The following is a 72,089-nucleotide window of genomic DNA, read 5'->3' as shown; positions in this document are numbered from 1 at the left end:
TGTTAATCCTGCTGGGCCATCTACAACATAGGAAATGCAGTAATACCAATGGTAGACTTAGCCAGGCTTTAGTCACAGTAACAATTCCAAATCAACAGTGGGGAAAAACATGAAGATAACAGTTGTACATTACCAGGGACCATATTCCACAAAGAATAAAGAAAATCTTCAGAAAAAAAGCAGAGTACTAAATTAAAAAAATGTTTTGGTATTGGAGACATACTGTTGCAAGTTCTGTAGCTTTATTATTTTGAAATTTTGTCCATAGGATGATCTTTATTCATAATGAACTGTCTTTTTCAGTGCCTCCTTTCAAGAATGACTGTTGGTGTATTGTGACAAAAAATAATTTCAAAGAGTGAGTTGATGCAGACCAGGCACAATAAACAAACAAAAGCAGCATTTATGAATGTCATTGTCACTAGCCAGAAGATGTTTTAATGAAAATGTCACAATTGCTATCAAGAAATATTTAAAGCAATAAAACAATGGTTTTGTTACTTATAAATACTCTTCTGATCAAATAATTTTAAGTTGTACAGTTAGAAGAGTTGAGGCTGAGAAACTTAGGCACAAAGTAAATGGTTTATATATATTATGAAGTCATTGACAAGTTCAGAGGTGATAAATATTCTTGGCTTATTATTTTATTTATTTATATGCTCCAAATCACAATTCCAGATAACAAGTCAAATGCGGTTGTTTAAAATCTAGTATTCTAGTATAGAGTCTATGTGAAAAATATGAATTGCATGATGTCATTAAATTCTGCTTGTATAAAGATTTTGCAATGCTTGTACGTATCCATTTTACATAAGCAGGCTAACTTATTTAAAATTTTACAATGTAAATGGTTTAAAGACTGTTTTCACAAAGCTAGTCTGAAAGATTACCATGCACATAAGTATATGCATATAAACTTTATATACCCTTAAATAAGTAGGAAATAAGAAAGTCTAAAAATTAGTACTTGGATCTAAAGAAACTACATAGAAAAAAAACCCAGAATCTTTATGGAAAACAAAGGCAAACCTGTTAAAAAAAAGGAAACAGAATGATGACTTCTAAATGCTTACTTATATCACTAAGTCTAGCAACACTGGAGAAGCTAGAGTAAGGCACAGCAGAACCCATCATGTCAGGCATGAAATCCTCCAGGAAATACTAACAAAAATAGTGGAGCAGCAAGGTTGCGCTGTTTATTGTTTAGGACTCCACAAGAGACTGGTACCAAAATCTTTACATCTGTGGCTGTTTATGAGTGTGTGATGCTTTATGTGAACTTGAGTGTGCCAGTACCCACGTATTGTTTTCTTTAGCTCTCCACCTCCGTTCCTTGAGAATGGGTCCATTACTAAACTAGAAGCTTGACATTTGGCCATGATTCTGGCTTTCCAGCTCTAGAGATCCATCTGTGCTACTCTCAGGGCTCTGCTATGCCCAGTGCTGTGCTACTCCCTGAGCTGGGATACTCCCAGTGCTGGGCTACTTGCAGTGCTGGGGCTATAGATCTACACAGCTACATTTTTTTTTTTAATGTAACTGCTGAGCATATGAACTGAATCTTCCATGTTTGCAGAGCAAGCGCTCTTACCTACTTGCCTACTCTCTCATCTCTCAAGAATTCTTTTGCACATAGAAATATACGCATTTAATTTATTTGATCTTAAAATATAATCATTGCATCACAAAGCGTGTTCCTGAGGAGTTAAAATAGTCTGTGATACCAAAGAAAGAGATGTGGGAGAGACCAGTGGTGGCCATGATATTTAGAATAGAGCAACTAAGGAGAGGTGAGGTGGGAAAGTCTAAGAAGACAATGTGCAGGGACACAAATGGTGATAATGATTTTGTCCCAGGAGGGACACACAATCAACATTCTCTAAAGTGGCCATCCAGAATGTGATTCAGTGCCTGATATGCAACTAAGATGGACCAGATTGGTCCCATGGTATTTGAACAACCAATATATGTGTAACCTTTTTAAGTTTCTGACCTGTTCTCTGCCGTAATCTTCCTTTTGGTCATAGAGAAAAAGCAGCATCGGGGTAAGTTCTGGTGAGGGAGAGATGGATAAGAAGCCTAGAGGACTCAATCAGCCTTTATCAGCCTGCAACCCTATTAGAACATGCTGTTGGTTAGAGGTAGAGGCCTCTTGGGCATTACACATCCATATTTAAGAGCTACTCCAGACAGATGTATATAGGAAGAAATAGAGGATGAGTGAACAACTTTAGATATCAAATCAGCAACTTGAGTCAGTTTGAAATGTTGAGACCAGGGCATGGCTGAAAGGTCAGTATGGCATCCAATGCATCTGCTAATGCTAGAGAGAACCAGGGAAGGGATAGGTGGGATAGGTGGTGAGGAGAGAAAACAGAAATGAAGGTGAACCAAATGTTAACTTCTTTGATTCTTAAGTTAGGCTATGGTCAGAGGTATATTCTTGTATATGAATGCATGCAAGTGTAGCTTTAAGAACTTATTAAACAAGTGTTGTTTTTAAATCTTATCTTTCAGAAACTGAATCCCATGACCACAAAGCCCAGAGGTAAATTGTGAGCTCTGGACATCAAAGCAGCCATAAAGTAGTGTTAGCAGTGGTGGTTGGAAGCTGTCAAGAGCAAAGAAAGAAAGAAAAAAAAGGAGGAATATTTGTAAAAATACAGTGAAATGGTGGAATTTGGTGAGGCTGGTAAGGCTGTCTCCCTACCCAATAATACATGGGTCCCTAAAACTCCATCAGGACCAAGTGACCCTGGCAACCAGAAGGATGGGAATAGATTGCCTTGATACTGTGATGTCTACATGGGGCTTCCTGTCTCAGATGGTGGTGGTCAGCGAAGGAAGCCCAGTTTCCCTTGGTCATCCTAGGAGGCTGGCAGAAGGGTGATCTGGGCTTCATATCCTCATGCCTCAAGGGACATGGGTCAGTCAACACCCCAAATGCCTTTCTTATGGTACCTTGGACATGGACTGGGTAGTTCATGAAAATTCAGGCAGGCCTGGGCTCAGTGACCTCTTTGATGACATTTGAAACAGGGACCCAGAGGATCTCAGGCTTTGGGAGTGAAGGGTGCCTGGCCAGGTGCTATAAGCAGTTGAAATGCCTTCACTAGCATCTAGTGCTTTTATTTTGTTTTGCTTTTCATCTCTCCCAAGGGATACCTAAAAGGTCACTACTAAGATTTCTGTCTGTGGAATCAGGGGTCCTTTCTCTAGCCATTTAAGTTGGGTCATAATATCAGGGAAATTCTGGAAGAAGTAGGTCACAAGGAGTTGTTTTTCACTAGGAGTCTTGGAATCCAGATTTGTATATTGTAAGAGGGCCTTTATAAGGCAGTCTAGGAATTAAGATAGGTTATCATGTTTGTCCTGGAGGATGTTTTGGATCTTTTTTTTTTTTTTTTCATAATTTACCACTTTAAGGACAGTCTTAAGGAGACTGGTGAGGAGGTAAGTCATAAATTTATCCCTAGCAAAAATGATCTGTCAGAGGACATCTATGGTAGCCTCACATTCTGTTCAATCCCTTCTGGTGTCTATTCTATTTGTCTTCCTGAATTCTCCTTCAGCATCCTCCCCAGGGTCATCCTTTTACTTGGTCTCTTTAGGTCTGTGGATTGTAGTATGGTTTTCCTGTATTATATTGCTAATATCTGTTTATAAGTGAGTATATGCCATGAGTAGCTTTCTGGGTCTGTGTTACCTCACTCAGGATGATGTTTTCTAGTTCCATCCACTTGCCTGCAAATTTCATGATATCCTGGTTTTTAATAGCTGAATAGTATTCCATTGTGTAGATGTACCATAGTTTCTTTATTCATTCTTCAGTTGAGGAACATCTGTGTAGTTTCCAGTTTCTGAATATTACAAATAAAGTTGGCATCAACAAGTTTAGCAAATGTCCTTGTTGTATGGTGGAACATCTTTTAGGTATATGGCCAGCAGTGGTATAGGTGGGACTCTGGGTAGAGCAATTCACAATTTTCTGAGATAACACCAGATTGACTCCAACTAGCAGGGGATGGAAGCAGATGCCAAGACTCTCATCTAAGAGTTTTTATCAGTTTGTAGAGACAAAAATCTCATTGGTATCAAGCCAATCAAGACTGCTTTCACCTTGGGCTCAGGCTAAGGCAAGATTACACTCTCTTCACAGTGGAGTATTATAATTCCATTCAGGGCCCTGGTCAGGAACAGCCTCAGTGCAACTGGGTAGGAGCTTTAGTTTGGTGCATTTTGTCTGCCTGTGCTGCTCTAGCCTGACACCAGAGTCATCTGTGTTCCTTGGGGAGAAGATTGTTACTGACGATCGTATAAACAGGGTGAAAGGTGAGGTTGTAAGATCAGGTAATATCCTGAAATTCTTTAATAAAGGTGGAGAATTAGCAATGCAGGACTGCAATTTCTCTTCTTATTTTTTAATTTGAGAGAGTTCTCTTTTTATAAAAATATTTGTTCATTTTACATCTTGATTTCAGTCCCACCCTCCTCTCCTCCTAGTCCCACCCTCATTCCCCGTTCCCTCCTTCTCATTAAAAGGAGTCTCTTGTCCCAACCCACCAGGTATATCAAGACTAATCAGAGGAAGAACATATTCCTCCACAGGCAGCCCAGTTAAGGGAAGTAATGCATGGCGGAGTTCTCCTAATAAGAAGGAGATTTATACCCTGAGTAAGCCACCCACCTCAGCAACATCCCTCAAAATCAGAACTGTGGCCAGTTTAGGCCAGGTAGGGGGAGGTCAAGGTGGGTCCCATGGTGGAGTGGGAGCTAGTAGCCAGAGGACTAAGGATTGCCAGCGGGCTGCAAGTGAGCCTGAGAGGCTTGATTTGGATTGATCATCACCAAGGAAGTGAAAAGGCAGATCAAAGAGGCTAGGGAAGGAAAAGAGACTGTGAGTTGAAGCCAATAAGGAGGGAGCTTGTTAGTATGATCAAAAACAGTGGAATGTTAGAATAAATTGTATTGGTTCAGCCTAGGAAGCCAATAACTGACACAGAGATACTGAAACGTACATTAAAACTGAAAGCACTATTCTGGGCAGAATCTAAACAGATACTAATATACTCATAAACTAATCTACCCTAAACCTCATAACACACATATATCGCAAGCACTTGCCAATCTGATCCTCAGAAACTTCTCTACTCCTTCTGCCATCAGTTGTCCTCCCTCCTCTGTCAACTGTCAATCTTTGGATCCTCCTTCTCTCTAGGAAGTCCTGCCTTCCACTTCCTGTCCTTCTGCCAAGCTGATTGGCTAAACAGTGCTTTATTGACGGTTGTTACATCCACCCAAGATGTTCCTCCACAGTGGAGGAATCATCTGGTTTGGGGTTTATAGCTAGAAGAAGTTGTCTTTCCTTGGTTGGATTATGCCATTTCGTCACTTTTAGTGAAGATGGAAGTGAAGTCACATGGTAAAATTCGTCCTTTCCAACCCTAGCAAAGATGGCTGTGAGCCATGTAGCTGCCTCCATCCCAATAGGAGGCAGCAGCAAAGATATCAAGCCATATGTTTTCTTTCAGATTACATATGTACAGATTTTTAACTAACAACCACTGTGTTACATTTTAAATTAACAATTTTATTACAGGTTTTACATAATCAAATTCAATATGCTTACAAATCTTGAGGTAAGAAGAGTTTACATAATAGTCTTCAAAAACTTGAGCTAAGATTTATGCCTTAGCAAAAGTTTTAGAGAATTAAACCATACCCAAAAGAGTATAAGATGAGTAGCAATAGTCCCCACTGGGAATAGTTTGTCCCTTTATTTTGTTTTACTCTCCTTTCTCTGTCACACAGCAAAGTGGTGGAAACTTTTAAACAAGCTTGGGTCTAGAAGAGGGGGAATCATAACCCAACTCCAGAGGCAGGTGTTAATTGAAGTGGGACAGAAAAAAAAGAAGAGTCTAATTCCACACACACCTAAAAGACACCCAAATCCCTGTACAACTGAATCCAGTAAACTGAGAACAACAACAACAAAACAAAGGCTTAGAGATAATAATGTTTTGGTTTAAAGGTTATAGACAGAGAATGTGATAGGAGGGAGCTAAGAGATGCACCAGCCAGCAAAGAGTGCTTGAGGGGTATGCTGAAGTTGGCAGATTCTTTGCTCCACCTCCCCCCAAGTCTGGTGCCCAGCTCCCACTTTTTAACTAACTTATTGATCTATGAACTGTAAGTTAAAAGACAGTGCATTTATACCATGTGGGGGTCAGGTTCAGGTGGGGAGACCAGACAAAAACAAACAGGGCTTGGAACACAGAAAAGAAAAATAGGGAATATGTAATATCTTTCCATTTCCCTTATAGCCCTCATTATTTGTAAAGGTCCTAAATAATATCAGCATCTAGGGTGCTATTAGGTGGCAGCCCATTACATTGATTATCTAAGGAGTAGTGAGGCCAAATTTTATTATAAAAATGAAAACATTTAGAGCCTGTCAGGCCCAGTGCAGTGGCTGGCAGTTTTCTAAAAGGCATCCCAAGTTGGAATGAGAGGGTATGGAAGACACTGTTCTCATGGATGAGAGAGGGGAAGGAAAATGTTACTGCAGCCTGTAGTTTCAATCAGTCCCAGAACTCAAGGAGGACCAAACAAGTACCAAGTAAATCAGTGGTCATCACCACACTCAATGGCTGGAGGTCAGGGACTAGTCTGGCTAAACCAGAGGAGAGTTGGCACTTGGTACCAGGGCTTTTGTAGAATCCAAAAGGTGAGGACAAAAATCAAGCTCTAAGAGGGTGGTCCCATCTCCAAGAAAGGGTAGGTGAGCAGCGTGACAAAAGCCAGGGGGTCCTAGAGTGGCTGTGGGATTACAGACAGCTCCAAAGGGAATGCAAGAGAAGAGCATAGGTGTGTGTGTGTGTGTGTGTATGTGCAATTGCTCAGTTAGGCCTAAGGAAACTTCAGGATTGTAGCTCAAGAGTTGAGAGAAGGGGACCAGTGAAGAGGGCCAGTGTTAGCCTTAAGGACCATGGCAAAGTGTACCTCTTCTTCCAAGGGTACCAGATAGGTGCCAGATGGCCAATTCCTTTGACTTACAGAAGCATTTGCATCAACCAAAGTGGAATCTTCCATTATTGCCCCTGGTGGATGGGGTGCCAACCAGTGGGTGAGCTGGAAGGCAAATCTGTTGTAGGTAAACAGAAGATAAGCAATAGGATCCCAGTGTGGCTTAGACCCCAAGGGGGTCACAGGCACCAGGAGACCCTATCAGAGCCACTGAACAAATGTGCTACTTCTCTGAAGGGAAAGGTATCCTGGCAGTGGGCAGTTGGGAATCAAGAAATACCAGAGTCACACCCCACAGCAAACCTCCCACAAGAGATTCATTGGGATGAAAAAACATAGGAGGGTGGCTACCTCTGCTAGGGCAAGAAGAAAAAAAGAGCTGAGGAGAAGATAGGGTTTATATAGACTTCCTTGGAGTGAGAGTTTGTCCAGGGTGGGGATTTCCAGCATAGGGATTGGTAGGATTTCAGGTGCAGAGTCTGGAGTTTGTTTTTCTTCAACAGAGCAATTAGTGTTCTGTGGGTAGAACCTGGATATTGGAGGTCCTGAGGGGAGGAGCCTGTCCACTTGAATGCCTCAAAGTGTTTATAAAAGAAACTAATCACATTGATTTATTAGAAAATTAAAATATGGTGTAGCTACATAGTTATCTATATAAATATTGAAAGACAATTCAAACCTAGTTGTACATTTAAGATTATTACACAGTGTTTTAGATTTTGAGAAAGAAATGTGATTTATTCTAATTAATGTATTTAATTAAAAATATAATTAAATTGTACCCATTTTTATTTGCGGACATTGTTATCTTGTTCCATCACGTGCTATTATCTATGTTCTTTGTGTCTCATCCTTCTGGAAGACCTGTGATCTTCCTGAACTGGCTGTTGGGGAAGACAGAAACAGCCAAGTGTCCTTCAAAAAAGAAAACAAACAAACAAACAAACAAAAAACACAGCTTTTGCCTAAGGCACTGTTGCTTGGCTTATTGCAATTCCTTCAACAATCTTCTATGAACAAATCACACTGATATAACTACCACACATGGACTTTCCTCAATAGAAATCCTACACAGACTACCTATGTTGTAGGACCCTGTAGTCTCCAAGAGCTAGCCCCAGTTTTGCCCTCTTTCCATATAATGCCTTGAAGTCAAACACCCTGTTTATATAACCCTGTAGTGATATCGTATATGTTCGCTGATGTTGACCATGACATTTATTGTCTTCCAGTATGCAGGATATTTTTCATGAAGAGGTGACTAAACTGAACCTAGATAGTTTCTGGATATCTCAACATAACTGTTGAATAGGAGCTGGTGAAATCAACCTTAAAGCCTTTCAGCATCTAGGAACAAAACATAAACTAGGTTGGACATAACCTGAGTGATTGCCCTGATAATCTTTCTCCATGTCAAGGAATGAGATGAACTGGAGTGTATTCACCAAGTAGATGGGAAATTTCTTTAAGTCAACTCAACCTATAGAAATATAATGTCAATATTGTCTAGTAATTTTTGTTTTTCATACATAGTTGAAACTTGAATGAAAGAAGGTAGAAATTAAAATAAGGTATGTTAATTGTACTATACAGAATATGTACTTCTTATAGAAAAATGTGTAAATTTATTTCAGTAAGATCACTTTTGTGAGATAAATAGATTGCAAGACCATAAAACCACCATAGCTATATAACAACTGGGAAATATTAATGGACCAAAACCAGTAACTTGTTTTAAGTAATGGTAAGCATATTACCCACAAGATGATATGTAGAGTAAGACTAGTGTTTGCCATCTGCCTTCCAAACAACTGAAGCCATTTCTTCACAACCTTTTAAAAACTAAGAAGAGATACAATATTTCAATGAATTGTATGCATCAAAATTATCCTGATTCCATACTCACAGTATCCTGAGGTAGTAGCACATTATTATGAACCCAGAACATGGGAGACTAAGGCAGATAGATAATGAGTTAGACATAACTGTGAAGTAATTGCCTCAAATATAGTAAACAAACAAACAAATAAATAAAGTGAAAATATACAGAAAATTAGTAGATAAGAACAAACTGAATACATCTGAATGTCGATGCAGATATCTTCAACAAAAATTTAAAATCTGAATTCATTGAGGAATTTTAAAAATATTTATTATGACTAGTGAGACTTATATAAAGGACAAAAAGGTTCTGATAGATAGACAGATAGCTCAGCAGTTACAAATACTTGCTGCTCTTTCACAGAATCTAAGTTCAATTCCCTGCATCCACATCTGGAAACTCCCAACTGCTTGTAATTCCAGATCCAGGGGGTTCCAAAACATGGTTCTTGCCTCTGTGATCACCAGCACATGTATACACATGTCCACAAAGAGAAACACACACTCACACAAGTAAAGTTGGTTTTCTATAAAGTTGTTGAAATATTCACACACTTATCCTCTAGGCATCATAAGGAAAAAAATAAACATTATCAGACAAAAAGACATGGAGGAAAGGGTTTTGACATACTTCAACTTCCAGTCAGCACACAATAAAAGTAGAAAATATTTCTGTGCTTAATAAATAATTGCTAAACACTGGACTCTGTTATTAAAATAGACATAACAAGGAAAGGGTATTTGTCTCTCCTCTTTTATCCAGCCTTGTGCTGGAAAATTAGCCTTAGCAACTAGGCAACAACAACATGAAAAAAAAAAGATAAAAAAATAAAGGTCAAAGATAATATTGTACATGTGGTGACACACTAGATTCCTGTATAATTAAAAAAAGTGAGTTCTTGCTCATCTCAAATTATTCACTAAGGTTTTGAAATTTTTAAATAATGAAAAATATTAAAGAAAGAAAAGATATATGGATAAAATCACACTTTAAGTAAATTATTCCTATTTATAGATGGCATGATTATATAGAGAGGAAATAGCAAAAACATATTTTCAAACTAAATGTGCAATAAAATCTGTAGGAAGAATAAATATTAAATAAAAAGTTTTCTGAATAATAGCAATAGACACTTAGGCATTAAATTTAACTTTATACTGTAGAGAATATGTATGCTGAAAACTGTAAAATATTGATTAAAGTGAAGAAATATATAAATATTTCTAATATATAACATTTGCTTATGTATTAATGACTAAATATGAATTAACAGCTTGACACAATTCTACTCATAAGCCCAGAAAAATTTTTGTAGGTCAAAACTATTTTAACATCTGTATAAGACAAAATGATAACATTGAGTTTTATTTGTGTTTGGTTTTGTTTGAAAGTTTTCTAGATAGTAATAAAGATAATGCTTTTGTTTATGCTGAAAACACGTTCAACACAACTCTAAGAACTTTAGTTTAAAAACCATGTCTCTATGTGCGCACCCAACAGAGATTAAAACACAAGCCCAATGATACGGAAATCGGAGAATTACATGCTTTGCAAAGATGGAACTAGCCAATGGTTGTTCATTCACCCTATTTTCTTTTAAATAGCAGCAATGCTTGTGAACTAGAAGGAGACCGTAATTATGTATTAGAATTTATGGCACATGACATGTATCTCATGAATGGGATAACATCATTTTAAAAGAAAAAAGTATACAACAGAGAGACCTTTAACAAAATACATAATTACCAGTGAAAGCTCTAGAAACATTTCATAGCTGCCATAGTACACTTACCTCCTGGGCTTCATGGCTCCATAGATAAATTATTTTTAATGAAAACTAAATTACAACCAGATGGCTGGTTATAGAAATGAAAATTCATAATTTTTATAATAGTCTGAAATTAATGATAGCTCCAAAAATATCTCTGGTTAGAGAAACAGTCAAAAGCATCACATTATAAGCACAGCCTTAACACATGTAGCCATCTATTTTCTTAGTTTCTCAATTAAGAGCAAGTACTAAGGAAAGTATTCTTGCAGGTCTGGAAGTTAAAAGACTTGTACATGGTAAGCATGTGTTCCACTCTATTTATAACTAGGGAACTGTATCTCCAGTCTTCTAGTTACCTCTTATTTTGAGCCTGAATCTCTCTAAGTTCCTGAACTGGCCTTTGTAGCTTGCCTTTGCTACTTTGTGGGTTCTTCTTTTTCCCCATCCTTTACACTCCAGATTTTACCTCCTTTTTTTCTATTTTTTTTCTTTTTTCCAAGACAGGATCTTTCTGTGTTAACTTTGGCTGTCCTGGGCTCACTTTGTAGACCAGGCTGGCCTCAAACTCATAGTGATCCACCTGCCTCTGCTTCCCAAGTGTTGGGATTAAATGAGTGCGACACCACACCAGGTTGTACCTCCTAACACTATATAAAAGAGAGATTCAAAATAGAGGGGAGAGGCAGAAAGAGAGAGATCCACAAATCTAATTTCTTTTCCAACCCTTCCTCCCAGCTTCCCAGCCAGTGCCTTCAAACGCCCCTCCCTCATTTCCCCAACAGTGTGCTTAAACAGTTCCTATACTAGCAGCTCCGAACACTAACTGTTCTCTCCTATCTACTCTGCTGTGTTTTTCTTATAGCCTCTCCTAGTCTCATAAATCCAAGAGGCAACCAACACTGAAGGTCATAGTGTCAAGGAGTTTTCACTGCTAAGTGTTCTTAAAGGGCCAGTTGACTAGCAACCGAGTATCCTTTAAAAGGGCAGTCCCACAAGATAAATCACAGTACAGATTTGAACTTCCTTTTTGGCCCAAGTAGGACTTGAATTTGTAATTATGCCTCAGCCCTTTATATGCTTGTGTTATAGAACTGAACCTATGCATTTGATTTCATATATATATATATATATATATATATAATATATATATATATATATATATTCCCAAAGAAGGTCATATGCTATAGGCTAGAGCAGTATGGAACTCATGTGCCATAGGCTGAGCTTAAAATCATAGCAGTTCTTCTGCCTTATCATACCATGTGTGAGAATTAGAGCTGTGAGCTACTGCGTTTAGCCTTTTTTTTTTTTTTATAACCCGCTAAGTTTAACCAGTGTTATCCACAGACACAGGACTAAGAATGGTAACTTACCATGTACCACATCCTTAAAGAAAATTGACTACCCAAAAGGAATCAACTGTCAATAAAGCTTTGGCTAATGTGAGGCCTCCTGGGTACCTTCCTTGTCTATCCTAGAGCAGTAAGTGGTTTGAGCTTGAGCTATTCTTCCACAGGCAATCACAGCTGTTGTGAATTCACGAGTGCAAAGCTACTGTCATGCCCCAAAGATAGTTTGCACCAGTCTTCCCAGACCTCTGGCTCTTATTGTATTTCTGGCCCAACCTCCACAACATTCTTTGATACTTGGGAGAAGGAGAATAAAATAGATTTCACCATTTTGGTTGAGTATATTAGATACTTTTTTCTATATTATTGGAGTAGTTGTGAATTAGTCTACTAACTTATGCCGACTGTACAAAGGCTTTTCTCTGATAATGAGTGATAGTTACATGAATCAATGAGTGTAGACTAAATAGAAGATATCTTGATACTATTTCTACTTTGAGAAATATAGTGGTGGAGCTCATCAGTCCTGGGTAACTGGGCAGAGTTAAAGTACTAAGAATAAGTGCTTTCTTGTATAGTGTTCGGTTACCACCATAATATTTGTTAAACCTTTTCACCTATGGACATTTCTTGTTAGGCCTGTCATTTTATTTCATGGGGTACACATCTAGATAAGATAAGACTGCATGTCAAACCGGTAGTCAAATTTGCAAGATGTATGAGTTGTTCCCATGGTATTGCTTTTGAAAGCATGAAGTATGTAATATTGAGTGGTTATGAAAGTGCATGAGTGGCCATTAAGGTGAAACCAAGAAAGGCCAATGGTGGAGGTGTGGTCCTGTGTGCAGTGGAGACTGCACTGTATTTGCAATTCCAGAACTGTGGGATGTCCACCAAATACATAGCCAGATAGGAGGTAGAAACTTCCTGACTCTAGGAAAGTATCTCTCTGTGCAAAAGATGACAGAAATTAAGAGATTGGCTTCCCAGGCCCTTTATCACCAAAAGATCATAAATAAGATCTGGGATATGCTGGAAACTGTACTAGAGGATCTGATTTACACTGCTTGGCTTGGGGCTTTCCTTTGATCAAAAAATTCTTTTTCATGTCCTAGCCTTTTGTTTTTGGAATAAGAAATATTTAACTTGGTTTGTTCTCTACCGGAACTGGTAGAAAAAAGACAAGATTTTTAAAGAGACTTTGGACTTTTAAAGTGTTAAAAATTTTAAAGAGTATGAGATAATTACAAATTGTGTTTGTTTAACATTATAATATTGACAAAGATCTTGGGAACAAACTAGAAAGTATATGTTAAGGTTTAAGAGCAACCTCTTTGTACATCAAAGTGGCAAGGGGTGGAGTGTCGTGGTTTATAATTTTTGTCATCTTAGCAGAACCTTGAATCACAGGGAAGAGGGAAGAACTTCAGCTAAAGGGTTGCTTTAGTTAGACTGACCCTTGGGCTTCTGAGTGGGGTTCTCTTTTGATGGTTAATTGATGTCCTCTCAGGATATTCATATTAGGATGTTTATCAGCTGGCAAAAAAACATGCCCTTGCAAGAAGCCGTTCCTCTTCTAGTGGACAAACATCAGGTGTTCTCTCACAAGTCTCTTTCCAGCAGACAAACACTGCACCCCCTCACACAAGTCTGTTTCATATCGCACACTAGGGATCAAAACAAAAACATGTATACATCCATTACATTGCACGTTCCCTAGGTATGTAAGTAGGCCATATAATAAAGCTAGGCCACTGCTGTTGTGGTTTCTTTTTGAATTCCTGTCCTGACTTTATTTGTCCATCAATTGTGACCTCTAAGTGTTAGTAAAATAGATTCTTTCTCCTCCAAGTTGTTTTTGGTCAAGGCTTTTTTGTTTTTATCACATCAACAACAAACAATCTAGAATGTCATTAAAATGAGAAGTATTTGAATATGAAACAGATTAACACTAGTCTTTGAATATCAGAAAAAGAATCATATTAGGGAAATTTTATACTTTAGTATTTATAATTTTTCTTTAATTAGAGTTTTTTAATTGACTTTCTTAAATTATGCTATGGAACCATCTAATAAGAACATTTAAGACATCTTAAGAATGAAGTTTTAACACAGACAATTCATAAAATTTACAGAAAAATATTAGGAAGAAAATTTTATCCAAAAGGCAGCAAGGACTAAACTTTGGCAGGTGTGTGTGTGTGTGTGTGTGTGTGTGTGTGTGTGTGTGTGTGTGTAATATGTAATAATTATACATTTATAGAAATTGTCATATGTAATATACCACTAATGCTCAGAAATAAGGCAGAGTGGAAGATAATCAAGTTAATAAATTATGATTTATTACGTGAAATAATTAGCATACAAATAGATAAATAAATTGGCATAGATGTAAATATTGATGGATGAATGAATAAAAACAAATAACTATTTGTATAGTTACATATTTGTATAGTATAGACAGAGGAATACACTAGATAGAAATTTGTGAAAGGCTACAGACTTGAGAAAATTAAAATTTACAATTAAATTTATTCTTAAAATTTTAGACATTATTTTCTGCTTAGTTGATTTATAACAAAAGAACAGCCTTGACTGCTAAGTTCCCAAGAAACTGAATGGCTCCTTAAAGATAGTCTTTCTCAGAGTAGTGCAGTGGAAACTCCCTGGAATCCATGAGAGTGGTTCTAGCAAAGACTCCTAGCAATGGGGGATACGGAGCCTGAACCCGCCATCTTTTGTAACCAGGCAAGGTTTCCAGGCGTGAGACTGGGACATCAATCCAGCCACAAAACCTTGACATACAATTTGCTTAGTCTGTGAGATACGAGGGGAAAATGGTGGTATAGAACTTGTGGCTGTGGCCAATGACTGGTCGAACCTGAGGCTAGCTCCACTAGAGGGAGCTCATGCCTTACACTGGATGGCCAGGAACCTGAAGCTGGATAGCCCAGAGACCAAGAATAAAACCAAACCCAAACTGACTGCCCCTCCCTCAAACCCACAAACAAACTCAGTGAAATGATTCCTAATGATATTTTCCTCTACCCATATGTTGCCTAGAGCAATTGTCATCAGAGATGCTTTCTCCAGCAGATGAAGGGAACAGATGCAGAGATCCACAGGCAAACATAAGACAGAGTTCAAGGAACCCCACAGAATAGGGGGAGGAAAGATTGTGAGAGTAAGAGGGATCAAGGACAGCAAAAGAACACAACTCACAGACTCAACTAAGCAGGGCTCCTAGGGGTTCACAGAGATTAAAGGGATGAAACTCTGCACGGGTCTGAGCCAGGAAGCTTGGTGGGTGTTCTTGTGGGATTCCTAACAGTGGGAGTCAGGGTATATCTCTGAATGCTTGGTGCTCTTGTGGGACTCCTAACAATGAGAGTCATAGTATATCTCTGAATCTTGCGACTGTTCTTGGGATTCTTTCCTCCTACTTGTTTTCCTTGTACATTCTTGATGTGAGATTTTGTGTTTAGTCTTACTGTCTATAGTCTAACTTGCTGTGCCAAGTTTGGTTGATATTGCGGGAGTCCTGCTCATATCTGAAGGGAAATGGAGGAGTGGATCTGAGGGAGAGTAGACATGTTGTGGGGAATTGAGAGGAAAGAAGGGAAGAGAAAATGTGGTGGGGGTTTAATGTATGCAAGAACAATAACAACAACAATAAAAGAATATAGCCACGAACATCTGGAGTTTTCTTCTGAGAATTGTCTCCAGGATTTTGAATCACCTCCAGTGCTGTGAAATCCAGCATTACTTACGTCATCCCAGCATGCATACCCTTCAGTTTACTTCTCTGGCATGTCCTCCTTATCCTTTCAGATTATACCATCTCCCATTAGTGTTTGACATTTGTTTATCTGTTAATTAATCTGTGCATCCTTGTGTACAGATTTCTCATTACTCTTTTATCATTATATTGATATATAAATATCAAACCAGTACTTCCACTGGAAGCAGTAGGGGAATATCTTACTTAGTATATATCACATATTATTGACATTTAAAGTGTGATCTCCACGAGATATTTGTTTAATGTATAAGACAATGATTCTACTTTCTCCGTGATCAATAACACTGAATATACTATGATGTGCTTATTTTCCCCCTCAATTTCAATTTAGATAATTTATTTCTTTTAAGATGTTGGCTTTCCAGTTGAGTTTTTAAAGTTCTACATGTTACTGTAGTGTAAATGTAGTGAACGTATAAGTATTTATACTGTAGTATAAACATGTGACTTGCAAACATTTTCTCATAATCTGGGGGCTTGTATTTTTCTTGTTCTGACAGTGTTTTACAGGCAACAGAAGTTCTTAAATTTTATCAAACTAGTGAATCTCTTTCTTCTTTCATTTTTTCTTTCTGTGCTTTATCTAAATCTTTTCTTCTCCCAAATGCAAATGCTCTGTATCACACTTTCACACAGGATTTACACTCTTAGGATTATATTTGGTTTATCATCTGTTTTAGTTGACTTTTCCTAGGGTGTGAAGTATTTATTCTTATGTGGTTATACAGTTGTTTCATTAGCATTTTAAAATCACTTTCAGATATCTCTACAGATCTATCTTTGTTCTTTTGACAAAAAATAAAAAATAAAGTGTGTATTTGTGGTTCTGTTTCCCTACCTTCTGTGCTATGTTTATCCATTTTGTATATTCTTGCTAGTATCACCATCTTTATTGCTATAGCTTTATTATACGTCTTATACTAAATTAGCCTTCTGACTTGAGGTTTCTTAAAGCTTGTGATTATATTTTTGTATTTCTACATAAACCATAAAATAATTTGTAGATATTTCCAAAGTAGATGATTAGGTTTTGATTGAATCTATCAGATCCTTCTTCTAATTTCAACGGAAATGGAAGCCTTTTATTCATGTGAAACTTATGTCTGGATATAAGCTTTGAGTCAATTATAAGACAAAGATTCTAAGTCATTATAGATAAGTTTGTAGGGCATTGTCTTTTATAAGCTAAGTATGGAATATTACTTAATCTCATAAATTTTTTTGCTTTATGAAGTAAAATTTTCTTCCATTATTATCTTCCTCATGCTGAAAATTAATAAGTAACTAGCTCTTATTTCATTATATTTCTTATCAAAACAAAAAATTAAATTCAGAAAACGTCTAACATGATATATTGCTTCTAATTACTCCTCAATTATACTTTGTCATTATTTTGTCCATACATACTCTGGAATGAACTCAGATGTATTTTGTTATTAACGCAATCCTGTTTTTTAAAATTGCTTTTTAAGTGACATCCTTTGAGTTTGGTCAAAATTTTGTCCATCTTAAATTTTAAAATGTATAGTCTAATTATTAAAAGCTGAGTTTTATTAATCTTTTCCTAATTATAAAATGCGGGGAGATACTGTGGTGGGATCTTCTGAATTTTTACCCATTGGCTATGTTGACTAATTCAATTTTTGTCATTAAATTAAATTGTAGTTCTTTCTGAAAAATCTCTGAATTACAGTGGACCAGATGCAGTTGTCTGATTAGATACTAAGACATCTTACTCAATAACTGTAGTGGTATAAACCTGCTTTCAAATAAAGTTTTCCATCTGTCTTCAGCATCTGCGCAGCAGTTCTAGCTTGTCATCTTATTTGATTGCTCATTGTTATTTTACATATATCAGTGGTTAAATAAAACCTCTGCGTTTTGGGGGGTGTGGCCAGATCAGATAGATCAGGCCTTTTATTTTTCAAGAAGTTTTATTTTTGTTATTCTTTTTAATTATTTATATGTTGTGTAGTGACTGTGTCTATGTCCATGCAGGTGCCTTCAGAGGGCAGAGGGGTCAGGTTCTTCTGGAGCTTGAGGTAAATGTTTTGGGAGGCACCAGGTGTGTATGCTGGGGTTTGAATTCAGGTCTTCTTAAAGGTCAGTGTGGGCTTTTAATCACTGAGCCATTTCTCCAACCTGGTTTCTTCATTTTAATGAATGCGGTTTTCTTTTTTTCTTTTCTTTTCTTTCTTTTTTTTTTTTTTTTTTTTTTTTTTTGAGACAGGGTTTCTCTGTGTAGTCCTGGCTGTCCTGGACTCGCTTTGTAGACCAGGCTGGCCTCGAACTCAGAGATCCGCCTGCCTCTGCCTCCTGAGTGCTGGGATTAAAGGCGCGCGCCACCACGCCCGGCCTATGAATGCGTTTTCTAACTAAAAATTTTAGATATACTTTTGCTTCTATGTATCTTTTTATTTTTAATGCATTTATGATACATAAGATGGATTGTAGTTTCATATGAAGCATATAACGTTCATAAAAGAAAATACTAATAATTGAGAAATCAGAAAATTCATCTTCCCCTTTCATAAGAGAGTCTTAACAAAACAATAGCATTAACAAAAATGCATTTCACATTCTTGGCGTTATTACCATTCAATTGGCTTAAGAATGATGTTATCCGGAATGATGCTAGTGGTGTTTCTCTTTCAAGTACTGCGCCCCTGGCAGCAGGACGTGATGTACCCCGCGTCGGTTGGGTGTCATCCCTGGAATGCCTTTCAATCAGGTGTCCTCTCTGGGTGATTTCCTTGCTATCCACTCTCCAGATCTATGCTTAACTCAGATTCATCTCCTCAATCAAAATTAGGGTATCGACAGAAATTCACACGTAGGGAGGAGCAATGATGCCAACTTCTGCCCTGTCAGAAATCCTGTGCTGAGACTGCACCCTGTTGTGGGGAACTGCACCTGTGCTGCTACTGACCATTACTTGGCTTTGTCTGCAGCTGAAACCATTACTTGTTTTTCTCTGCACTTGAAACATTGTGCTTTCACCGATTGCCTCCATTTCCTTGTTTTTAGTCTTGTGACTTGGCCCTTGGTTTGCTCCCTCTTGGGGACTTTCCACAGTGCTGTTTGATTGCTGGTTCCTCCCCTATATAACTAGCTCTGTTACTCCCAATAAATGGCATTTTCTTAGTAGGAATGAATGACCCACTGTTTTGTCATCTTTTCAATCCGCAGACCCTCGCCATAGCCTAGACTAGCAGCACGGTGCTGCACTCACAAGCACACCTTAGAAAATTCTCATATACCCACTTTTGTTTACTAAACTACTTATTTTTAGAAGTTTCACTTACTTATTTACTTACTTATTTAATTAATTTATTTAGATGATGGCTGGTAGACCAAATTTAGTTGTTGTAGCCTTTGATGCCAAAACTATTGCAAAGTGTGACTTATAAAATATTGTAAATCAGTGCATTAAAAATGAAATTTTTATTTACTAATGTTAGTTTTAGCAAAGATATAATATATTCTCTTAAAATGATGCACACAGGAACAAAAGACACAACTAAACTTTGACTTTTTCTATTAAAAAAAAATTATATGTCAGTGCCCCCACCTTACTATTACTTATGGCAGGTTAAGCTTTTCCACAGGGAGTCTGAAATACAGATTTTTATTTTTTCATTGTCTTTCACATTATCATTTTTTGTCCATGTACAGTCTCTTATGGTGGGGAAATCAAGGTAGCAGGAATTTGAAAGAGCTGGTCCCATCACATCTGCAGGCAGAAGAAAGCAGTGCGGGCTTCCGTGCTCATGTTTACCTCACAATTTCACTCTTACATTGCTCAGGGTTCCCTGGTAAAGAGCGGCTCCACCACAGTTAGGCATGGTCTTCCCACATCAACACATGCAGCCAAGACAGTACCTCACAGATACTCACAGAGGCCTGTTTCTCAGACACAAACTGACAACCACACTAACCATCACATACAGTGTTTGACCTGTAGTGAAGAGGCCAAAAAGGCAAGTGAAACACCCACATAGACACACGTACACACAACTTGCACATAAATATATTCAAGTAAATGTAATTAAAATTTAAAGATGTTTATCAAAAGCCTGCACCAGACTGTTTTTAAATTTTCAAATACCTCTTACAACAATTCACTTTGTATGTTCTTGCTAGTATCTATCTTCTTTTTTAAAATGTGTTTATTTCTGAAACTCCAATAATAAAATGCACTAAGCAACATTCCATTTAAACTAATTAATTCAACAGAAATAGTGGATGGGTGGTTTCATAATAAATTCTGAAGACTGCTGCCTCATTAACTTTTTCTATGAATGAAAATTCTGAATCTCTATTGATGGCCTTTTCATCAATATTTTATGAAATGAAAGTTTTGTGGATCATTTGAAAATACAAGATAGAATAAAGCAAGAAACACTGCAATTCCTCATAATGAGTTCTTTAATCTGAAATCATTGTTGTTATTCTTGGGACCAAAATTACTATCTCTTTTTATTACATTTCACAGAACAAAATGTAATTTGCAAACACAATTTCAAAAAGAGGCAATCTTAATACCAAAAGGTTATAAAGGAAACAAAGTAGTAAGAAATGTGTGATGTGCAAATACTATAGGAAATGATAGCATACATATCTAGACACAGTCACAGCAAATTAAAGCTTTTGATTGTTTTAACTTAAGAAATATTATTTTAAATGTTAATATTTGTCATTTATATCTATTGAGCCCATGATTTTTTTTTATTGTTAAGTACTACAGTGGAGTATATCGTAGTATTTTTTATATGTGTGAAGAATTTACTCTTTTGATGCAGAGTATTCCACATATCCTAGATCCTCCTCACTGAAAGTGAAGGGCTTTCATTCACCTTCAGTAGGAGCCTGAATCCAAAGCATGTGTTTCCCACTTTATCAGTTAATGATCAGGAGGTCTGGCAGAGATGGTTTGCTGGCGTGTAGATGGGAGCTCCCACAACAACCAGTGTTATGGGATGTTTAGTGTCATTATAAAACACATAGTGTGTGATTATGCAGCATAGACACTAGAAAAGAAAATGTTTTTAATTTAGATATTTACAGAAACCATATAAGACATGCAGAAAGAGTGTAACTGAGCCACCATATTTTTGAAGCAAGTTATTTTTTAAAGTAAAAGCTTCTAGAATCAAAAGACGTGTAAGCTTATTAATCCGTTAAGGGCAAACTTACATTTAATTATATGTCAATATCTCAGCAGTTATATAATGTTGGTTATCTCTTCTTAATTTGCAACATACAGTGCGAGGTATTTTACTAACTCCTTCATCAGGAGGTGATCTGTCATGTTCAAAACAACTTCTATGAGAAACTAAACTCATATTGGTGACTATTGTGTTCTTAGCACTAAACTGTATCCTAGCACTTGTATCACTATAGCTAAAATGTTATTTTCACTTTATAATTAGTTTTACCTGCATATCACCTAACATTATAATGTCCTAATATTTACTGTTGCTCCACGTGAAATGTTGTGTCCATTGACGAGGAACGCAGGAACATCTGAGTGGAAAGATAAGAATGACTATGTGCTTTCCCATGACTAAGTTCTAAGAATTTGAAGACAATCCAAGAAAGAGATGTAGACGGTCTATGATTAATGATTAATGGAGCCAGTTCTTTATATTAATGGGCATGAAACTGCATCTCAATGTTTGGAAACTAAACGTTTAAAAAGTTTAGAATGTGAAAAAGGTTTGTGACAAACCTCTACAAAACATGTAGAGGATTTGTTGCTCAAAGAAGTGCTTTGACTTTTTTTTTCTTCCCAGAGAAATCATAGAACAAACACCAAGGTAGACTGTTGGTAGCACAGCCAGTGACAAGCATAGTGAGACACACCACAATAGTTGGCAGGAGAGAGTGTTCGAAGACTATGAAAAAGGAGCCATATCTATAGGGCCCCTGGAAGGTTAGGGAACATCAAACAAAGCCTGAAACCTGTAAGCGTTGCATGTCACAGTGCATTTGCTCTTTCATTCCTGTCTGAGAGAGTTGTGTCTTTGCCATCAGTTCTTCAACAGCAGGAACAAAATCCTTTTTTTTTTTTTTTAATATATTTTATTTATCTATTCACATTACATCTCAATTGTTATCCCATCCCTTGTATCCTCCCATTCCTCTCTCCCTCCCTTTTCCCCCTTGCTCCCCTCCCCTATGACTGTGACTGATGGGGACTTCCTCCCCCTGTATATGCTCATAGGGTATCAAGTCTCTTCTTGGCAGCCTGCTATCCTTATACTCACTTATATCTGGACACTACCCAAGGCACATGTCCCATGAACGTCTTCACTTACCAGAAAAGTGAGACAGAGGGGAGGACATCCTATTGGGACTCTGGGTGAGAGAAGCATGGGAGAACGGGGAAATAGGAACAAAATTCTAACTGTATCAACGCAACGAAGAGCTTCACCACAGCCAATACTCCAAGTCTGTTCCTTGGTGAAATTTTTACATTAATTTCAGAACTGAAACCTGGATAGAAAGTTGGTAACTTTAAAATCTTGTCACGGTTTTCTATATCTGCCAGACAGTTTTCACATTCAGCACTAGGGTAAAGAGAACACAAAAAAAGATGGCCACTTGTTGTCAGGCCTGTTTTCCCTTGGGCACTGTGTGAACACTGTGAAGTGTTTCTTTTCCCAGCCTGACTGATGCAGTCAGAACAGATGCGGCCCTCTCTCCGCACAGATGTCTTTGTGACTGTTTCTGGTTTTATTTTTGTTTTATCACAAAATGTTATTCAAAAAGGGAAGCAAAATAACATTAAGAATCTCTATGTAAGAAAACACCGAAAAGTCAGTATTCCATTGCCTGCACTGCTTTACAAATGCCTGCATTTTCTCACCAATCTGCACTGCCTTAATCATAGCCCTTAATAAATGGTTGTGTTGGGATAAACTCAGACCTTGTAAACCTGTTTTCTGAAACTCGAAGTACTTTTTACTTAGAAAACACAGATGTCTGACAGAATAAAGAAGTATCCCTGTGGTTACTTACCAAGATTGAATCCTGGAAATTTGGAGAAACTTTTTACATTTTTACATGCCATAAAAGCCAATATTGTACTTTTTCATTTTGATGTTTCTTGCAGTGTCTCACCGTATTTACTAAACAGATAGATTGTAAAGAGAAAAGAACATCTATCCAACCAACATGTTGTAAACCAAGCTACTCATTGTCCCTATCTAACCTTCACCTTGATTTTTTAAAGCTGAGATCCTCTTTTGAAAGTACAAATTGACAAGATAGACAGATGGTAAATAGATATATGGTGATGATATATCTATATCTATATCTATCTATTTATCTAGCTATCTATCATCTATCTCAGGTAGGTAGATAGGGAGAAGATACATGGTAGATGCATGTATAAATAGATGACATATATAGATGAGAGAGAGAAAGAAAGAGAGACAGAGAAAGAGAGAGAGAGAGAGAAAGAGAGAGAGAGAGAAAGAAAGAGAGACAGAGAGAGAGAGAGAGAGAGAGAGAAAAGAAGAAGAGGAAGGAGGAGGAGGAGGAGGAGGAGGAGGAGAAGAAGAAGAAGAAGAAGAAGAGAAAGAAGAAGAAGAAGAAGAAAGAAGAAGAAAGAGAAGGAAGAAGAGAAGGAAGAGAGAAGAAGAAGAAGAAGAAGAAGAAGAAGAAGAAGAAGAAGAAGAAGAAGAAGAAGAAGAAGAAGAAGAAGAAGAAGAAGGTGGGCTTATTTTGGATCTTTATCCCAAGAAATGAGAATGAATGACTGAGAAGGTTGAAATGTAGTAGGATGCAATTTCAATATCAAGATACATTTCAAAGGTTGTCTCCATAGGCCGCATCACATATCCTGTAAGGATTTCCTAAATGCCTGTAGATGAGTGTCTCACATAATGACAGGGTCAGAAACTATGGAGTTGGTTGCCAGGGCATTCCAAAATAAACAGTAGGCTTAAAAATGTGAGGTGTTTCACAAGACAGATCCAATACTGGAGCTGCAATTGTTTCTTAGGAAAACTAATCCGGAATTATTCTACCCTGCAAACAGCAGAAAATATTACTTTAACTCAAAGCATCTAGTTAAAATACCAACACATGGTATAAAATAAGTTCTCTCTTTAAGTAGGAAAATGTTTACAGTGTAATATGCATTCTTACAGCCAATCCTATTTTAGTCTCAACCTTAATATTTGTTGCAATATGATTTTTCACTTGAGAATTTAACACAAGTAAGGTTAATACAAGTAAAATTGCTAATCCCCAATCCAAATGACTGTTAATTGGAGTGAAGCAATCAAAAAGGAAACCATACTGAGTCTTCCAATTACCATTTAATGTTCTTCAGTCCTATCGAAAGGGACAGAACCCTTCTAATTGTGAGGGACTATTAGGACTGTGGTTAGCTGGATTCCGTAAGCATATGTGAATTAGAAAGGGCATTTTAAAAATCAATACTAGGCTCTTTTTCTGCCTCTTATTTTTTCCGAATACAATACATTCTAACCACTAACCACCCTCCTCTGGTCCCACCCCAATTCTAACCACAGCATCCCTCTCCTACCCTCCTCCGATCCCACCCCAATTCTAACCACAGCATCCCTTTCCTACCCTCCTCCGATCTCACCCCCACGTCCCTTCTCCCCATGTCCACTCCTCCTACTTTTTTCTTCAGAAAAGCCTCGGCTTTTCAGTGCTTTCAAATGAACACTGCATAACAAAATGCAATAAGATTAGGCAATAAATCCTGTTATCATGGTTGAACCAGGCAACCAAGTAAAAGGCAAAAAGTCTCAAGAGCAGACAAAAGAGTCAGAGCCACCCCGACTCCATCTGTTAGGAGTCCAACAACAACAACAACAACAACAACAACAACAACAACAACAAAAACCTAAGATAAACAACCACAGAATGTATGCAGAGGGCTTGGTTCAGACCCATGAAGGCTCAGTGGTTGCAACTTCAGTCTCTGTGAACTCCTGTGAGGCCCTGCTTAACTGATTCTGTCAGCCCGTGTTTCCCTGCTGTTCTTGACCCTTGTAGCGTCTACAACCCTTCCTCCCCATCTTCTGTGGGGTTCCTGGAGCTCTTCCAGACACCTCAGAAACGTGGGTCTCGGCATCTGTTCCTATCAGTTTCTGGAGGACTCCTCTCTGATGACGATTGCATTAGGCACCAATCTATGAGTATAGCGGAATATTTTAGGATTCATTTCTTTCTGGTTTTGGTTGGGGTGGGCTCTTGTGTTTGGTTCTATCCTAGGAATCTGAGCTATGCGGCTTCTAGTTCCTGGTCATCTAGGTAGTATCAGGCGTGCCCTATCTCTACTGGCACGGGCCTCAAGTTAGACCAGACATTGCTTGGCCACTCCTGCAATCCCTGAGCCACCCCTCCTGATCACACCTTGAAGGCGGGGCGGGTTGTGGGTAGTAGGCTTTCCGGCTGTGTTCAGTTTTACTATTGCAAGCCTTGCCTGGTTACAGAAGATGGCCAGTTCAGGCGCCGTCTCCGCCATTGCTAGGATTCTTCACTTTGGTCACCCTGTAGGTTCTAGGGCATTTTCACTGCACTAGGTTTCCACAATCCTCTCTAAATGCCCATCTGTTTCAGTCAACTGTCACTACTGTCTCCCACAACCTTCTTAAAAATCAGTTCTACACGAAGAAACAGAAGCATGGAGATGAGTCTGAGCATGTTTAATTTAGAAATTGAGCATAGAATCAAGTGAATCTCATGATTCTCAAAAAGCAGGCTTCTATACTTCTTGCAGAGAGAATTTTATTAGTTCCTTGCTTTCTATAGTCAATACTACTTTTCAGACTAGTCAGTTAGTCAATATTATGTTATTATTCCCCCTGGAAACTTTGTGTGACTCTCAGTTCATTATAAAGGTTGTCTTTATCCTGAAAATAGACATGTACTTCAAATTTAAAAATAGCTACTATTAATTGTTTTCTATTAGTCTAGATTACCATGTATTCATTTAGTAATAGAAATGCTATGTAAAATTATATTTTGCTAATTGAATATTGTCTTGCACATAAACACTTCGCAAGTTTCCTTATTCGCAGAACCCACAAATAGTTAATACTAATTCTAAAGCAATGAGATGTTTCCAGATTTACCTGAAGCTTTTCTAGCATTACAATACAAACATACATTTAAGAAAGTCTGGCATCAACCACCAATTCCTTTGTCTTGTGTGATGATCAAAGTCTCATTCAAGTGTATGATGTAAGTGATTTCCTGCAATACCCACTGTGGCTTTGTGTTAACCAATGGAGGAGGTATTGAGTATTATTTATCTTTCTATAAGATGACATATTGCTTTTCATTAGGTCACTTTCAGATATAGCCAGCCAAACAAAAATTGTAATCCTCATGCTGAAATTAAAGTAATTCACTGACTTTCTTTTATTCTATTGTTCCTTGTTAATGTCACATCAAATTTAGGTAGTTAAATGAAGTGAAATTTATTTGAAGGCATTCCAACAGTACAGAGAGCTATTTAAAAGTTTGTATTTTAGAAGCAATTGCTGAGGCAATAAATATATGGCCATATATTATCTAGAAGCTTCATCTATACTCTTGGTATTTTACATATTAGATTTATTATAAAAATGCCAAGATAAAACAATAAAAGATAAATATATATTTTAATATGTATACCTGGTGAAAATGATGTATATATAATATGTTGTTCTCTATAGGAATTACTTCTTATTTGAGTAATTTAGATGAACCTCATAAAATTAATATCAAGGATAATTAGCTGAATTTATTAATATTAAATAACATTTCATTTGTAAGATTTTTAGGTCATTGGACTTCCTGAAACAATTAAAATTTTAGAATATTTTATTATAGATTCTTACAGAAATAGACATAGTATTGCTCTTATTAAAATCCCTGCCACTTCAGGAAGAGTAATCTTCTGAAAACCCATGGAATTAACTTATTTCCTTACATTTCATATTTACTTTTACAACTTTAATTCTTGAATCTTGAAATTAAAATTCCCTTTTCACTCATAAGTCATATAGAATTTATAATTCAAATTTAGGACATGTGAGTCCCATGAGGTCGGAGGGATGACTCAGCAGTTGAGAAGCACTGACTTCTGTTTCAGAAGCCCCAAGTTATGTTCCCAGTGGCACATGGTGGCTCATCACTATCCATATCTTCAGTTCCAAAGGATCCAATGTTCTCTTCTGGCCTCCTTAGCCCCCAAGCAAGCATGTGGTATACAGACATACTTGCAAGCAACATGCCCATAAACATTAAAAATAAAATAAATACATCTTTAAAAAGCATATGTGTGAATATTAACCTAGGCAGCTACACTGAAAGATCATAGAATAGGTGATTTATAAACAACAGAATTCACTTTTCATAGCTCTGGAGACTGAAAGTCTTGGGCAGGGTGTCAGCACCGCTGAGCTCATGAGAGACCTCCATGGTTATAGATTGCTGTAGCTTCCATGCCACCATGCTCTCTGCCATGATGATAATAGACTAAAGCTCTTAATCTATAAGCCAGTTTCAACTAGAGGTTTTCTTTTATAAGAGTTGCCATGGTGACAGTGTCTTTTCACAGCAATAAAACACCTATTTAGACAAAAAGAAATCACAAAGCCTCAAAGCCTTGCCTATGCCTGTACAGTGAAGTCCACTATCCAGAATCTATGTCTTTGAAGGTGGTGGAAGTGGTGGTGGTGGTGGTGGTGGTGGTGTGTGTGTGTGTGTGTGTGTGTGTGTGTGTGTGTTGCGCGTGCGCGTGCGCGTGTGCATGCGTATGTATATACAGAGGTCATTGGAGGTCTTCCTCATACTGTGTCCACAAACTTTTTAAGAAGAAAGTTTCTCAATATCTGTAGTGCTCTGACTGGGTAGACTGACTAGCTGTCTAACTACAGGGACCTTGCTTTTTATGATACCTCAAATGTTGGTGTTGTACATACGCATCACTGGGACAGCATCCTGCTTTCCATGGGTTCTAAGGAGCTGAGCTCAGCTCCCATGCTTGAGAAGTTCACTGACTGAGCCATCTTCACTGCCCACATAAAGAATCTCTAAATTGAACATATTGCTTGAATCTTTCTGCCAACAGTTTTAATTCTACTTCTCCTTTTCCTTTCCTGTTTTTTCATCTTATCCCATTTCTTCCTGTCTGATTCTATTATTTGCCGAATACTTTGCCTTTGTGTGTTCTCTAAAGTACCCTTTGTCCAAAAACACGTGGAATTTATCTTTTCTTTTTTCAAATCAATGAATCTAAAGAGGTACAGAATCTTAATCATTCCGTACCACTGCCCAGAGGCAACAGAGATTCTTGGAGTACCGATTTATTGTCTTATTTTATATGATTTCCTTTTAATAGATAATAAAATAGTAGATGGAAGTCTGGTTTTTTTTTTTTTTTTTTTTTTGCATGTTACTGTGGAATTGCACAAAATAGACATTATGGCATCTATATAACTCAATTCTAATACTGCAGGTTCATCAGACAGAAAGCTGACCAATAATCTATAATCTGGTCACAGTTGTATAATTATTTTACAGTATTGTATATAATATATAGAAAATATATAAGATAATATATTACATATAATACAATATACAAACTATTACCTTCTCTTTTTCAGTGGTCCCTTATGTAGGGTTAAAATGTAAGGAAGGATCCTTACTACCCTTTGTTAAGACTTGTGAACTAACTCACTTTGGATCGAGGGAAAGCAATTGTTCCCTGGTTGTCCTGGAGGCTCCCTGACATCAGGTGGGCTTTAACCCAGACTTTGGGATGCCAGAAGCTCGAAGCCTCAGAACACTCCACTGAGTCAGTGGCTCCAACTTCCTATCTCAGGAATGGTTTTCACAGACAAAGAGAAGTAAGTGTTAAAATTATTGCTTTGGGTAGCTGGTAGAAGTTTAAAGGACAAAAGGAGGCAGAAGCCTTGCAAAGAAGACACCCCAAAATGGATCCCTTCATGCTGCTGTGAGATGGACATTTTACAGGACACTGTGAGAGGCACAGGGCGGTGAGTTGCTCAGTCTATTTCATCCCAGTGAAGTTTTGGGAGGTGCCATGGAGTTGCAGTCGCATCCTCCTTTGATGCTTCTTGGCAGTGGTGATCTTCTAGATGGGGTAAAAGAGAAGAGAGCGAAGCAGCCAACACAGGAAGCAGAGGTCCCTGTCTGGTATTCTTGGTCTTTGCCTGGGACAAAATAAAAAAGGTTTTTGGCCAAAGAAAAAAATCTTTCAAGTCCCATTCCCTAAACTGTCTAACTTGTCGTCTGTTCTCATCATGCATCCTGCTCCCTGAAGAGGTAACCATGAATAAGGTGAGGGATGGGCCGTGATCTGCCTAGCTTCTTTGAGTTCAGTGGGGTCGTTCATTGGATGTGATAATTGATATATCCTACCAATGGATCTATCTAAAGGACCTCAAAAGTGCATTAGTGGCTCTATTTGCATAACATCCAAGTGTAACAGAAAAAAATATATCTTTTATTGACAGCTGCATAGAGACTTGAAGGTAAAAGGGGAAAAGCATGAGAACAGTTAGGGCGGAGGGAAACTGGCGCCCATTGAACAGAGGAAATGATTTTATCTCACCAAGAGCAGACATGAGTTCATATAAAAGCTCAGAATTACTCAAGCCAGGCAGAGGACCGGGAGAAGGCAGAACAGAGAATGTTTTAAAATGTACAAATCAAAGCCCATTAGGATCCATTGATATGATCACAGGAACATGCGTGTGTGTCTGGTTGGCCAGGCTCCTCTCTCTCTCTCTCTCTCTCTCTCTCTCTCTCTCTCTCTCTCTCTCTCTCTCTCTCTCTCTCTCTCTCATTTGACTTTAATGATAAACCCCAGATTCATTTTGCTGTGAAGTGGCTAAAATCACAGTGTGAGGTCTCTTTCAGGGTGGTTCCTAAAGAGGTAAAAACTTCATTACAATTTGTTCTCCAGGTTAGAAGATTAGTGGCCCTGTCTCTTGGTCACAGCTCCATGTACGGGAGTGGTGTGGTGCTGACCTTGAACCGAAGTTGAGATGTCTGGAATCAAGATCAATAGTGAAAAATGGCTTTTTAATATAACATCTCATATGGAAGTAATTTACAGGAAGTTAAATTCCTTTTACTGTTACAAAAAGAAATCCAATCATTTTACCTCAGGTTATTCTTTCCTGTTGGATATTTAAGATCATACACGTGGCCAAGATTAACACTTTATGTTCATTACTAATGGCAGTTGGGGATCTGGTCCTTAAGGATTATTTGGAGCTTAAAAAGAACTATTGAATTTTTAAAAACTCTTAAAAAAAACAGTTTTGTGATGTGTTAGAAAAATCTTCTTGAGCTTCCTCATTTTAGAATAGACACTACAGCTGGGTGTGGTGGCAGGCACCTTTAATCCCAGAACTCAGGGTGGCAGAGGCAGGTAGATCTCTGTGAATTTGAGGTCAGCCTACTCTACAAATTGAGTCCAGGACAGCAAAGGTTAAACAGAAAAAATATTTCTAAAAAAAAAAAAGATAAAAGACACTACACCAAAAAGGACACTACAGTCTAAACTCTGAGTTTCCATAGCCTCTCTAATCAGGAAGAAATATAACTTGCCAAAGAGTTGCATGAACCTTTGGGAGATATCTCATAGTGTCTTGACACATGGCAGACTTCAAGGGGAAGGGAGAGAGGAGTGGCTGTCATTTTAGTTCTTCTATCAGGGCATACACTTTCAAGTTTGTTTGTTGCATTCCCTGAAGCACACTGCTACAAGTCTAGCACTTTCAACATTGATGAGACATTTACTTAAAGCATAGGCAAAACCCAAACACTTTTAAATAAATGCTAATTTAGGTAAGACTTATTTTTCAAAGTAGTTACTATGATCAGATATGCATTTTTCTTCCTTAAGCAGATTCTTTTAAATGTCACCAAAGTAGACCAATTACCTGAGAGAACTCTACTTGATTTAAATTGAAATGTATTATAAATATGTTGAACTTTGACCTTTGAAAATGTAATGACTTGTGGTTGTCTTAGGACAGCATTGTCCCACATGTAAATCCTCTCTCTACCTCAAGTATATTCATATTTACATCCTATTTAACATACTGTCCTCCTTATTGGTTTTTCTTTTATTTTATCTCCTTTGCTTCCTTGTTTTTACTTTTAGGAATGTATATCCAATACATTCTTTTCTTTTTACTGAAGATAGGTATTTTTCATAGACTTTATACTGGTTGTGGGGGCAGGATTACATGGGGAAGGATTATCTCTCCCCCAGGTCTTCCCAGGTTTTACCACATCTCCACCTACTCAATTTTTCACGCTTTCTTTCTCTTTCTCATTAGAATACAGAATTGATTAATACTACTACTACTACTACTACTACTAATAATAATAATAATACAGATACACAATAAAATAAAAACAAATAGAAGAAAAAGAGACAAAGAAAGGGCACAAGAAACACATATAGATGCAGAGACACACAGTTAAATTTTTTTTGTCAAAGCCTTGTGAGACAAAGAATCTCCAAAATCATGTTTGAGGTTTTTTGTTGTTGTCATTGTTGGACATGGTTAGATGCTGGACATGGAGCCTGCCCTTAAGACTGTTTTGCTCACACTCAGAGGTTCCATTGGGGGAAAACTTATTTTTCATTTGCTAGTGGTTATCAATTACAGATAGTTTCTGTGTTAGGGAAGGTGGCTTGTGGTCACTTCTCTTCTCAGGGCTGGGACCCCACCTGGTACTGACCTGTGCAGGCCTTGTGCATGCTACCACAGTTTCTGTGAGTTTATATGACTCTCAGTCCTCTTATGCTTAGGGTACCTTGTTTTCCTGGGGTACCCCTGTGACTCTTACAACTCTTTCTCTCCCTCTTCAACAGGTTTCTGGAGTACTGAGGAGGAAGGATTTGATGGAGACATACTCTTTAGATCAAAGTGTTGCCATGTAGTTGGAGATTTACTGCTGACTTGAAGGACATTAGAGTGGACCCAGAGTACATTTTTTTTTCTTTATCCCTGTATAGATTTGTTCAGACTAGTAGAATCACCAGTTGGGACCAGATACTGTCGTGAGGGAGAGAACGATATACTGTCACCTCAGCATATTTCTCAGAGATGTAGTTTATGACCTTGGAGATTTTTCTGATATCTTTATGGAGCTTGAAAATCAGTATCTTTCACCCAGTAAGATCAACCTAGCACTTACATATGCAATAACCAACGCATAATTTGAAATCTTTGCATAGACAAGGAAGCAAAAGGTATTTGACAGGCTATATGGACCCACAATCAGTTAACCTGTAGCTGTAAGAGGAAACAGGATAAAACTTCATAAATGTACGTCTTTTCTCCTACATAAAGATAATACTATATGGTTGACATTTCCCTTTAGAGGCCAGTTATCTTTTTTTCTGATTTAAATTTCTTTCAGTTTAAATTAAAGTGAGACTAGACTGCAGAAAAATATCAGGCATCTCATTTTCAAGGTCCTAGGGCCAAGTGACTGATGAAAGCTTAACTATTTGTAAGAGCAAACAGAAATGTTTTACGCTTTTTCTCTTTTCCCCCAATCAGGAGATCCTTTGATGATTTTTTTCTTCCTTCTCCTAAATTTGAACACAAGTCTCTTGAACACAAGACTCTAAGAAGATTGCAGTGATAAGGAAAGAAGAGAGTTCCAGTGCCCAGGGGGAAAAATTAAATATATTTCTACATATATCCCATTATGTGGACATCAGTTAGTGACACGCGAGAAAGGAATATAAGAAGAAAAAGCTTCGCACGTACACATCACATAACGTTATCTCCACGAGAGGAAACCTGAGAGAGGAGGAACACAGACATCACTTTTCTTCTCCCAGGGAGGAAGAACAATTGGCTTCTAAAGGTACCATGAAGTGGAAGGCTGAAAGGCTGGAGCCATGGGGAAGAGTCTGCACACGAAGACCTGGAGTCAGCATCCCTGGTAAGAGTACTTAGCGTATTTCAACAATGCAAGGAAACCAACATGGCTAAGCTGCTAATGCTGTTTTGATTTTCCTACCAACATTAGTGTCACATCACCTGGATTCATCAGGATGGTCTATGGGTCTCTTAGAGTCTGTTCTGGTCCCCATGAAAAACGTAGGGTCACAGAACAGTTTTGGTTCCCAGGCCTGGTAAGCCATGGTTAGAAAGGAAATGAAAATTAAAGACAGATTGCTTCTGTTTGATGACCACATCTCTTGTGAAAATTTTCCCATCATCTCTAAGAGGTAGAGGATGGAAGGGTAAGTGGAAGTTGGCTGGTGGCAGAAATATTAAAGGTGTGGGTTTCAGATAACTTTTTCTTAAGCCAAACTAGGCTAACTTCTCTTGAGCCGCCAAGACTGAGACTTCATGAACTAAAGCCAATAGTAATACAATGTCTTAGGTGTGTAAAGGGGTGTGGCAAAAAGAAAGGAAGGAATAGGAAGCAATGCAGGCCAAGTATCCTGTTGGTTGCATGGCCTGAGTTCAGTTAAAACAGGAAATATGTCAGACTTGGTGCAAGTGCAGGAAGGTGCATTTAGGAAGGAACTGAGTTTTTAGGACCTATCTGAGGCTTGAAGAAAGAAGGATCTAGATAGCAGGCCAGGGATGAACCCATACTTATGCTTCAGATTACAGGTCATGCTGGCTCATGGAAACTGTTGTCAGGGTGATGCTGAAATTGGATTTCAAGCATGAACCATCATCACTGTGACCAGAAAAGTGTCAATTGCTTAGAGACTGCCCAATTCACATAGACTATGGAGTTTAACTACAGTCAGTTTTTATTGAAGTCCCAAGAACAGCAAGAACAATCTGCATTTTCAGATGAACACAAACACCAAGCCAACCAACAGGTACACATTTGTTTGAATGCTACAGAAGTCTTTTTTTTTTTTTTTTTTTTTTTTTTTAATCCAATGCCTCTTTCTTGAGGAAAGGAGGAAAAAATGCAGAGGATGTTTTACAACAATTCCACTGATATTAACTTCTAATTACACTAAACTAAAGAAACTAAAGAGACAGCTATATCTCATCAGAATACTTTGCAAATACCATGCATAGATCATAAGAAAATGGAAGTGTTTAAAAACCAGGTTACCTTGAACCCTGGAAATTTAGACAACAGTTTTCTTTATATATATGATCTTTGAAATGTAAATCAAATGCATTTGTAACATAAACAAGCAACAAAGTATTTGCCTGGCTGAGATTGGAAATTTTTCTAATGGCACTTGGGATGCCACAGTTTAAGAGGTCAGCAAATAATCATGTCTATAACTGCACTTGTGAGCATTGAAAGAAAACGCCACAAGGAACTCTGGATTCTAAGCTCTCAGTCTTTATGTTCAGATGTAAAAGAAATGTGAGGTTAAAATGTATTTACGTATGCTATTATAGTAGTGCTGCAAAAATTCAATGACAAAATGAAAATGAATTAATTTATCAACCAACCAGTTGCATAAATAACTGAGTCCTCAAAAGCTAAGAGGAAGTCATTTAAATTTGTTAAAGTCTATTTGTACCTAAACTGGAATTTTAGAAGTGAACAAAATTTCATGAGTATATTATCTATCTTATTTCTTTGTTTCTTCCTTTAAGAATACTCTTTTTAAAGCTTCTTATACACCCTAGTCATTTCTATGGTGTTGGGCAAGCCTTTAACATTCTAATAAAGTGACATGAAAATCTCACATGGTACAAAAATCTCAGCTATCACATGTAGACCATCTTGACAACAGAACTAAAGATGGTAGTTATCACAGCACCTTGGGACCTAGTGATAACATATCCATGGCTTAGCTACCATACTACACTCTCAGAATTTATTTTTTCACACCAGCAGGGGTAGAGTTTCCTCAAGGGCTAAAAGCTTTGGTAAGTTTTCTTTCTAGTTCTTACCCCAGGAGGAGTGAAAAGATAGTCGTTGGCATGTTCATCCAGAACTCATCTCATTTCTCTGTGTCTCAGAAAGTCAATAGAAGAGAGTATGTGCTAGTCATAAATATTGGATGTATTTTTAAGATCAGGAACGTGCCCCTTGGCAGGCCTCTCCAAAAATCTACCAATAATAAAAATGTCTCCACAAACCCTGAGGGTATGTTCTAGGGATATTGTTCTCGTTGTCTTTTGATTTAACTGCGAGGTCTGGTGTTCGCTTCTGTATTCGCTAACAATAAATTACCAAGTATTTACTCTTTATCAGAGAATAAGTTAAGAACTAAAGATAAAATGACCAAGAAAAGCCCCAGCGCTTAGCTTTACTGGGGTATTAAATATTTGTCATCCTCTGTTTTCAACAGGCTTTGTATCATGTATGTTTCATTTAATCATTTTAGAACTCTTAGAGGCTTCAAGTGCTGTTAATTTTTCATGAGATTGTAAGATAAATTCTGTACTACTCTTTTTATTTGTACAAATGTGGTTAAAGAAGTTTTTCCTTGCACAGTTGTCTGAAGTTGAAGGAGCTGATTCCTGACCCATCAAATGTTCTACTCTTTCTTCTTTCCTTCTTTCCTTCCTTCCTTCCTTCCTTCCTTCCATTCTTTCTTTTTCTTTATTTCCTTCCTCTCTTCTCTCTTCTCTCTCTTCTCTCTCCTCTCTCTCTCTCTCTCTCTCTCTCTCTCTCTCTCTCTCTCTCTCTCTCTCACTCTCTCTCTCGCTCTCTCTCCTTATTTTTAAATTGAAGTGACTCACAGAATTAGGGATTTTCTGTTTCTTTGGTAATGAAGTCAAGAAGAAAAATGAAAGTAAGTAGAGCAAAAGAAAGTAGAAATGCCGAGGAGAAAACAGGGGACACAGGCCAGGTTTTTGAAAATTATATGCAAGACTGTAACTCATGAGCTTGAGGTCAGAACGCTTGTGTAAATATTTTTATCCCTATTCTTAGCTGCTGAGACACCAACATATCCTTTTACTTTGTGTGTGATTTCTCTTATTGCACGTGTGTCTTCAATATGCTTAACCTAAGGTACTGTTGTATGGTTACATGTGGAATGCTCTCTTGGGAGGCACGTTGGGAGTTTTATGAATGGTTTGGTTTTGTGACAGATATCACTGTGAATTCCCTTTCTTCAGCCTCTGGGGAGTTGAGTAAAACTTTGTAAGACCAGGTTCACCTGAGAATTTGGCCTGCTCGTGACTTGGGAGTGTTTGTTTGTTTGTTTGTTTGCTTGCTTGTTTCTTTATTTTCCAGGCCTAAGGACTCAATGCTTTGTGTTTACAAGCTAAGAGCTTTGCCACTTAGCTAAGTCTCCTGCCCAATGAATTTTTAGTTGCTTTTTGTGTAGTCCATATGTAATCTGCTGACTGAAAATATTTCATATAGTGGTATATGTAGTCATAGTTTATCTCACATTTTAAAGTAAATATTATGGTCTCTCTGTAGGTAGTTTCATCTTTAAACTTTGGTGTAGGAAATAATATGATATTTCAATTTAAATACCTTAAATGTAAATCTTAAATAAAATATACACTGTAGATGTCTTATTGACAGTGACTAGATCACTAGGAGACACAAGAGTTTGGTTTTAACCTTGTAAAATCACTCTCTAACCATTCTTGGTACATGGCTGTTAACCAAATCCTGTAGGAAACATTCCCTGAGCAATTCAATCCTCCAAAGATTTCAAAATAACACTCAGGCAATTCCCAGGTGTAAGTGCTACGGTAAATGCAATTCTCCCCAAGATTCCTCTTCAGTAGCAGAGGGCTCTAAAACATTTACAGTAAAGGCAATGGGTCTTTCATTTTCTCTGGGTCAATTTTGGAGGTCAACATTGTAAAAACTGTGGGAAGCCCATTCGGCGATATTTTCTTCTGTTCTCTTTTAATGTTCAAAAGCACAAGTAGGAGCGACCTACACAACAGACTTGTTCAGAGTCCTTTCACAGGGATTCCTCCTGTGGAAAAATGCAAGGATTAACTGTTTGTTGGAGCAGATAAATCCTGCCTGAAGCTGTGGTCCAGCCTGGCCCTGAACACTCATTGCTGACATAAAGAAGAAAATAGACTTAAAAAGAGTACGTAAAGAATGAATAACTTATAAAATGAAAAAAGAATGAAAAACTTATAAAATATGACTATCAGTAGGAAGACAGGAAGAACAAGATCTAAAGGCTTTTACCTTAAGATTGAATTTGTCACACTTTGTTCTGAGAGTTATTTTCATTTATTTTTATATTAATAGCTGCTCTGTGCTCACATTAGTCAATAGATTAGAAATGGGCATGGAAAAGTGACAGTGCTGTACGCAGATATAGAGAGACCATTCTTTGTATGCAATTGCATGACTACAAGGGGTTAGAAAATCACGACTGGATCCAACACCCGCTTGCTCAAATTGGCCTTTTTAGTCTCTTTAACATTAACATAAAAAAGATCCTAGAATAAATTCAAGCCATCATTGTTTCTGATCCTTTTATGCATATACCCTATGTGTTTTGGTTAATTTCAGGAGTAAAAGATTTTTATGTATGTGCAAATATACATTCACATATCTTAATTCTTCATGGAATGGAGAGGAATGCAGTGCATTTGGGATATTCATCTGTACCCTTCTTCTAGGAAAGATTAGACAGTGTGGGTTTACTTGGTGTCCTCAGATCCCCATTTGAGAAGAATCTAAACCATGGATTGTGAACACACATTTATATTTGTTATTAATGATCAAATCACAATGAGATCAGATATATCTTACTTTTAGACAGTATGTGCAGGAGTTGGCTCAAAATGGTTAATGTACAAAGATCACATTGGAATAAAGTGCTTTCTTCCAAGATGAACAAAATTCTTTCTACTTCCCTCCACCTTTTCTTCATGCTTTTTAAAAAATTTATTTATTTTTTTATTTAAATAAAATATTTTTTGAATAACTCATGGCCAATGATCAGTGAACAAGACCACTCCAAGAATAGCAAAAATATTTAATGGAGACCAACCTTCCAAGGATATCTCTTTGGAGAGTCACCGGCAGACAAAATGGAAGAAAAACAAGTATAATTTGTATGACAGTCAGCAGGTTGGGAGTCTTTGGGCTGATCCAGGCTGTTCAGATTGACTGATCTTGCCTGCATTATTTGAGCTTTGGGGAACGTTAAGGGAAGTATGGCAAACAGAAAATCTGGCTAGAGTCCTTCCGCTTACAGTATTATCTATCATCAGCACTGTTATTTTGGGGCCGCACTTTGGACCTAAAGCTCTAACAAACATCAAGTAAGCTCCAATAATATTATTATTGGCATTAACATTTTTGAGCACTTAATGTTTTGAAATTTTAAATTTTTTTTTTGTGTGTGTGAGTTAACTCCTGGCAACACCCAGTCTGCCTCAAAGAAGATAATGAGCATCAAAGGACCTCCTTATGGAGTTGGCTTCAAAGGGGGCAAATGAGCCACTGTGAAAAAGGTCCTCATTTCTGCCACAGGCAGAATTCTGCCTAAAAATAGGCAAACTTATATGCAGGCAGAGTCGATGGCTGCACTCTGTCAAGACAGGGTAAGCAAGTCCTCAATAGTTACTGCCTAGCAAGTATGTCTGTCAGAGATATTGGGCTAGAAGGCCGGAGATGATGCTTCGACATTATGTAGAGTTTTGGGTGACTGTTCAGGCAGAAAACTGTCTCAGTCATTTTTTTTTTTTTTTTTTTTTTTTTTTTTTCAATTTGGGAAGCTGCTAACCTGCACTTCCAGTTCACTCAGGTATTTAAATTTTATGCCTTCTGAAGTCTCTGATGGGGTTGAATACCAGATAGCTTAGGCTTACATTTAAGCTTAATTGATTAGAGTTTAAGATGTTTTTAGATCAAGATAGAAATTTTACGTTAATAGAGATGAGATATGATTGATATTGATCTTCATTCAGAAATTTAGACCTAACAAGATAGGAAAGCTGTTTACTTCAGGTTTGCCAAATACAAATAGCCAAATCACTGTGAATGTAACATTTATATAACTCCTGATTGTCTTGTGGTTCTTACTGCTGTATGTAGTTTATTTTATTCATGTCTAATAATATAAATGTATATGTTAAAAAAAAGCATAATAAAAAATTAATTGTAATTAATATTAAAACATTTAGTGTGTGTGTATGTGTGTGTGTGTCTGTGTGTGTGTGTCTGTGTGTGTGTGTGTGTGTGTTCTTTTCAGTACAAATGTGTATGTGCATGCCTCTTTGTAGGTCCCAAAAATCAAACCCAAGTGTTATTCCACAGGAGCCATCCACTTTGTTGTTTTTTGAGGCATTGTTTCACCCTAACATGGGCTTGCTGAATATGTTAGACTGGCTACAGGAAGCAACAGTGTAAAAGTAACTTTTATCCTACTGGCTCAGTTGTTGTCTGGGAGCCTTACTACTTCCTCAGTTGGCCTAGGCCTTGTCTGGGAAGCTTCTAGCCTCTGTATAATCTAATTTAGGCCTAGAATATTTTCAGCCTCTGAAACTTACTGCTTAATAAGCTCACCCTTCCTTGTTCTTTCTCAGCTCTGGCCTCGCAGGTACAACTCTGCTATTCTGGCTCAAACTCCTCTTCCAGGCACCTTATTTAATCTGGCTTGTCTCTGGGCCCTGAATTGCTCTGCTTGTCCTTAAACTAACTCAGCAATCTGCTATAAACTTCTGGCTTCTTCTCATTTTCTGGCTCGTTCTGTCTTCACCTGAGTTCTCTTTTCTACAACCCATATCTCTATTAATGTCCTGGTTAAAAAAAAAAATGCATCCTGGAGGCTGGAGAGATGGCTCATTGGTTAAGAGCATTGACTGCTCTTCCAGAGGTCATGAGTTCAATTCCCAGCAACCACATGGTGGCTCACAACCATCTATAATGTGATCTGATACCCTCTTCTGGCCTGCAATACATGCAGGAAGAACTCTGTATATGTAATAATAAATAAATAAATCTTAAAAAAATGTATCTGTCCCTGTAAAATGGTCTCTTATGTATCTTCCTTTTCCCCTCTCTTCTCATGAGAGTTGGGTATATCCTATTCTGTCAAGTCTTCTCTGGTTTGTCATCATTTTTGCCACTCAATTAGACATCACTTTCAAACATGCATGCTTCCTTCTACAAACTTTATCTTTGGGATTAAAGTCATGTAACCATGCCTGAATCTAAGCTTTTCTTTACCTGATATTTGCTTTATACCAGGCTGGCCTTGAACTCAGATCTGTTTGCCTCTGTCTCTTGTATTAAAGGCATGTTTGTTTTCCAACCACATCACACAGACCTAGAAGGTCTTTAGATGTGATCTCTAGACAGTTGGATCTCATAGACCTAGAAGGTCTTTGAATGTGATCTCTTGCCAGAACATCCATGTTCTGAATTAACATTCTTCTCCAACTCAGGAAAGATTGCAGCATCTTCCTCCCTTGTCCAGGCTTTGAATATGCCACTGTGCATAGCTTTTCTTTATTGTTCTTGGGGTGAAATTTAGTCTCTCAAACTTATATGGCAGTATCTTTAAAATCTGACCTATTCTCACAGTCAGAACATTTTTCATTTTTAAGTCATGAGCTGGCTACTCTTGTCCACAATGAACACATACCGAAACCAAGTCACTAGAGAATATGCTTTCTTTGTTGTTGTAAAGAGGGCTTAGCACGCTTTCATTAAAGGCAAACATAAGTTCAAGGACAACCCCTGACTCAGTAAGTCAGTCAGTGACTCAGTTCACTCCTCTGTCTGGAAAGATGCCAGGCAATCCAATAGCCTGAAGAAAGTGCTTGCAGATGTGGCCATTCACAAGGCAGCTCTGAGACCTTATGACCACTAAAGTTCTACATAAGCCTTGGCACGCCAAATAACCCAAGAACTCTGCTCTACTCTTAAACACATCAACATAAAGGAAATTTCTCCTCTTTCCTCAGTAAAAGAAGCCCAGAGAGTAAGCCTGCACATCATTCTGCATTTCATCATTGCTTTTCTATTCCAGGAGCTACAAGGTTTAGCTTTGGCTGCACTGGTCACAATATTTCCTCATCATGATAAAAAACTGTAATTATCAGATGAATGTTCTTGATCATTTAAGACTGTAGACTAAAGGTCTACTGCAATAATTTGACTAAAGATGTTTGGTTTCAAGATAAAAACTATTCATAAGCACTGGATGTTACCTGTCCACATTCTCACGCAAAATATTTTGTTGCCAAATCTGACTCCCAAGAGATGACAAATTTTCCTGTGAAATAGTAAATGATTAAATAGTACATCTTGCATTTATCAGTTTTATCTGATTGTCAAGAAAAGGTCAGAGGACTGTTTATTGCTCTTTTGGCTATCTGATGAGATATTTTTGTTTTGTTTCTTCAGTTGCTATCTGTCATCATGTTATACTCTTCTCACTTTTTTCCCTTTCTGAGACATTTATTCAATGGACAATTGAAAATGCATTCTTTTAGTTTTTGAGGTTATAATATTACAACCTTTTTCCTTTGCATTTTCTTTCTCTAACACCCTCTAGATACATTTCCTTGATATAATTCATATTCATATTCTCCTGTTTTATTGATTGTTTTTACAGTCACATAACCATTTAATATCTTATAGTAACAGCACTGACATTATGGAACACATATGTCCTAACAAGTGATATGAATAGACATTTTACAGGAATAAGTAACTTGGATAACATTGAAAGATTCTTAAATTCACTTATAATTAAGTGTCTACAAAAAACAAACCAAACAATATTTTTGTCTTTTAGATTTTTACATGTATCTTAGTAACAGTTGAAGGTAGGGAGAAACAGGCAGACATTCATAACTGCTGGCCTCTGGAGTGCGAATGGCTATATTCACAAAAGACAGTTAGAAGACATTTTCTCATACTAAGAAGTTCATGGATGTTTTTGTAACTACTTATTATAGAAATATACTTTATAGTTTTGCACATAAATTTAATGTGTCCTGGTTAGTTTCACACCCATCTTCTTCTAGCTCCTATCTACCCTTTCCAACTCCTAAGTTTCTCCTTAAAACTTTCTTTTTCACATTGAAATCTTTATGATTATTTTTTTGTAATCCACTGAGTTTTAATCAGGCCTTCTGTATTAGCATTTGTTTCTAACAATTCACTGAGGCCTTGTGGACTCAGTTGTGTTTAAATAAGTGAAGAAAATGACTGCTTATCTCTCAGAAGCTACCACTAGGCAGTTGTTCAGAAGGTTGAGGCATGGTGCCATGTGTACCTACACAATCTGTGACTGAAGAGTAACAGGCCCATTTGCAGTACAGGAAATTATGGGTTCCAGGAGATCTTGGACTATGATGTTTATTTAATGGTCAAAGGTATCTATCAGCCTTTTTCTAGACCTCATCCTTTCTATCTTCTCTTCTGTAATGTTGTGTGAGTTTCAGAAGGATGGTAAACGTGTAAATTCAGGCATGAGCACTCAGCTGTTTCTTACACAACTCACTAGGCAGCCTCAAGTCTCTTCATTCCCTTGCTTATAAATGGACCTTCATGTTCTATTCACAAATACCTATGAAAATACAATAAGCCTATATGTCCATCAACTCATGAATAGATAATGAAAATATCTATTCCATTGTAAAAAAAAATGAAATTGGGGAAATTGCTGATAAATAGATGGGACTAGAAAAACTGTACTAAGTCCCCAGGCACAGAAAGACACACTGCATGTTCTTTCTCCAAGGTAGACCTTAATTCTGACTATTTAGATTTGGGTGCTTAACTCTGAATAGCAGCAGAAGCCAAGGAACTAGAAAGGAGGGCTTGGAGTGGGAAATGCCTTAAGGGAGGGAGGGAGGACAGTAGAATATAGATGATATGAAATTGACAAGCAAAACATTGGGAATAGAAGATTTAGGCATAGACAAGGATAAGAAATGGTGTAATTAGGAAGTGAGGATTGCTTAGCAAAAATGAAGTGGAACTGAAAAACTATATGGAAACTCTCTACTTTATATGACAACTGAAAAGGCCAATTAAAAAACAGAAGAGCAAGCTTGGTAATACCTGTCTTAAAATCCATGCATTATTTTAAGAAGAAGTCAGTGACAACTTTGAGGTACCTTTTTAGAAATTGTTTGTCAGTGAGGTTCCAAAAGACCCCAAACAGTCTCTTGGATTCCTTGTGGCTGTCCACCAGAACATGTTAGTGTTAATATGACAGTATTACATCTTCCTTGTGAGAAAGAGAGATCAACCTGAAACTGAGGAGGAAGTACCTCCTGCTGGCTACATTTCACAGGGCAGAAGGGAGCTATTTTTTTCTTTTTATTTATTTATTAATTTATTCTTGTTACATCTCAATGGTTATCCCATCCCTTGTATCTTCCCATTCTCCCCTCCCTCCTATTTTCCCCTTACTCCCCTCCCCTATGATTGTGACTGAGGGGGATTTTCTCCCCCTTTATATGTTCATAGTGTATCAAGTCTTTTCTTGGTAGCCTGCTATCCTTCCTCTGAGTATGGTACTAGGAGGAGGAATAAGCATCAACACTCTTACCCGTCTGTGAAGACTATGAACTTTAATAGCAAGGTATCCAGCTACAGATGCCCACAGGTAATAGTGATAATGATGCAACAGGAACCAACCACTCTCTGATTGTTTTTGGGTCCAGCTCTATAGGAAGGAATTCACATCTGGTACTGCGAACCCAGTCAAAAGCTGGTGGCTGAGGACATGTTAAGCTACAATGAAAAACCTATACCTGGCTTTCTATAACTATTTAATTAATATTAGATATATGATTTAGATATGTACATATTATTATCCTTATAAGTACAAAGTTATTTGAACAAGTTTCTAACATCCTAGCTGCCTTGTGCTCCCAAACAAGTGCATGATAATTTTAGCTTTGCTTTTTTTTTAAACTAATTTTAGCAGTATTTCTTTGTAGACATTGTGTTTTAATTTATCTTATAGATGAGAATTTCAATTTTCTGAAAACTTCAATTCTTAGGTATCTCCTTTCTATTTTTTCTTTTAACCTAATTAACCAGGTAGATAAAAGTATGTGATTTTTTTTTTATTCTTATAAATAAAAATTGCAGTAATGGGAGAGAGACAGAAAGGAAAAGCAAGACCGGAACAGCATAAGTGTGAAAGTATAAAAGGGACTAAGTAACTATTCCCTCTGTCTCTGTCTGTCTATCTTTCTGTCTGTCTTTCTGTTTGTCTGTCTGTCTGTCTGTCTGTCTGTCTGTCTGTCTCTCTCTCTCTCTCTCTCTCTCTCTCTCTCTCTCTCTCTCTCTCTGTGTGTGTGTGTGTGTGTGTGTGTGTGTACACCCATTTAATTCTCACCAGCACTATTTTTCTTTGGTAGTCGTTACCATCTACAGAGTTTAGCACAGGGTCAGTAAATGATGGGCGATAGCCTGCCATGGGAAAGTACAGATACCAGAGACTCAGAATGTCATATCTCCACATGTGCTCCTGGAATCTGAGTTATCATCCTCTTATCTCCACTAGTCAATCACCTGTACGTTGCTTTTCCACTGATATTCAGACTTAGAGGAAGGGATATCAAGGTAAGAGTCTTTCTCTTTCCATGAAGATTTTATTGGCCTAGACAATTTTATTTTAGTACTCTGGCTATTAGGTTACTCATTAACTTGCCCTTTATATGTCTTTATTATCAAGACAGAATAGTATGATGAAATTTTCATATTTTGAGGATAGAACACAGACCAATAATTAAAAATATGTTTTTGTGTGTGATCAAATTTATGAAGTAATTATGACATTATAATTTTAACATTCAAAATAAAATGCGACATTGAGCCTAAATGATGAAAATCTTTTTTGAAACAAATTTTATGGTTGCACTTCACTGTTAATACCCTATGAATAAATTACCTCAAGTGTTAAAAGTGATGGAAACATTTATTGATTATATAAAAAGTGTGCTGCCTTTATGCCCCTCAGAGTACTTAGAATAATGATGTTCCACAGCCTAACTGAAAACTATAAGAGATGTGCAGTAAAGTTAATAGATCATGATATTATTTTCTTTTTACTATTGACTCTTTCATTCGATATTTTCCATTCTTATTAAACATTTTTCACAAGCCTAATTTAATAGCTAGATTTGAAAATTAGAAATTGTTACATTAGTTTTCTTTGTTATTTAAATTAGTCTATTTCTTCTTAATCCTTAGTTGTAATTATTATTAATATGAATGAAAGAACCTAAATAAAGATGGACAGTAGAAATGGTTTCTTTTCTTAACTGAAAGATGTAAGAATTATCTTTCCTAGACTTAACTTTTTGCAAGTAGAAGCTGCTTCGGAGTATTGTGACTGCCTGAGCATTTGAAAATGTGTGTGTCTGTATTTGGTGTACGTGGTTAAAATGAATACAGATAATCTTGAATTATAATTGGTAATTTGCAAGTCAGCTTGCATGAATTTGTGAGAGAACAAAATTCTATGAGAGTCGTTTTCCTTAGCGTTGATCATAAGGGTCAGTTGTAGGAAGTCCGTGTAAATAAGAATGCTACATTTTTTCTATATGACTCTACACATCTCCTCTTTCCTTCCTTTCATACTGAAAGATAATTTCTCTTTGACTATTGGCACAAACATGGCATTAACTGGCTCACTTATTCACCCATCTATCACATGTTAAAGAAAGAGTTTCTGTTTGACAGAAGTCTGTGAGATAAGAGGGGAAACAATGCAGAGTGCACCAACCAACCAACCAACCAACAAACAAACATAGTAAATGCCAATATCTACCTTGAAGAGAGTATGATAATCGATGGAAAGAGTGCCATTACCTTGTGGTAAGCACAGCTGCACATAAGCAGTCATGGCATCTCACAGAATGTAGAACATGTGTTCTCCTTCAACAGGGATGCCAAGGACAGCATATGGAAGCTTGATTTTAAAAGCTGGAGAAACCTGCTTTGCTGGGAAAATCTTCCTTGTAGCGTCCTTTCCTTTAATTGAGGTTAATACTTTATATGGAATAACAAGAGATTGTGATTTTGTTCTTACGGGTGTAACTATTTTTTTTTTTTTTTTTTTTTTTAATTTTCCTAACCAATACTAACTTTGTCTATTTGTGTTCTTGGTGCTCCTGTCAAAGAGTCACAGTAACCGTGTCCTTTGTGTCTGAACTTACAGGTTGGTTCCATCGGCTTACTGCCAGTTTTCCATGTTAGGATCGAATGCTTCAGTTACTTTTTGAATGGATGAAGTTTTCAGTTTTAAAGAAAAGAAAGCAGGTCAATAATGAAGACATATTCCCATATTTCTCTCTCTCTCTCTCTCTCTCTCTCTCTCTCTCTCTCTCTGTGTGTGTGTGTGTGTGTGTGTGTGTGTGTGTGTGTGTTCAAATTTATGAAGTAATCATGTCATTATAATTTTAACATTCAAAATAAAATTAATCTGAAACCAGTTAGGGTAGATCCCCCCAAGTTACATGTTTTCATTCAATACTGTTATAGTTATTGGCTCTTTTGAAGTTTCATTTGAATTTTAGAGTTTTTCTAAGTCTTTTGATGAAATTTTTCATTGTACTTATGGGAATCTGTACCACAGCTTGTATAAAGAAGATTTAAAATAATATTCACAGTTAGCACTCACAAAAAAAAAAAAAAAAGAAGTAAATATTTCACGACAGCATAGTTGTGTATAAGAGAACAATTTAAGTATTAACTGTTGAAACATAAAGTGCATAGCAGAATCAGAGAAAATGAGTTATCAATTAAAGCCAAACTTGGTGTCTTGATCAGGAAGTTTTATTTTTTAAGCAGGAGGTGGTCATCTCTGATATCCCTGAAAGGTATGTAAAGATGTCTTTACCCATCTGTCAATCTACATACCATCTACCTAACAACCTCTCTACTGACCACACTCACACCTTATAAAACCAAGTCCAAAACCTTTGAGAAATTACTCTGCTGTTACCTCATAGGATGATGTCATAATAATTGAGGGAGTAACACCAAGAAAGGAGCTGTCTATGGAGTTAAAAGGTTTCTTAGAATTTTGTTCATATTTTTGATGACTTTCTGAGACAGCGAATAGCTAAATTTGTCAGTCTCATTTCTCAAAGTTTGCTTACTAGTATGTGGCTCCGGATTCATAAGCGCTCATATTCAATATAATAAATGGCTCCATTCTCACCCAACTCCCCAATCCAAGGAACACCTGGCAGACTTTAAGTTTATCTCCTTACAAGAATGCTTGCATTTTCTTGCCAATTCTTTCCAGCATTATTCATCCTTTTTCAATAGTTCTCTTGATTCTAATGTTAACTTCTCATACACAGCCTTTTTTAACTGTCCAGGACAAAGAAATATGTTCTCTGATTTTCAGTGACATTTCACTATTTGACTTTCACATTAGCAATAAATGCCTGAAGTTCTGTTATTTTATTCATGCATCTATTTATTGTTAGTTGACAAGTAATAAAACAATATATGTTTTGTGGTTTTGAGAATGACTTATTTATATATACTTGCTATTTTATTTTAAATACTTAGAATAATGTCTAATGTTAAAGGGGCTTGAAATATGTATAAAAACTTTCTATGTTTTAGTTTCAAGCAGAAAGAACACAAAAGAAGAAAGTATAAAGGAAAATATATCTTTACTGCTTACGTTCAGAAAGTGATACTTTCTGTACTTTGCTTTCCTAACTGTATACAGTTTTTGCTTATTGGCTGTCACATATTCTTTGTTTACTAAATGTGATAAAGATGATGGCCGTTTGTTTGTCACATATACTTAAAGTATTGTCACAAGTTGCTATTTTTTAAAATCCTACTTATGTTACTAATTAATTCATGGCTGGTTTTCTTTTACTTTTGAAACATTTATAACAGTAATTTTAGCAGGATTTTTGGAATATGCTTTGTATGGCAATAAATTCACCCATTGTAGATAATGTATTAATTTTTAGTAAACTTATTGAGTTGTGTAACTCATCATCACAGCAATTTTAGAACATTGCTTGTTCCCATATGTTGCCTTGTGCCCACTTGCAGAAAGCTATCACCTACCTTCCCAGGGATTCACCCATTTATGTTTTGTGCATTTGACATTAGTTCCTACAAATTCACTGCAAAATTTTCAATTCTACAACATTTCAGCATTCATTCAAATCACAGCATGCATCCATATTTCATTTCTTTATAATAATGCTGAATTGTATATATGTAAGCATGTTTTTTTTTTTTTTTTTTTTTTTTACGTTTTCCAGTTGTTGGATTGTTTTGTGACACAATAAGGAATGATACCCTCATGCTCCTCAAGTCATTATGGTTGTAGAAGCTGCATTTTATATTTCTTGGGTTAATATGTGATAGTGCGTGTCCTGAACCATATGGTTATTTTAAAACAATTACAGACCAGAAATAAAGTGCAATTTAACTTATGGCATTAATGTGGAGGCCACTGTTCTCTTAGTCTTGCCCTAGAGATGCTGGTGAATGTGTCCATGAGTTGATGCAATATGTTTTTATTGTTACTGCATTTCCCTAGTTAAAAATAACTAGTAAGTAATTGTTTTTGTTTTTATTTTTATTTCTCAAGACAGGGTTTCCCTATACAGTCTTTACTGTCCTCGAATCAGTTTATAGGACAGTACTCACAGTGATACACCTGCCTCTGCCTCCATCAGTGCTGGAATTAAAGGTGTACATCACCACACCTGTCTAAATAAACTATTTTTGAACATTTTATTTGGTCATTGTCAGTTTATATACAGATGATATATGTAAAACAAATTTTCTTATTTTTATGTATGCATGTGTGTGTAAATATGTATGTTTGTAGTGATTTCTGTGCAGAAGGACACATGCATGCATGACACAGCACATGTATAGAGTTCAGAGGACAAAGTGTAGAATTGATTCATTCCTTCAACCATAGGGTTCTTGGGGATGTAACTCAGGTTGTCAAGATTGACAAGAGCCTTTATCCTCTGAGCTACCTTGATGGTACCCAGACAAATGTTTTTCAAATGATGTCACTAAGAAATAAGTGCTGATAGAGACATTCTAAATGTGTATTCCTCAAAAAAATCTTCTCAAATATATTTCCATTTATGATCATCTGCAAGTAACTAAATGATAATCAGTTACAAAAGAGTGTGAGCTTGTTCAACAGAGTTACCTATCCCTGTCTAACCCCTCAAGGGATCTGAGGGTGAGTATATTTACAGCTTTTCATGCCACATAGCTTGTTGCTGACATTCTGTAGAAAGTGTAGAAAGTGACATAATCATGAGACTTTAGAGTATGCTAATGAACATGACAACAGCATACACAGCAGCATACAGGGCATGTGGATAGAAATTACTAGTCACTTTAGTTTTGTGCAGTGTGATAAATATGGGTCTATTTGCATTTTTCTACATGTAGACATTCAATTATACCAGCAAAATTTGTTGAAGGTGCTATCTTTTTCCATTGTATGGTTTTAGCTTCCTTGTCAAAAATCAAGTGTTCATATGTGTCTGGGTTGATTTCTGGGTCTTCGATTTGATTCCAGTGATCCACCAGTTTGTTTCTTTGCCAGTACCATGCAGTTTTCATTAATGCTACTCTATAACACAGCTTGATATCTTTGATGGAGATACCTCCAGAAGACCTTTTATTATATAGGATTGTTTTAGCTATTCTGGATTTTTTTTCCATATAAAGTTGAGAATTGTTCTTTCAAGGTCATTAAAGAATTTATTGGGATTTTGATGGGAATTGAATTCAACCTGTAAATTGCTATTGGTAGCATGGCCATTTTTACTATGTTAATCTCTACAGGTTTGTGAGCATGGGAGATCTTTCCATCTTCTGATATCTTCTTCAATTTCTTTCTTTAGAAACTTGAAGGATTTTCACACAAATCTTTCAGTTGCTTGGTTAGAGTTACACCAAGATACTTTATGTTTTTGTAGTTATTACTCAGCCTAATTTTTTTTTATACGGGAAGGCTACTGAATTTTTTGAGTTAATTTTGTATCCAGCCACTTTTCTGAAGGTGCTCATCAGCTGTAGGAGTTTCTTGGTAGAATTTTAGGGTCTGTAGGGATAAAGTTATTGTGTATATCAAATGCTGATTTTGTACCATGGTATCTTGTTGCAATTCTTGTTCTGACAATCTTTCATCTTAATGTGGTGTAAACACTGCTCCCCAATTGTACCCTGATATTCCAATAAAGAAGCTTGAGCCAATCACTAAGCAGGGGTTAGAATAGAGCTATACTTCCTGCCAGCCATGGGGGGAGGAGTTAGAAGAAGAAGTAGGCTATTCTGCCAAAGGCAGAGGTGCAGGAGAGATGAAAAAGATTGAGGTTCAGCAAAGAAAGAACAAAAAAGCAAGTAACTTTGCGGGGAGTTGGCAAAGACAGAGTCATGATAACATAGAGGTTTAAGAACAGACTTAAAGTGCTCAAGATTGTGTTGCAAAGCTTATAAAAAAAAAACCACGATTCTCAATTATATTTTTAATAGTCAGAATAACAGATAACCTAAGAGAAACAACACAGTTTTATAAAAATAACCCCAACAAGGGTAATTTATGTATAATATCATATCATCTACTTATAGTGAAATTTTCTTCCTTTCCAATTTGTATCCCCTTGATCTCCTTTAGTTGTCTTATTGCTCTGGCTAGAACTTCAAAGACTATATTGAAGAGATATGGAGAGAGTGGGCAGCCTTGTCTTGTCCCTGATTTCTATGGGACTGATCTAAGTTTCTCTTCATTTGGTTTGATGTTGGCCATAAGCTCGCTGTATATTGCCTTTGTTATGTTTAGGTTTGTGCCTTTTATCCCTGATCTCTCAATGACTTTTAACATGAATGGGTGTTGCATTTCGGCAAATGCTTTTTTGGCATCTAAGGAAATGATTGTGCAGTTTTTTTCTTTCAGTTTGTTTATATGGTGGATGACATTGATGGATTTCCATCCATTGAACCACCCTGCATGCCTTGGATAAACCTATATCGTTATAGTAGATGATATTTTTGATCTGTTCATGGATTCAATTTGAAAGTATTTTAGTGAATATTTTTGCATGAATGTTCATAGGGAAATTGCTCTTTCTTTGTTGGGTCTTTGTGCATTTTAGGTACCAAGGTGATCGTGGCCGAATAGAGTAAGTTTGATAATGTTACTTCTGTTTCTATTTTGTGGAAAAGTTGGAAGGGTACTGGTATTAAGTGGACTAAAGACCTCAACATAAAGTCAGATTCAATAAATATTTTAGAAGAAAAGGTGAAAAAGAGCCTTGAACTCATTGCCACAAGAGACAACTTTCTGAACATAACACCAATAGCTCAGGCTCTAAGATCAACAATTAATGGGTGGAATCTCATGAGACTGAAAAGCTTCTGCAAGGCAAAAGTCACTGTCACCAGAACAAAACAGCAGCCTACAGACTGAGACAAGTTCTTCACCAACCCTACATCTGACAGAGGGCTAATTTCCGAAATATCTAAAGAACTCAAGAAATTTAACACAACCAAGACCAATAATCCAATTAAAAATGGGGGAGAGAGGTAAACAAAAAATACTCAACAGAAGAATATTGAATGTCTGGGAAACATTAAAGAAATGCTCAATGTCCTTAGTCACTAGGGAAATGCAAATCAAAACAACTTTGAGATTTCATCTTAAACCCATCAGTATGGCTAAGGTTAAAATCTTAAGTGACAGCACATTCTGGTGTGGATGTGCAGAAAGGGGAATACTACTCCATTGATGGTGGCAGTGTAAACTTGTATAAATGCTTTGGGAATCAATCTGGTGCTTTCTAAGAAAATTGGGAATAGTGCTACCTCAAGACCCAGCCATACCATTTCTGGACATATACCGGAAAGATGCTCTAACATATAAAAAGGACATTTGTTCAACTATGTTTATAGCAGCTTTATACATAATATCCAGAATCTGAAAACAACTTAGAAATCCCTCAAATGTGGGCAAAATGTCCTCTTTTCTACTACAGACAGAATTATGTCTAAAAGTGGGTCACCTTGGATGCAGGCAGGATCGATGGTCAAACTCTGCCAAGACAGGGTAAGAAAGTCCTCAATAGTTCCTCAATATGTCTGCCAGATATAATAGGCCAGAAGGCTAAAGATGGTGGTCCAACGTACTAGAGAGTTTTGGGTGATTGTCTAGGCAGCAAACTGTCTCTGTCATTTTCTTATTTTGTAAGCTACTAACTTGCACTTCCTGTCTATTCAGATAATTTTATTCCTTCTCAAGTCCCTGGGTGGTTGAAAATCATATAGTTTAGTTTTATAATTAAGTTTAATTGTTTAGGGGTTAAGATGGTTTTAAGTCAAGATATAAGTTTTTAGGTTGATAGAGATGAGATATGAGAGATATTGATATACATTCAGAGTTGTAGACTCACCAAGATAGGAAAGATGTTTTCTCCTAGGTTGCCAAATACAAATAGACAAAGCACTATAAATGTAACATTTATATAATTCATAATAGTTCTATGGTACTTCTTGCTGTATGTTGTTTAGTGTATATGTGTAATAATACCAATGTATATGTAAAAGTAAAATAAACATTAAATTAAATTACATTTAAAAAGATAATAAAACCTTCATACACTGTAAAGAAAAAAAAAAAGGCTGGAAGCATTTACAACAGGAACTCCCCAACGCTGACACGTTCAGTAACCTCAACCAGGAGGTCCAAAGCCATACATGCTTAAACTGAGCTAGTGTAAAACTCAGGGCATTGTCATTGACAAATGTTCATATTTTTGGCTTTTAATTAGGGAAATGTGAAAGTAAGAGGGGTAACATTATTTAACATGACCTGTTTAGATACAAAAAAAAAAAAAAACCAAAACAAAAAAGGAATTCAGTAGGCCAAAGACATAATGTGCAACCATATGAAGATGGAAGAAGGGGAGATTTTCTTGCATCAGTATTGAAAATATTTGGTGCTCAGGTGACTCAATTCTATAGTTCCAATACAATTGTAGTTACATACAGGAGAGCAATACAAGAACCGATGGAGAGAGGGACAGACAGACTGAAACAGTAAGCACTTAGAGCCACAGTGGGCATTATGAAACAGGTTGTGCAACTTGTAAACATGGATGACAAGTGATTTTTATATTTATTATGTATATTATATTATATTATGTTATATTATATTATATTATATTTTGCTTTAAATATGTAAATCCTAAAAATCATTAAATGTGAAATACCCAGTTCTTGGTTCAATAAAGCTCTTCTAGGCTATATTTCTTTAAGAATAAAGTTTTTTACAGTGCCTTTGAACCTATTTCTTGTGTCTGAACAACTCCCATTACTATCTTCAGCATTAACTGTGTTCAGTGACATCCCTGTTAATATACATATTTTAATTTAATGTACAATAATGTTGTATGTTCTTGCATAGTAACTGACGTATACACACCTCTCCAGGAATAACTAGAACATCAGTCACATGAGCATCAATGAACATGAAATGATAACATCACTATAGGAAATGAGTGATAGGGTTTTTTTGTCTCTATTTACAGGTATCCTAATATTTTATATAATGATGTTTTCCTCTTTCCAGAAGTCATGTATTTGGGGATTTGCAGGTGTTAGTTCTAGGAAATTCATGACAAGGTTTTTATGCAGGCTTTAAAATTTCTCACCTAGAAGCCTGATCTAAAACTGAGCATTGGTTTGAAGGCAGAAGAGACTCAAACTTCATAAAGACTATACTTCCATTCATGGACTTAGCAAATACAAAATTCCATATTTCTCAAAATTTATCATGAAGATTGACTTTATTTGTTCACCTGCTGGCATATAATTGAAGCTATTTATTCATTCTGAATTTGCATTATCAAATATTTTCTGACTGCATAATTTGGCTAATTTTACATAGTAGTCCTTCTTGAACTCTCTAATGGACAACCTGAGACATGCCACTGTAAAGCCAACCTGAAAATTTACAAATTTTGAGGAGGTGAATGGTCTGTTCCACTTGCTTCAGTTAGAAGAAACAAATGTTACTTCCAAATTTGTATACCATTCTGAGCATAGGATTTTTGAATCTGAGTAACTATGTTTAAATATTGTCATAAGAATATTTTATAGTTCTAAAAGTTATACACTGCCTCAATAAATTTTGTATATATGTCTTAAATACAATGTTATTAGTTATAGTAAAACTGAGTATAGTAAACCAAGTAGATAGTAAAACTAAGGACTAGAAGATGTATTTGTATGTATTTCTCTGGTTATATTTCTTGCATTTATCTTAGAAGTCTATGTAGCATATTAGATTTGGCAGCTATAATATCTTGAGACTCTTCTTCCTGAAGAAAATTGAGAAAATGGATGTTCCCTTTTCCTATGAAAAATAATTTTTAATATAGAAGTGTTTGATAAGAAAGGAAATATCATCCTATTCCTCTGTCCTAATGAAGTAAATGCATAGAGGGGTATTCACATGAAATTAGCAGATGAATTACCAGTACTGCCAAGTGTGTCTTCACAGATGTTGAAAATAGACACTGTGGGATATTTGCCCTGCTGGATAATTCATATGTCTTTATATATATTTTAGTTTTTCACAAATATTCCTACATCCTTCTGTAGGAAGTCATCCACACAATCCATTGCTCAACTATGTTGATCTTCAACCTGCATCTGTTTTCTGGAAGATATAATATATATCACATTTGGATGCTGATGATTTGTCTTGGTATGATACCCAGGTATACCCTGTCTTACACATACTGTCTTTATTTTTAAGTATATGTAATACATTTTATCTGGGGCCTATTATACCCAAGAGCCGAGGTGGCTTCTCATGGCCAAGCATTCTGTGGTCTATTCAGTTTCTTCTGTGCCAAAAGACTCAATGATCACTTCTAACATTTAAGCATTACAATCATTTACAAAACATTTATACTACCTGTTTAGGACTACGGCATGGAAGATATGGGATGGGAGGGAGGACTGTAAAATGTCATCTTCTGATCAGGCTTGGCTATTGCAATGAAGAATTCACAGTAGCTTTCGATGCCAAAAGGCAGTCTTCAATAGAGAAGGGACTCAAGTGAGTATGTTTTTACTATGAAATTATTTGTTGCTGCTAGATTTTGAGAAATGAGGAGTCATTGCCTTCCACTGTGTATGAATTGGTGACCCCTCCAGGCGCCAGTGGATAATTTAAATTGAATTCTCACACAGATGTGTCTACTTAAATTAAGTGGGCCAAAAATCCATGCCAATAATCACAAAACTTGGAAAGGAACAATATGAGGGGAAGGTGATAGTTAATAGAAGATGTGTAGGAGACAATGCCTAGATTACATTATATGTATAAAAATGTCAAAGTGAAAAATTAATTAAAAAGTTATGTCAAATATTTATATGAAACCAATTAGGGTTTTAATTACATAACTCAGTCTTTTATTGCAAAAAGATTAAAGACTGAGATAGATAAGTTATATAGTTATGTTGTGGCGGGTGTGGAAAATGCTGTCTCACAATATACATCACTGTTAAGACTATATAAAATGTGTTTATTCCCAAACTCTGCCCCACAGCAGTGAGACATTACTCTACTCTTTGACATACAGAGAAGCTTTCAACTTCTAGAAATATGGCAGTTTCTAACTTCCAAAAATGGAAGCATTGCTGCAGGATGATGACCCCCTTTGTGTTTGACCATAAGAAAATGGTAGGATTATCTACCAGACAGATGATCTAAACCAGAACATATTCCAAAAATTTATAACTAAGATTAAATCTCAACTTAATAAATGAGGAAACCATTTACTGCTGCTCTAATAGCTCTCTTAACACTGGAGAAAAACATAACCTCTTCACAGAAGTGACTATGTACTTCACCAAAGAAACAACAGATTTCTAGAATTCTGTGAGTTTGAGGCTCCAAAATACCTTTTTCTTTTCAGCAGCAACTCATACCTCTACTCATTTTCACAGTACAATTTGTCTTTCTTTTTTTAAATTTTTTTTATTAATTTATTCTTGTTACATCTCAATGTTTATCCCATCCCTTGTATCCTCCCATTCTTCCCTCCCTCCCATTTTCCCATTATTCCCCTCCCCTATGACTGTTCCTTAGGGGGATAACCTCCCCCTGTATATGCTCATAGGCTATCAAGTCTCTTCTTGGCAACCTACTGTCCTTCCTCTGAGTGCCACCAGGTCTCCCCCTCCAGGGGACATGGTCAAATGTGAGGCACCAGAGTACGTGAGAAAGTCATATCACACTCTCCACTCAACTGTGGAGAATGTTCTGACCATTGGCTAGATCTGGGAAGGGGTTTAAAGTTTACCTCCTGTATTGTCCTTGGCTGGTGCCTTACTTTGAGCGGGACCCCTGGGCCCAAATCTGCCTATCATAATGTTCTACTTGTAGGTTTCTAGGTCTCTCTGGATCCTTCTACTTTGCTATTCTCGATGCTTCACTCATTTAGAGTCCCAATAGGATGTCCTCCCCTCTGTCCCAGTTTCCTGGTAAGTGAAGGCTTTTGTGGGACATGCCCCTTGGGCTAGTATGCAGACTTAAGTGAGTATATACCATTTGAGTCTTTCTGCTTTTGAGTTAACTCACTAATTATGGTAATTTTTAGCTCAATCCATTTATCGACAAATTTCTGGAATTCCTTGTTTTTAATAGCTGAGTAGTATTCCATTGAGTATATGTACCACAGTTTCTTTACATACTCTTCTACTGAGGGACACTTAGGCTGCTTCCATGTTCTGGCAATTATGAATAAGGCTGCTATTAACATGGTTGAGCAAATTTTGTTATTGTGTGCTGGAGCATCTTCTGGGTATATTTCAAGGAGTGGAATAGCTGGGTCTTGAGGAAGCCCTATTCCCATTTTTCTGAGATAGCACCAGATAGATTTCCAAAGTGGCTGTACTAGTTTGCATTCCCACCAGCAATGAAGGAGTGTTCCTCTCTCCCCACATCCTCGCCAGCATGTGGTGTCGCTTGAATTTTTAATCTTAGCCATTCTGATGGATGTAAGATGGAATCTCAGAGTTGTTTTGATTTGCATTTCCCTGATGACTAAGGAGGTTGAGCATTTCTTTAAGTGTTTCTCAGCCATTTGATACTCCTCTGTTGAGAATTCTGTTACTTCCAGGCCCCATTTCTCAATTGGGTTATTTGGTTTGGTGGTGTTTAATTTCTGGAGTTCTCTATATATTTTGGATATTAGACCTTTGTCAGATGTAGGGTTGGTGAAGATTTTTTCCCAGTCTGTAGGCTGTTGCTTTGCTCTCTTGACAGTGTCTCCTGCCTTACAGAAGCTTCTCAGCCTCATGAGGTCCCATTTATTAATGGTTGACATTAAGGCCTGGGCAGTTGGTGTTCTGTTCAGGAAGTTGTCTCCTGTGCCAATATGTTCCAGGCTCTTCTCCACTTTTTCCTCTAAGTGACTTAGTGTCTCTGGTTTTATGTTGAGGTCTTTAATCCACTTGGAGTTGAGTTTTATGCAAGGTGACAAATATGGGTCCAGTTTCATTTTTTTACACATAGACCTCCAGTTAGACCAGCATCATTTGCTGAAGATGCTATCCTTTTTCATTGAAGGAATTTGGCTTCTTTGTCAAAAATCAAGTGACCATATGTGTGTGGATTCATATCTGGGTCTTCGATTCGATTCCACTGATCAACCAGCCTGTTGTTGTGCCAGTACCATGCTGTTTTAATTACTATTGCTTTATAGTACAGTTTGAGATCAGGTATGGAGATACCTCCGGAGCACTTTTTATTGTACAAGATTGTTTTAGCTATTCTGGGTTTTTTGTTTTTCCATATAAAGTTCAGAATTGAACATTCAATGTCTTTAAAAAATTGTGTAGGTTTTTTGATAGGGATTCCATTGAATCTGTAGATTGCTTTTGGCAGAATGGTCATTTTTACTATGTTAATTCTCCTGATTAATGAGCAAGGAAGATCATTCCATCTTCTAAGGTCATCTTCAATCTCTTTCTTCAGAGTTTTGAAATTTTTTTCAAACAAGTCCTTCACTTGCTTAGTTAGAGTAACTCCTAGATATTTTATATTGCTTGTGGCTAATGTGAAGGGTGTGGTTTTCCTAATTTCTTCCTTTGCAAGCTTGTCATTTGTGTATAGGAAGGCTACAGACTTTTTTGAGTTAATTTTGTATCCAGCTAATTTGCTGAAGGTGTTTATCAGCTTTAGGAGTTCTCTGGTGGAATTTTGAGGATCACATATGTACACTATCATATCATCTGCAAATAAGGATAATTTGACTTCCTCCTTTCCCATTTAGATACCCTTGATCTCCTTTTGTTGTCTTATTCCTGTGGCTAGAACTTCGAGTACTATATTGAAGAGATATGGAGAGAGTGGGCAGCCTTGCCTTGTTCCCGATTTTAGAAGAATTTCCTTGAGTATCTCACCATTTACTTTGATTTTGGCTATTGGCTTGCTGTATATAACCTTTATTATGTTGAGGAAAGTGCCTTGTATCCACAATCTCTCTAAAACTTTAAACATGAATGGGTGTTGGATTTTATCAAATGCTTTCTCTGCATCTAAAGAGAAGATCATGTGGTTTTTTATTTTCAGTTTGTTTATATGGTGGATTACATTGATGAATTTCCATATATTAAACCATCCCTGCATGCCTGGAATGAAGCCTACTTGGTCATGATGAATGATATCTTTGGTGTGTTCTTGTATTCGTTTTGCAATATTTTATTTAATAGTTTTTGCATCAATGTTCATAAGAGAAATTGGTCTGAAATTCTCTTTCTTTGTTGAGTCTTTGTGAGGTTTAGATATCAATGTGACTATGGCCTCATAGAATGAATTTGGTAATGTTCCATCCATTTCTATATTTTGGAGTAGGTTGAAGAGTATTGGTATTAGCTCGCCCTTGAAGGTCTGGTAGAATTCTGCACTGAAACCATCTGGCCCTGGGATTTTTTTTTGGTTGGGAGACTATCAATGATTGCTTCTATTTCTGTAGGGGAAATGGGACTATTTAGCTTGTTTATCTGTTATTTACTCAATTTTGGCAAGTGAAATTGATCAAGAAAATTGTCCATTTCCCTTAGATTTTCAAATTTTGTGGCATATATGCTTTCAAAGTAGAATCTTATGATTCTTTGTATTTCTTCAGTGTCTTTCATTTCTGATTTTGCTGATTTGGATACTGTCTCTCTCTGCTTTTTAGTTAGTTTGGCTAACGGTCTATCTATCTTGTTGGTTTTCTCAAAGAACCAGCTCCTGGTTTTGTTGATTCTTTGGACTGTTTTCTTAGTTTCTAATTTGTTAATTTCAGACCTGAATTTGATTATTTCCAGACGTCTACTACTCTTGGGTGTTTCTGCTTCTGTTTTTTTTCTAGGGCTTCCAGTTGTGTCATTAAGATGCTTATGTGCGATGTTTCCAATTTCTTTATAAAGGCCTTAGAGCTATGAATTTTCCTCTTAGCACTGCTTTCAATGTATCCCACAAATTTTGGTATGTTGTTCCTTCATTTTCATTGAATTTCAGAAACTCCTTGATTTCTTTTTTATTTCTTCCCTGACCCAGGTGTCATTTAGCAGACAGTTGTTTAGTTTGCACATATGTGTAGGCATTTTGTTATTTCTGTTGTTGTTGAATTGCAGCCTAAGAGCATGGTGATCTGATAGGATACAAGGTATTATTTCAATCCTCTTGTATCTGTTGAGGCTTGCTTTGTGATCTACGATGTGATCAATTTTGAGGAAGGTTCCATGGGGTGCAGAGAAGAAGGTATATTCTTTCTTGTTTGGATGAAAGGTTCTATAGATATCTGTTAGATCCATTTGACCCATGGCATTGGTTAATGATGTTATTTCTCGGCTTAGTTTCTGTTTCAATGACTTATCCTTCAGTGAGAGTGGGGTGTTAAAGTCTCCCACTATTATTGTGTGAGGATTGATGTGTGGTTTAAGCTTTTTTAGCAAATCTTTTACAAATGTGGGTGCCCTTGTATTGGGAGCATAGATGTTCAGAATTGTGATGTCATCTTGGTTGACTTTACCTTTGATGAGTATGAAGTGTCCTTCCTCATCCCTTTTGATTAATTTTGGTTGAAAGTCTATTTTGTTCGATACTAAAATGCCTACGCCTGCTTGCTTCTTGTGACCATTTGCTTGGAATTTTTTTTCCAACCTTTTACCCTGAGGTAATGCCTATCACTAAGGGTGAGATGTGTTTCTTGAATGCAGAAGAATGTTGGATTTTGTTTATGCACCCATTCAGTTAGTCTGTGTCTTTTTATTGGAGAATTGAGGCCATTGATATTGAGAGATATTAATGACCAGTGACTGTTAAGAGTCTTAATTTTGATGTTGTTTCCAGTCGAGCGTTTGTGTAATTGTGTTTTTGCCATGGGATAGTTATCTATTTCCTGAGTAGTTTTGGTTGTAGCTTGACCCTTTGGGATGGAGTTTTCCTTCTAGTACCTTCTGTAAAGCTGGGTTTGTGGATAGGTACTGTTTGAATTTGTTTTTGTCATGGAATATTTTGTTTTCTCCATCAGTGGTTATTGATAATTTTGCTGGGTAAAGTAATCTGGCCTGGCATCTGTGGTTTCTTAGGGTTTGCAGGATCTCTGTCCAGGCCCTTCTGGCTTTTATGGTCTCTGCTGAGAAGTCAGGTGTAATTCTGATAGGTTTGCCATTAAATGTTATTTGGCCCTTTTCCCTTGCAGCTTTAAATATTTTTCTTTGTTCTGTATGTTTTGTGTTTTGATTATTATGTGATGGGCAGTTTTTCTTTTCTGGTCAATTCCATTTCGTGTTCTGTAGGCATCTTGTATGTTTATAGGCATCTCTTTCTTTAGATCGGGGAAATTTTCTTCTATGATTTTGTTGAGAATAGTTTCTGGGCCTTGGAGTCTGATATGTTCTCTTTCTTTAATGCCTATTATCATTAAATTTCTTCTTTTCATGGTGTCCTTAATTTCTTGGATGTTTTGTGTCAGAAGTTTTCCAGATTTGGCATTTTCTTTAATGGTTGCTTCAAGATCTGTAATTGTATCTTCTAGACCTGAGATTTGCTCTTCCATCTCTTGGATTTTGTTAGAAAAGCTCACCTCTGTGTTTCTTGCCTTCTTCTCTGAGGTCTCACGTTCTCGTTTTTCTTCTGTGTGTTTATCATTGACTCCATTTTCATTTTCAGAACTTGAACTGATTTTTTGATTTCTTTCATCTGATTGTTTATATATTCCTCAGTTTCTTCCACTGCCTTTTTATAGATCTTCAGAGCTTGAACCATTTTATTTCTTTCTTTCATCTGGTTGTTTGCATTTTTCTGCAATTTTTTCAGTTCCACTCTATGTGCTTTTTTTATGTCTCTCACCTGTTTGGCTGTGTCTTCCTGCATTTGATTACGAATTTTATTTGTTTCCTCTATTACCATCCTCATTACTAAGGATTTGAGGTCATTTTCTTGTATTTCCATTGTATTTGAGGTCTTTGGGTTGTTTTCTTTGGGATAGCTGGAAACTGGAAACGCCATGTTGTTTTGGGGTTTTTTGTGTATGCTTTTTCGCTGTCCTTTAGACATCTTGCCATCTTTGTTTTTGTTGGGTAGCTTCCACAGTTGGATGGATGGGGTCTGATGATAGATTCACTTGCTTTTTCATGATTTCCCTAGGCTGGGAGCTCTAATGCTTCACTGGTGTGGATGTTAGGAGGTTAGCCCTGTTGTTTGGACTCTCACAGCCAGTGATCTTCAGCTCCCCTGTGCTGTGGGTCCTGCAATCGTTCTGGGTGTCTGAATGAGCATTGGGTCAGGCCAAGGTATCCACAGCCTTCTGTGCCCCTGCCAAGTCCAGCCAAGACAACTGGGCCCGAACCATGGGCCGAACTCAGCTAGATTCTCAGGGCCTGAACTGTCTGCCAAGCTCAGCTAGGGATTCTGGGCCCAAAATGCACACCGGGCCCAGCCAGAATTTTTGGGCTCGGACTATGCACCAAGCTTAGGTAGGGGCTTTTGGCCCAAAGTGCGTGCTGTGGTCAGTTATTGACTCAGGGCCTGAACTGTCCGCCAAGCTCAGCCAGGAATTTTGGATTCAAACTGCACACTGTGTCCAACCCGAGTCTTAGAGCTGGTGGAACTGAGCGCTCCACTCAGCCTGTGTCACAGCCGGAGAACTGCGGCTGCACTGAGCCAGTACCGGTGGTGGAACTGGGCACTCCGCCTGGCCTGCTTCACGGCCGGAGAACTGCGGCTGTGCTGATCCAGAGCCAGTGGTGGAACTGAGTGCTCAGCTCAGCCTGCACCACAGCAGGGAAACTGTGGCTGCGCTGAGTTAGTGACTCAGGCAGAATTGCTTGCTGGGCTGAGCCAGAACCCGGGACTCTGGGGCTGAACTGTCCACCGAGTCCAGACTGGGTCCCAAGGCACCACACAACCCAAATCCTGCCCAGAGTCCTCTCTCCCGCAGCAACTCCCACCAGCCACCACACCAATCACCTCCACCGGAAGGCTATGAGCTGCAAACCTCAGCCACTGCTGCTGCTGCTGGTGCTGCTGGTGCCGCTGCTGCTGCTGCCTCTGCCGGTGCTGCTCCAATCTGAGAAAATCCACGCTCCTCCCATATCCCCGACCCGTGGGTTCAGTTATTCGTGGAGTGGCAAGGAGGGTTGCGACCTGTGAATAAAGAATGCAAGAGAGAGACAGGGGCCCAGGGAAACATTGCTTGTCAAGGGCTGTTTATTGTAAGGGGTATCCAAATTTAAAGTGAGCTTCTGGGGGGGGCGGGGGTAGGAAGGAATGCAGTGGAAAGTTACAAATCTTCTGGGCCAGGCCCAAGGGCAGCAGGTGTGGAGTGGGGCGATTATTCAGAAGTCGCGATACACCGAATGTTCTCTTTCTCAAGGTCAGGCTGGATCTTTTGTGGTTGCCAGGCAGAATAATTATCTCAAGTATGCAGACAGCTGTGGCTTTCAGCCAGCAGGGCCTCTCAGCCACTGGGGCAGTTCAGGCAAGGTCCTATGGCTCCGGACATCTCCCCCTACTCTAACTAATACAGTGACGGGTGGGCAATTGCCAATTAACATAGTCTAGTCTCTTGCCAATCAAGGTCTCAACCCGGAGAACGCTCGCCGTCGGGATGGCGGAAGGCAGAAACCAGCACCAAGTCAGGGCATGGTACTTCGCAGCTCTTTGTATTTTGCCCATGTTTGACGAAACGGGTGAGAGTAGAGGTCTGATCTCCAGAGGGCACTGATATACACAGGTCTGTCAACCCTGTGATCGGCCCCTATATGGCCACTGATATACTCAGAGTTTAACTGGGTGCTCGGCCCCAGCCTGGCTCTAGATCTGACCGACACCTTTTGTCTGGAGGTGGGATATTGGGTGTCAACCCACATGCAATCAGACATGCTCCCCAGGAGGCCATTAACAGCAGGCAATGTATCTCCTGTGCAGTGCTTTGCCTCACACCCCGAACATGATTAGAATTAGGGCTTAAAGGCTGTCAGCCAAGCCTAAGGAGGCTACCTGGCCTTAATGGCAAGAAGGCATGAGTAATGAGGGCATGGTCTCCATCTGTGTGGACACCAGCCTGTATTAGAAAACCCGACTGTACAGTAGAATGAGGGGAGATTTCAGGGAGGAGCCACTAAGAGGTGTCTTTGTGGAGCCCTGCCAGCCAGCGGCCTCTTAGACACTGCTTTTTGTCCAGGGCCCTGAAATTGAGGGGGCGGCCAAACGAGATTGGCCCAGGGTTGGAGGAAGTCCTGGGCGTAAAGTCAGCTGGGGGGGTCTTCGGTGTCCAAGCGATGATAATGGACCTGAACAGGGTTGGTAGCCGCATCCACCTGTGCTTTAACAAAACTGGAAAGGCGGTTAAGGGCCCAAGGATCAAAGGAGAGGAGGAGAATAATGCCCACAAGGGGTCCCAGAAGGCTGGGCAAGAGGGTGGTGAGCCAGGGGGAGGAGGAGAACCAGTTCTGATACCAGGACTCCTGTTTCTCCCTGGCTCGCTGGCGTTCCTCCAGGGCCTTGGAAACTTTGTCAAGGCTCTTTTGTGCTAAGCCTGTTTTATTGACATAGAAGCAACATTCCTCTTTAAGAGCAGCACAGAGCCCCCCCTTCTTGAGGAAAAGGAGGGTCGAGACCGCTGCGGTTTTGAAGAACTACCTCTGCAAGGGAATCAAGGGAGTCTTTTATTTCCTGAATCCCATCTCTCATATTAGAAATATCTTTATCAATAACTGTCTGGAGCTCAGCAAACCTTGTTTGGAGGTCACCAAGGAGGACAATTCCTGTACCTGCCCCCACTGCCCCAAGCCCAAAATAGTGGCTATGGTGAGGGTTGTAATGGGCTCTTTTTTAGATCTGGGGTGAATGGAGATGCCCTTATCTACAAAGTTTAGGAAGTCTTCAGGGTAGTGGACAGAAAAGCAAGGGAATAGGAGAACCGTCACACACCAATTATGTTTTTGTACAAACAAAGGGGTAAAGAGGTAAGAGGCCAGGTCTGAAGAGCAGGCAAAATAAGTACCATTAGGGGCCAAGGCGAATAGGAAGGTGGTATTTAATACAAGAGTCTGATTGCAAACCTCCAATAGGGCTCTGGGGGGAGCATATTAGGGCCCAGAAGGCAGGTGCCGAAACCAGAAATAGATTGTACAGTAATGCTATTGTCAGGTTTGGATGTGGAAAGGGCAGATGATGTCTCATTGGTAAAGGAGGAGGTGGAAAAGAGCGTGATGCCCTCATAGTAAGGGGAGGGGGGTGGGGGAGAAACATATCCAACATTCCGGGTATGTGGAGGAATTAGTACCTTTAAGGGTCTGGATAGAGGCATTAGTGAGATCAATAATGAGTTTTGCGGTACTAGGAGGACCAACAGGGATGGTGGGTTGGAACAGGGTAGGGAAAGATGAGTGGGGGGTGGCAGAAGGATGAGGGGTTGGCTGTAGCTTAGGAGCAGGAGGCTTGGGGGCGACTGCTGCAGGCTTATGAAGTATATTATAGGGGCCTGCAAAGGCAGCATTTTTATTGGGGACTTCTTTAAAGAGCCTGATTTTAAAGGTTAATCCCATGTCATAACCTTCTTTATAAAGGCGTAGGCCCCACTCAAAGCCCCTGCCAGTCCAAGTTTGGCGTTTACCCGGGGCGGTGAAGGAGATGGATAGGGGATTGCACCAACCGAGGGTGGTGGAATAAGTGCTATTGCAAAGCTTCTTTAAGTCATCAGGCGTATAGTGATTATCAGCCTCAGGGTGTGCCCAAGTATGATTGACAGAGATATAGTCCCAGGAGGAAGATGGCTTCCAATAAGTGGTTCCCGATGTTTCACATCCCCAGAAGGCACAGAAGAAATCATTAGAGCCTCCACACTTGTAATTATTGGTCCAGGGAACGATGGGAAGTGCCAGGGCAAACATACAGGCCTCTGTTACACCCTCCGTACCCCTTATTTTGTAAAGTCTTATGAATCAGTATTCGTTCTAAATCATTACGGCATCCGACATAGTCTTTTCCTATTTTGGGCTGTTTCGGAAGCCCAGTCGGGGTTGGCCCCGAGTGCCAGTGCACAGAGGTCTACTTGGAGGACTGGCCAATGGGGCTGAGCCCCCAGGTGGCTACTGGAATTAACGATGTTGCCAGCCTGGTTTTCAATGACCCATGTATAATTGAATATCACATAGGAATTATAGCGGGGGAGGGAGAGGGGAATACTTACCACTGGGCTCAGGAGAACGAGGAAGAAGATGAGCAGGGACATTCGGTGCTCTGTCCCCTGACGCTGTCGATAGCCACTGCTGCCGGTTGCTCTTGATGTTGATGTTGTGGTGGTGCCGGCACAGCCAAGATGCTCTCGGCTCGGCGGAGCCCACTCCCGGCAGTGACTGCAGGCCCTAGGCAGGGGGAGACGGCCATGGGAGCTGCAGTGGCGGGCAGCGGGCCCGGGAGGCCACCGTTAGAAGGGCTGGTCCCGCCGGGAGGCTGGCGAGCCACAGCCTGTTGCGTGGGGGCCGGCTGCTAGGGCTGGAAGGTCTGTTGTGGCAGCTGAGGCTTTAACATGATGGCAGAGAAATTAAAGAGTGAAGGGAGAGGAGGGCCCGGGGATGGGCCCCAGCTGGAGAGCGCGGGAGCGTGTGGTAGATGTGGCGGGTGCAGGATCTTCACCCGCAGCTTCAGCCTCTCGGGAGGATGGGGGAGGAGCAGGATTAGATTGAGAGTGGGTGACAGGGAAAGTAAGGCGAGGAGCTGAAGGCTGCGAAAGATGGGAAGTTAAAAGAGAAAGCTGTTTTTGAAGGTGGAAGATTTCAGCAGCATCTGAGAGCTGGGATTGAAGATGGGCTTTTAGGTTACAAAGGCAGGAGGAATGTCGGCAGGAAGGAGATTGGCTAGAGGGAAGAACAGGAGGCAGCAATTTGGGGGGTGTAGCTGTAAGAGATGGGAAGAGAGGTGGCCACTCTTCGGAATGATATCGAGCGGCTTCTTCTTCAAGGGCCGCGTCGTCGTCAGGGTTAAGGGGATCTCCAGGATCAACAAAAAGGACAGCAGGGGGGGGGGCAGAAGACTTTGTAGTGGATGGAGAGGCGGTCTTGGAATTCTTACTGTTAAGAGGGATAACAGGCGCGCAGAAAGGGGAACAGCCGCGTTCCATAGAGGAGGCAGGATCCTCATTAGCAGGGAGAGGCAAAGTCGGGTAGAGGGAAGAGGAAGGGGGGATAGAGACAGGGCGGGTTTGCTGTGGAGGAGCGGCCAGGTCCGAGGTCTGCGCTAAAGGGGGCAAAGGGTCAGGCTGGGAACTGTTAGGGGGCATATCAATCAGGGTGAAAGAGGACCGTTGGATAGAAGAGCAGGAGGGGGCACGAGAAGATTGGCGAGAGGGTGGGAGGGACTCACGCAGGCATAATTCAGCAACGGAAAGAAGTTGTTTTTGACCACTATCGTTTTCAGCCAATTCGATCACATCTCTAATAAGTCCCCAGTAAGAGAATACACTGTGTTTGACTGCATCATTGCCTTCCTTTTCAATTAAGGTGTTTAGTTCCCTGCCCAACTTTTGCCATTTTTTAGAGTGAATAGTAGGACCATCGATCATAAACCATGGACACGTATCAGCAATAAAGACAAAGAACTGCACCAAGTGTTTTTTTTTTTTTTTTTTTAACCCGAATGCCTCTCTCTCTGAGAGTTTCCTTTAAGTCCTTAACAAATCAGACTTCCTTGGACATAGAATGGCCCATTCTTTAGAAAATGCGGACGGATGACTCACCTAATAACAAGACCAGCCGGGTGCGCAGGACGAGTTATGAAAAACCAAGCGGGATCCCTTAATCCATCCGGGGGCGATCCATGCCTCGTGCCCCACGTTGGGTGCCACTTGTCACCGACCCATGTGTTCAGTTATTCGTAGAGTGGCGAGGAGGGTCGCGACCTGTGAATAAAGAATGGACAAGAGAGAGACAGGGGCCCAGGGAAACATTGCTTGTCAAGGACCGTTTATTGTAAGGGGGTATCCAAATTTAAAGTGAGCTTCAGGGAGGGCAGGGGTAGGAAGGAATGCAGTGGAAAGTTACAGGCCCAAGGGCAGCAGGTGTGGAGTGGGGCGATTATTCAGAAGTCGCGATACACCGAATGTTCTCTTTCTCAAGGTCAGGCTGGATCTTTTGTGGTTGCCAGGCAGAATAATTATCTCAAGTATGCAGACAGCTGTGGCCTTCAGCCAGCAGGGCCTCTCAGTCACTGGGGAAGTTCAGGCAAGGTCCTATGGCTCCTGACACTCCCGTGTGCAGGGACATGCTGGTCCTCCACACCCTGGTCCCTCCGAACCGTGGAGTGCTCCCGCTGCCGTGGTGTGGGGACCTCAGTGCTCCTGGCTCAGAAATCTGTACAATTTCCTGAATTGTTCACTGGAGCCTCCAAACATGGTCCACACTGCTCACCTCTGCTTCCAGAGTCATAGAAAATGGAGGTGTCTTGTCCATCGTGGACAGTACCAGTGGATCCTTTCTAAAACATTCCTTAGGAACACCTCAGAATCTTACAGCAGTCACCCTTTTGCCTGTTGGGTTCTTACTGTCCCCTCCAAATGTGTGTACCAGGACTTCTGAAAGAAACTGCCTCCTTTCTCGGTATATTGTCTTCTGGTATCCATTCCACCGGACGGGTCCTTAGGTGTCCCTCTGGCCCGCGTGCTGGTCCAGCCGGTCCGCTGCTCCACACGTGCTCCAGCCCGGGCTCTTGCCTTTCTCTTTAAGTTATTCTTGGAGCTGTCTTGAAAGAATTATTGACTGTCATACTACTGTGTATATAACCATGTCATTATAGTTCATGACCAAGGGCCGTTTCTTTCCTTCATAAAGCTCTATAGGTAACTAATATTGCAAATTTAGGTAGCCAAAATAAAGAATCATTCTATAGGCTTCTCCAATTTTCAATCTATCATTTGGCCTCATTTTTAAGCTGTGAAAAAATGTTCCTAGTTCTGTGAAACTTCCATCTTGGTTCAAACTCCCACTTTGCATTGGTAAATGTCTAGGTAATAGCTCTCCATAGTTACAATCTCTACCTTAGTTAGACTCACAGTTAACTGATAAGACTAAGGAGTGGAGGGCTTGCTGTTAAGTTAGATTCTTCAGATTTTCCTTTGCAAGTATTTGTTAATCTTCGGACAATTTTAATGTTTCTGTAAATTTGTTAAACTTTGACTACCTTCTTCATATACTTATATTGGGTTCTAGAGAGGGAAATATATGATTTCCTAGGGAGAGATACGAGTGTTGTTCCTAAAGGTCTTTTCAAATGTTCATTTTACATATCATGGACAGGCTGATCATATTTAAATATGATTGAGCATTTTATGAAATAGTCTTTCAAAATAGCCTTTTATACACACTTAATTTTTTAAGTATTATTTCTCTTTGTGTGGTGAATCTGTTTTGTCACTATATGTCATTTTGATCTTGGAAAAGAAATCTCCAAAACTGTGTGAGAATAAAAATGAATATATAAAATAATACATAATTCTTATACAATCAGGTAATTTCGTTGGCTCATTGAAAGAGGCTTGGGTAACATTTTAACATCACCTGTATTATAGAATTACTATGAAGAATCTTCAAGCTACTTGACATATGAATGTACAAGTAGTTTTATTAGACTCATAGAAAAGACAACATTAATTAACAAAATGATCACAGAAACTTCAAAAATTCATGTTCATTGTGATCTCTACTTTTATCTAACTGAAAGTCACATCAGAGCCAAACACCTTTGTTAAATATATGAGGGAAACAAATAGTTTTGCTGAGAAAACACTGAAGGAACTGTTCCTGCATAAGGAACTTTTATCCCACTAATAGAAGAAGAAGAAAAGATAAAAACAAATTATTCTAAGAACCAAATAGAGAACATGATGCTCAGGAATGAGGCAAAAGCTGAATCCTGGCAAGAAGCCAATGACAATCACAACCACCGGCCTGGGAAGAGATGTGAGGCATAGGGTGGGCCAGCAGAAAGCACCCCTGACTGAGGCTAGTTTTGAGTCAGGGTACATAGAAGCCTTGATTTTTTTGAGATAGACATATAGACATGTGAGGGTGATAAAATGAATTACTTTTATTGAGTTTTAAAGTTCTAAATTTGCAACTTATGTTTATTTTTTAAAAAGCAGACAGAGTAATAAGTATAAGTGTTAACAACAATTATTTATACATGAAAGATGGAATTTCATGCCAGTTGGCATGTTATTCATCATTAAAAGAAACTTTTGTGAATGAAGGACATTTTATCTTTTCACATATAATTATCTTTCAAATAAATTGGTCATCAGGTTTAACCTAAAATAGCATCACAAATTCTACTAAGTAGTAAGATTATTGCATATTAATATCAAACAGATAAGCTATTTGCTTTAAATTATAATTAGCATTTGGAAAAAGATTTTGTTTAACTCTATCCAGATATCAGAAAAGAAATAATAGGATTACTACACACTCACACACACACACACACACACACACACACACACACACACTCACACCTGAGAGCACTATGAAGCATTGTTAGTTCTGAGGTATCATTTAGGTAGATACATATTATTAGATACCCAACAGTTTCATTTACTTAATCTACAAGGAAGAATTGTGTAGATATTTAAGTCACTGCAATTGGTGGCACTGCTTTAGGAAGATTTTCATATGACTTTACTGGACTTTCAATGAATTTAGAAGCAAGGATAGGTAGTTTTTTAAAATTTTCTTTTATTAATTTATTCATATTACATCTCAATGGTTATCTCCTCCCTTGTATCCTCTCATTCCTCCCTCCCTCCCATTTTCCCTTTACTTCCTTCCTCTATGACTGTGACTGAGGGGGACGTCCTCCCCCTGTATATGCTCATAGGTATCTAGTCTCTTCTTGGTAGCCTGCCTTCTCCTTCCTCTGAGTGCCACCAGGTCTCCCATCCAGGGGATGTGGTCAAAGATAGGGCACCAGCGTATGTGTGAAAGTCATACCCCACTCTCCACTCAACTGTGGAGATTGTCCTGCCCATTAGCTAGATCTGGGTAGTGGTTTGAAGGGGCATGACCATGAGAGTCTTCACTAACCAAGAAACTGGGACAGAAGGAAGGACTTCCTATTGGGACTCTAGATGAGAGAAGCATGGAGATGGCAAAGTTGAAGGATCCAGAGGATCCTAGAAACCTATAAGAAGAACACTATGATAGGCAGATTTGGGCCCAGGGGCCCTACTCAAAATATGGCACCAGCCAAGGACAATACAAGGATAGGTAGTTTTATTATACATATTTTGAAGGAAGTAGTTTGTATAGATACATTGATATAGGAAGCAATACCTGGGATTATATGATCTGTAACTATAGATTAAATTTTGTTCGTGTTCTTATCTTTGACCATAGTAGACATAACCATAAAAATAATAAAGAGTATGTTACTTCTTAAAAAAGTAAGAAAGAGTAAATTGGCTTAACAACAATAAAGAGTATACAAATGTCTGGAGTGTTCATAATCCTGGAGACAGCCTTTGAAGAGTAACTTCAGGCACTGAGAGTGGATAAAAGTGGGTCAGCAGGGATGAAGACCATCGTATGGAGAGGGGTAGGTATACTGCTTGCACTTTAATATTTGAAGAAGCAAGGGTGGAGATAAAAGCATAGTGCAGAAAATGAGCAAAGGTCATGAAAAAGATAATGAAAGCAACTATGAACTTATTCAATCAGGATGAAAAGCATTTGTGGAGGAGACAATGCCTAGATTACATTATATGTATAAAATGTCAAAGTAAAGAATTAATTAAAAAGTTATGTCAAATATATATACATATGAAGGTTAGCGAGCAGGAAATCACATGCAGAAGTGCTTACATATCAACTACTAGGACACTACATTGACCTGAACAATTATAGATTGTCATCAGGAAGTAGTTCTTTAAAATATTTATGGTTTTGGATGCATAGAAAAGTTAAAAATAGAATATAAATATCTTTTCATAGCTAACTTACAAATTATGTTACATCTCCATAAACTTCTTACTCAAATTCATAAAATAAATAGTAATATTTTATTTTATTTATGCTTTAGTATATCCTTTATTTTGGTATGTCTATTTATGATTGTGTTATATACCATATACATAAAGGTTATATATCAAATATATATAACTTATATATGTGTTCTCTTTTCATGCAAAATAGATGATTCATAAAATATTTAATAGTAATGGTCTATGACCATAATAGCTTAATTTAGACTAGATTAATATAGTAAAATTGATATTGAGTGATAAGGTCAAAAAAATTGACTAATACCATAAAAGGAAGTACAATGATTTTTACTGACATATTGGGAATGGGTGGCAAAGTAGGATCTTAAACTCAGCTTTCATGCTCAGGAAACTGAGGTTATGATGCTATTGATTTTTTCAGATTTCAGAATTCTGAATATTTAAATCATTTTATTAGAATGTCATTTTGGAATCTAACCTTTTGAAATGTCAATTGCTTTTCGTGTAATGTACTCATTATCAAGCAAGTGCCGTGCCTCTACTTTCATTTTTTATTTCACGTGAGGTAATGAGTACCATTTGAACACTTGGTATGTACTGAGGTTATAGACCACTATATAATTTTGGGTGTGTGGAAAACCATAAAATATTCTCTGAAACATAATTTCACAATATTGGATAAATACAACTATAAGTGTAACATTTTTGATTGTTGTACATACTATAACAGACTTTGGAGGGTTGAGTGGGTCTCCCTGATAACATTTGAAAAGAACTACGCTTT

This window comes from Acomys russatus, chromosome 2, assembly GCF_903995435.1.
Source record: "Acomys russatus chromosome 2, mAcoRus1.1, whole genome shotgun sequence".
Lineage (NCBI taxonomy): Eukaryota > Metazoa > Chordata > Mammalia > Rodentia > Muridae > Acomys > Acomys russatus.
Note: the sequence above shows the minus strand (reverse complement) of the source record.